Raw genomic sequence first — 61,132 nt, 5'->3', positions numbered from 1 at the left:
AAACGCATGCCTAAGTATGGCATAGGCCTAAGGTTTTGGCATTATGAGACACTTTAATTGCTCATTGATTTTCTAAAACTACTCGTTGACTGAGAACCCCACCTAAACCATTTAGCCTTTATCCATCACCTCTCTCTTCTTTCCTTCCTTCTGTATTCCTCTAAAAGCTCTGAGTTGGTGTATATCTTTTCTCTGTGGTTCCTCAAACTTTCCTTTGCTGCAGCTTTCTTTTGTGCATTTTTTGCCAACCAAGGGGGTATTCTTAGTACGTGGTTTAGAGACAAACCTAGGTAAGCTAACTCAGAGTAAGTGGTAAGCCTCTAAGAGCCCTATGGCATTGCTTTGTTAGGAGAATGAAGCCATCCCCTCTATTAGGAGCTTTACCCCTTACTCTGAGTTAACTTACCCAGGTTTGACACTAAACCACATAGCCTACTTGTAATACCCCCCTGGTCAATGTGAATGCAATTATGGAAAGAAAAACAGATAAGGAACATCTTGACGTGATGATGACTTTCCAAAAACTAGCCTAAAATGTCACTCACCCGCTCAACAAATTCCTATTCGTTGTCGCTCATTTTCTCACGAAAGTAACTATTATGGGTGTTTAAAAATATCTGTTCAAATGTACCAATTAATGTTGAGTTAAATGTGGCAAACCTCACCAAAGATTGTTTGACCTCACCCCACATTTCCACAACACACCGACCGACGACTCTTCCGTGTGTGCAAAAATGTGCGTTTTCGCCCCCTAGTGTGATGGAGAGGAACTAATCACATCAAAATGAGGTAGGCCTACTGTCTGAGAGTATCATCTGATCTTCACCAACGTTGTCATGTTTCCTCATGACCACAACAACAACAGCATTAAAATGTTAACTAATGAATACTCTGATGGTATTCATTAGTATTTTAGAAATGTGCCTTTGTCTCCACAACAAGGTCCCCCTCGTCATCCATTGGATTGCTAATGCAAAAGACTGACCGCTAGATGGCGATACAGACCTTCTATCTAGGATATGGGACAAAAGGGAGCAATGAAATTTACTTCCGGGGAGAAAGGTGAAAGGATAAAGTAAGAGATCTCCAGAAAACGCTGTTTTGTTCAAGTAAAGTTACTTTAATGTAGCTATTTATTTGGCGAAAGAAAAGCTGATGCAATGTCGGATCCAGATTTAATAGGACCTGCGTTGCCGCCGATGTTTCAGACGACTAAGGGGGATGAATCTGACGAGGAACCTCGTGAGTTACTGCAATCTGCTCTCCTCATTATAATGGAGCTATTTTGTAGTTTGCATACTGTAAATAATGTTCTCCACGGCATATTAAAGCCATAGGTCCAGCGTTGCCCCCTGTGTACAGAGCAGATTTCTCGTCCAGTTCCTCTGACGACGAAGAAGAGACCTATAGAAGAGGGAAAAGCAGCTCGTCAAAATGTAGTCCCAGATCTAGGTTAGTTTTGCATCAAATTGTTTAATTATTGTTATTGTTGTTATTATTATTTACGCTAATAATCACACGTAAAAGTTGTCTGAGTTTGAGAGTGTAGGCATTAGAATAGGGGCGTTGTCATGGTTCTTCTGATCTTATTACTTTCAGAAAAAAACTAAGAGTGGATATTGGTTCAGGTGAGACACTGGGAGCTAATGATGATGATGATGATGGATTTTTTGGCCCAGCTCTTCCTCCTGGATATCAAAAGAAACAAATGTCACCTGACAGGTAAGAAACTCTGATCATCTGAAAAGATAATTTGGGGTAACAGGTGATGGACCTTGAGAGGCAAACAAACATGCCAGAAAATGGAGCATTTTAGAGTTACAATCCATAATCAGGTTTTTGCATTATCTTACTATTGCCACTATTACTAGAGGATAAGGTAACAGCTTGTTCATGTAGCCTACTGTAGATTATGGATGTAATAGGACAGGTCAACAATCACATAGGCATGCAAATATAAAAACTGGGCATGGAGAAATCAAATAATGTTGCTTGGCTTAATTGATGAGTCCTGTTTAGTTTCGCATCCTGTGGACCAACAGCTACATTTAATATACATTTATCCATTGTCCCCGGAGCAACTTGGGATGAAGTGCCTTGCTCAAGGGCACAGCAGTGGAAGCCTGAACCCGCAATTTTTTAGGCTACTGCATGATAGCCCAGCTCCTTACCCACTAGATAGATACTTTATTGATCCCCAAGGGAAAATTCAAGTGCTATGCTACCACCTCCCCACCATGTGCACAATTTACTTGGCACCATAAAGCACTGTGGGTAGAAGACAGGCCAGTGAAGGAAGAGTGATACTGTGGTGCAATTTCCATTGGCTGACGATTGGACCTTTTGTTTTTTTTCTCCTGTACACAGACCACCTCTGCTGGGACCCGCGCTGCCTCCGGGCTTCTGCAGACCAAGGGATGAAGACGAGGAAGCAAATGATGAAGATGGAGGAGGAATCTTGGGCCCTGCCCTCCCCCCAGGCTATAAGCCTGAGTCCTCAGGCAGTGAGGAGGATGATGAAGATGATGAAGTTGTCGGGCCAATGCCTTTTAAAGGGGATAGGGCATCTCTTAACTCCGTCGCCCTGGACATCGAGAGACGCGCTCAGAAGATGAAAGACAAACTAACTGGCGTAAACGTGAGTTTTTAGCAGGCATGTGCTGGTCCTTCTCTGTTTGATGTTTGTGTGATCGGTGCAATGGAAGTCTAAATGCAGTCATTATTGATGTGATGTCTACCTTGTTTTGGAAAAGGGTGCCCTAAATGTTTTTAGTCTGCGTTTAAAGTGACTCTACATGGCTGTATGTGCAGGATGGTCCTGAGGAGGTGAAGAGGGAGACCTGGATGACTGAGCTGCCCCCGGTGCTGCAGCACATCGGGCTGGGTGCCCGCACGTTTAAGAAGAAGGCAGGCCCAGAGACCAAGGACCGCAGCCTTTGGACGGATACCCCAGCAGATAGGGAGCGCAAGGCCAGGGTGAGAACGCCTAAGCCACTGAATGGGTTGTGCTGTTAAGCTTCCGTTAATGTTTCTATGATGCCTTACTCATGCTGAATTCATCCTTCTAATATGATACTCAAATACTGAGAAGCCTCTAGAGATGCTATCAAGTGAGCTGTTAGAGGCACTCCTTTTCCTGTATGTCCCAAATGATCTGTTTCAGCCATATTCTCCTCTTATGCTGGGCAGACACTGTGCGTTTGTTTTCATTTGCATGCGACATGGTAGATCGCACTACACAATTGCTGTATTCACACTACGTTCGACTGCTCATGCTACAAGACGGCCAATAAAAATTTCGGGCATGCCAGAAATCCAATCGGACTGATGTGGAGCTGGAACGTTGTGTCATCAACAGTAGGCTTTTTTGCTTGCAGACTATGTTTCTAATTCAAATTCCCACTCATTAAGTGGCAAATCATATGTAAATTTAGACACCTAACGTAAAAACACATTTGACACCTTTTCAAAATACTGTTCAGCAATATTGCCTGTGAATTTTAGGTTAGCAGTACCTTAGGTTACTGTACCGAAAATTAACCAAACTGTGACTTCAAAACTGAGGTACACACTGAACCATGATTTTTGTGTACCATTTTGTGAGCCCGCTCAAACTACACAACAAATCAAACAAACAAACAGGAATTCGGCGCTATTATAACGTTTGTTATTATAACTGATTAAAAGCTAAAACGTTTGTTATTATAACTGTTTCAAAGCTAAAATCGTGTCAAAATCTCAGTGTTTGCTTGGCATTATACTCACCTATGCCTAATTGGCCAGACGTATTTTCTTGGTTTGTTATTTGCATTGATGTTTCTAACTAGTATGTAATCTGCTTCATAGGAGCGTCAGGAAGGGAAGAAAAGTGAGGAGTCGACAAAGGAGGCGCCATGTCTCCCACGGAAGGATGTTGAAATGGCAGAGAAAGTGGCCAAATACAATGTGAGTCTTTTTTCTTTTCTTTTTTTGGATGCCATTTTATAAATGGTGACAGTGACGCATACTGTTGTGGTGACAGAACTGAGAGTGATAGAAATGAAATAGAAGATGAGTAGTATGCAAAGAAACCGTAGTTTCTTGGTCTTTATGTGTTATAAATTGTTCTTTCAGTCTTGTTCATAATGTTCTTGCATTGGCCAAATCAGTCTTGGCAGTCTTGCTAGTGTGCTACCTATGGGCAATTGAGGTTCGAAGGATGTTACACTTATGTTTGCATTAAACAATCAGAGTTTGGATATGGTGCACTAATGGGATAAAAGTGGTACATTTTACTTTTACTTTTGACACAACAAACAGAGTCTTATGTGTGCTCTTGTTAATATGATCTAGTTATTATGTGGCATTAGTTAATATCAGAAATATTTCACATATTACTTATTTTAAAATAGGAGTCCAAACGTGGGGAGTCTCTCATCAAAATGCACACCAAGAACTTAAAGAGGAAAGCGGAGGAGGAGGGCAAGAAGCCAGTAGAGAGGAGGGCCTTTGACCGTGACCAAGACCTGCAGGTCAACCGCTTCGATGAGGCCCAGAAGAAGAGCCTGCTGAAGAAGTCTGCGGAGCTGAACACGCGGTTCTCGCATAGTAAAGATCGTATGTTTCTGTAGCCAGCACACATTCAACTGCCACCTGCCAGCAGTGCGAGTCTTTCTTGGGTTCATGTGTGTGTTTAGAATATCAGTTCAGTTGCATTAGGAGGTTAGTATATTGTTCTCAAAGAGAAAAAGCCATATAAAACATTGTATTTGACTCTGTGTTGCATATACATATACATTTGATACCAAGGCTGCAGAATTGTTTTAATGTGTTGATATGTGTCAATCTTCAATTCATGACCAAGACTTTCTGTTGTTGGTGGTCTTCTTTTTTATATTTTCTGTATGCTTCATTTTTTAAAAATTCTTTATTGTCAAACATTCAGATACACTTACTTATATTTTCCTGGTCTGTTTTTTTTATCAATTCTTATTTTTGCAAATCTGCTAAATATCCACTCTCATCCAGAGTATTTAGATCTGAATTTATTCATAGTTGTACAAATTACAAACATGTGTGCGTGTGTGTGTGCGTGCACACATGCATGCAATGATCTTAATAATGTCATTGTATGTGTTGTCCTCTGTCTACACTATGTGTTGTGTGGTAATCATGTAATTTACTTTGAACATCATTGAAATAAATGTGTCAAACACGTTGGTCTTACCTAAGTGCATTTGTGGGTTGATTAGACTGCAAACCAATCTGTCCATTCACCCTGGGCTCAGTCATGTTAGACATTTAACATATTTTGTTTTTATCTTTCAATTACATATTATATCATTCTAAATGAACTTAGGGAAGACTAACATGTCTGACAGGGAGATCTGTCCCAACACCTCGTCCTGTCACTACGAGGGCATTAGGCCTGTCTGTCATGTAGTTTACTCCCAGTCTGTCCTGCTTTAGTGTCCACACAATGGTGCTACCTGGCTCGAGTTGCTGCAGCCAGGCAGCTACAGTGCAGTGCTACACTCTGGGGGCATGAGAAACGGGTCTATTTGAAATTGTGCATTTAAAAGCTTCCAGAGGGAAATCTAAGACAAATATTAGACATTGTGCATTTGAAGCTTCCAGAGAGAAATTGCCTCGAGAAATGTGTATCGATTTGTTTCTCTTCCATTCGTTACTGAAATTGAGCTTACTGTGGCTCCCACAGCTTTCACTCTCAGTGGGTATACTTTGTTAACCTGGCCCTAGCCAGATGAATTTCGCTCCGCCTAGCTCCACTCATCCTGTGTGAGTGAAGCTAGGCGGAGCTAAGCGGAACGACATTCATCTGGCTAGGGCCAGGTTAATACTTTGTTACTACTGTTCATAAATTTCAACAGTGGAGATAACAATGGCTATGCAGTTGGAAGCTTCATGCCCTGCATCAGTTGTGATTTAAGGTGGTTTTAAAGATAAATATGCCACAAGAGCTCTACACACATAGAAAATTGAAATTACCATTAACTTTTAGGTTGTCCAGTTATCAGTGGCATTTATGGATTCTTCTTGGCTGATCTTAGCCGTTCCTCTCCACTAAGAGCAGATAATATTGCAGTATCGCACAACACACGAGTTTCTGGTGTGGATATACATTTGCAAATTGGTGACACTGGTGCTACTCACTACCTACATCATATATGACTTTGGCTTTAAGGTTGTTAAATATAGTGTATTTTATTGTTATTTACATTAGTATCAGATTCAAGACACTTGAGAAAAGCAGTAAGTGCATGTGCAAGCGTAAACATTTGTATCTTCAGGCTGGTTTATTTGTTGAGGCAGAGGTAGTTTCAAGAACCTTTACAAAAAATCAAAGGCTTATGACTGTCATGTGATATGTAGAAACGGCAATTTCTCAGATATGTTCTTTCAGCATTTTATTCCATTTGAATAAAAAAACTAAAATCAAAACTCTCCTTGTGGTCAAACTTTCAAAATGCCGGCAGTAAAAAGCTTTTTTTAGAGTAAACATTTGCATAAAGCCTTTCTTGCAGACTTCACACTTGTACGGACGCTCTCCGGTATGAAGCCATATATAAACCAACAATGGCCCCCTAAAAGCGAAACCCTTTACCACAGAAGGAGCACAAGTAGGGTCTCTCAACAGTGTGCAATCGCTTATGAGAGACCAAGGCCGATTGCTGGATGAACCTCTCCCCACAGATGAAGCAGCCATAGGGTCGTTCCCCTGCGTGCACACGTGTGTGGCTCACCAAAGTCGCATTCATTCGAAAAGCCTTACCACAGTCAGAGCAAAGGTGAGGTATGAATGGTCAGATGTGTTTTCAGATATGCCATGGTTTTAAACTCAATGCAACAAAAACTACATGTAACTCCCCACATTCTTCTGAGCAACAGTGACATGTTTCTCTCTTCTCCCCCTTGCCTCCCTCTCTCTCCATACCTCCTTCTCCCCATCCCTTTCTCTCTCTCTCTCTCTCTCCTGTTTGGGAAGGTCCGGTCAGGTCTGCTTTTGGACAGAACTAGGTTTGGCCACGTTCGGGGCGTGCATGTGGCTCACTTACAGTGGAAACGGCGGTGCTGACTGCCTGAGAGCCTGCCTGGAGTGAGCTGCTGCATGGTGAATATGTAGTCCAACGCCACTTCATGTGGATGCTGGGGCCCCTGTTTCACTACTGCTGTGGTCAGTGCTCTCTTGACTCTCACTCCTATAACCTGCAGAAAAAGTGAGAATCAATCTAAGAATCTGTTTCGGTTCTTTGGTTAGGCATTCAGGCTACTGGTAGAGCATGTTGCGACGGCCGTCAGCCAATTGTGCCTTGGAATATGTCTGAAATTAACAGTCACACATAAACACAAAAATGTCACTGATTTTAAGGAATAGATTGTCAAGTGCTGTTAATCACTAAAAAATGTAACTCAGAGAATGATTTTCTTACCATTAAGTTTGGTGTTCTCCACTTCCTGTTCAGTAAAATAAGTCTTATCCATGTATCCATGTGGATCTTCATCATTTAGGCATCTTTGAATATAATCTTTATTCACAGCTCCATCTCTGTCGCCATCACCCATCATCCGTCCAGCAATTTCTTCATCCACAAAGTCTGGGATTCATGGAATGTTGATACACATTTCTCAGAGTCAGTCTGTTCATAGTTGGCAAGTAATGGAGTGATGTAGACAGACAAACAGACAATATTTTTTTTACCACCTCAAAAATATTGCCAAACTTAGAGGGCTGATGTCAAAACATGACTTAGAAAAACTCATTCATGCATTTATCTCCAGCAGGGTTGATTACTGCAATGGACTGTTCACAGGCCTTCCTAAAAAGACTATTAAACAGCTTCAGGTGATACAAAATGCAGCAGCTAGGATTCTAACAAAAACTAAAAAGAACTGACAACATTACTTCAATTCTTAAGCCCCTGCATTGGCTTCCAGTAAGTCACAGAATTGACTTTAAAGCACTATTGCTTGTTTATAAATCAGTAAATGGAGCAGGACCTAAATACCTGACATGCTTCAGCAGTACACACCTTCTCGTCCTCTCAGGTCCCAGGTGAAAAATCAGTTAGTAAAACCCACTGTTAGAACTAAACATGGTGAAGTAGCTTTTAGCTGCTATGCGGCTTAGCTCTGGAACCAACTTTCGGATGGCATCAAAAAGCCCCCAACTATAGCCAGTTTTAAATTAAGACCAAACTGTTCTCAGATGCTTTCTGCTAACTGCGCTGAGTTACAAATTCTGAATCTGCCTTGAAAATTATTCTACCTTACCTTTTACCTTTTACCTTTTATTTGCCTCTGGGTTTTTTTTTTTTTTTTTTTGCTTACTAATTATTCTTTATTTTTAAACAATTTTACATTGTGTGTTTTATATTTTCTTTTTATTACTTTGGTTAAAAATGTGTCAGCCAAATGTAATGTAATGTAATATTATGATCTCTACCTTTTGAACTATTCTTTGACTATATTGCCCTTCTATGCTTTTATTTGTTATTATGACCGCCGCGCAAAATTTTTCGCATGCTCAAATTTCCGTCAATGATTCCCGGGACACTGAAAGACCGGGGTACACGAAACTTGGTGGGCATGTAACCCCACATGGATAGCATGGAACCGTCGTTTTTCGATCTGTAGCCCCCCCGCTGGACTGGACCCCCCGAAAGGAGGGTAGGGCAGACCCAGTTCTCTGTGAATATCTTGAGAACTGTAGGGACTAGGATGACCATTTTTTTCCGTATGTTTGCCTCCAGGGGTCATGTTAACCCATTTCATGTGCACACATGTGCACAAACAGATACACACACACACACATACATTCACAGTAATCATACGTATAACACATACTCACACAGTAGACATATGTACGCTTGCATGCACAGGCACATACGCAGGCACACACACAAGCACGCACACACACACACACACACACACACACACACATAACATAAACATGTACATGCACACATGCACACAATTCAAGAATTTCTCAGAATTATGAACAGGCAAGATGGAGGTGGGGTTGTATAAAATAATTTTTTTACATGTGAAATCTATGAACTAATCATGTTTTGGTACTTGTTGTCTAGCAGATATCAGTGAGAATTGAGTGTGGATAATGCAATTTAGTGAGACAGTTAGAATCATATACTGTAGGCCTTTCAGCGTGATTTATTTTTGTGGAAAAAATGTGCTGGACTGGGCGGCGGTCATATTTTGTACCGCTCTGCGGTACATCTAGTTATACTTCTGTGGTAGTGTGGTGAATGTCCCTACAGACAAACCGAAGTATTGTAAACTTTGAAAGTGTACAGAGAGGTTATAACAACACCTGTTTCTGAAGGAAGGGAATATTCTTTCTTTGTGTTCTGTAACGTCAAATCAGTGGGCGTGTTCGACTTTCAGCATTGTGTACTATGGACAAATTATGAGCCACTGGGCAGCACAGATGTGAAAAGGGCCCCCCTAGGCTGCCCACCTCAGAAAGTTTGTTACTCAGCTAAGGTAGGGGGGTCTGGGGGCATCATACCATGAACATCAAGGCATCTTGCTGTAAAAAGCATGATTATCATCTTTGTTATTTGACTGAGGCATTCAGATATCAGGGGTGATAAGATAACCCATTATTTGACTATTCACCATTGAGCGGCAAATTCAAAATCTGGGTTTGAGAACATAGTTGCAACCTCACACAGAGTCTTGGGATTCAGGGCCCCCTGAGCCATTGGGCCCCTGTAGGCCTGTTCAGTAGCCTAATCCATCCCTGACAACATGCACATACAAATTAGACTTTTCAGACACAACAGAATAATTTGAAAGATGCCTCTGCTATAATTACAAGACTTACAGATGTATTTACCCAGGCGTAAGCGGCACATTTATATCTGGCAAAACGTTGAACATACTTTCCAACTCGATTTTAACCTAGGTTACTTTTATTTTGACGCATTTTCGCTAGCGCTTTCTCATGTCGCGTTAATTTTGGCCACATAGTGCTGCCGTAGATAACTACAAGTGCCAGCCCTCTTTGGAAGAGGGAACGTGGGATAACGTTACTAACAGTTGCTAATAATTAAGTTTAGAAAGAAATTCTGTGTGTTACTTATATATTCGCGTTATTTCAGTATGTCAGACAAGGGAGACGTAGATCTAACTGGAGCTAAACAGAATACTGGCGTCTGGCTTGTAAAAGTGAGAGAGCCTCTTTGTTTATTAGCTAACGTTAGTAACACCTCACGACAAGTGCTATGTTGGCTAAGTATCCTATGCTAGCTTGCTTGTCTTCATGTAACAGTTATGTTGTATTTGTCACATGCACATTGTTTGTAGTATGCAAGTTAGAAGTTGTATGTTGTTAGCTGTCACATTAAGCTCGAGAAAGTTACATTGACTTTATGTTGACTGTACGTTAACTTAACGTCAGACTGAAACGTCAGTCATCGGATTGGTGTAACGTTAACGAGAACATTTTTAATTTAACATAAGCTCTAGCTAGTTGATGCATCGTATTACATGTGCCACAATCTACTCTACTGTACATCTATCCACATACAGGTTCCTAAATACCTTGCACAGCAATGGACCAAAGCAACAGGCAGGGGCGAAGTGGGGAAACTACGCATTTCCAAGTAACGTAATGTTGATTGTAAAGCAAGTGATCGAAATAACATAATTTAACCCTCTGTATGATCACTTGCAAATTCCTTTAGAAATGCTGTTTATTCTCTTTTTCAGGAACCAAGGGAAAGCAGAGGTAAGTCATGTCCCAGAGTTCAAAATGTAATCGAAATTAATGTTTTGAAGTGTTACGTTTTCAAACAGATTGCTAGATGATTTGTCATTACTGACATGTTTGGTCACATGTAACATTTGTACTGTTTAACCACTTGGAAGTGGTTGTTCTTGTTCATGGTCTGCTTGTTGTGGTCTGTTCATTTCTGCAGGTCTCCTTCACCCTAAATGAAGAACTGACCATTCTAGAGAGCTCAGGGGAGAAGGCGACTCAGGTCAACGTACCCCGAGAGCATCCGTTCACTATGCAGACTGTCGGAGGGCAGACACTTGCAGTTTTCACTGAGACGGCTTCAGGTAAGGACCCATCTCTCCCCATCCTTGACTGATGTTCATGTGTGGGGACTGGGAAAGTTTGTTATTATTGAGCTTTTTTCAGGAGGACTGTATCTGTATGCTTGTGGATTTGCACAAAAATGTAGTCTTTACTGGGCTCAGTGGACCCATGTCAAGTCTAAGGAGTCCCATGAGATTAACATGATGGGCTTTCCCTCTTGCTCATCCAGACTGTAGGTAGATAAAACATTTTCGCAATTGACCAGTAGAACACAGCAAAGCTCCTTCTGTGTTTGGTAATGGAGTTAACTTGAAATGAATACTGTCCTTGTTACTCACATTCTCTCCCTCTAGTAGCACCTTGTGGTAAGTGATAAATGTGCGGTGGTGGCGGATTCGTTTTCCGTTCGCTTCCATTGTTGTCTACTCATTTTCACCTTAATCTCTGCCCTTCTCTGCCGGCGCCAGGCCGGACCATGATCCGTTGATCTCGAGCTTGCCGCCGCTTTAGCCGTCTCTGCTTCTGTGCAGTGCTGTTGATATCTGATTGGCCCTTTGCTGGGCCCCCCTAGCCCCCACCTTCAGTGTGCTGTGGTTGGGGCTGATTTAAAAACCCATTGAACCAATCAAATTATTTAATGCAATCAGTGATTGGTGTGGTGTTGATTTCTCTGTGTGTTGGGATTGCTGTGCGTGTGTGCGCGTGTGTGACCAAGCATGGGAATAAGAAACTGCTTGCTGACTTAACCCTACTCATGAGTTTTTGATGGTAGACAGTGGAGTGTGTGTGTGTTCATACACTTGTGAGTGTGCAGCAAAGCTGGAGCCAGTCTAGTTAAGCCAGGTGTGAATCAGGTGGTTGTGGCGAGTGGAATCTCCGCTCCTTATTGCTCTCTCTTTGCTTTGCTGATGCCTGTGTGTAGCTTGTGTGCCTTCTTCTTGTTGTTGTTGTTGTTGTTGGTGGTGGTGGTGGTGTGTGTGTGTGTGTGTGTGCCATTTTTATCACTTCCCTGTCTGTGTGCTGCTTGCTTGTATGTATGGGGCAGGTGTGTGTGTGTATGGGCCATGTCTGTGGCATGTGTGCAGTGGTGCTTTTGTGTGACGTGTTGTATTTGTGTTTTCACTAGTGCTTGTGTGTGTGTGTGTGATGCTTAGAGCTTGCGTTGGTGTGGTGTTTCTGTGTTTTTAATGTGACTCGGTGTGAATGTATGGATGTTTGTATGGAGAGAGAGAGAGGGAGAGATCCCATTCATTTTTGTGTGGTGTGGAATATGTGTGTGTGCGTATATGAGTGCGTGTGTCACTATGCGGATGTGTGGCTGGCAGGCAAACGGGGCCTGTCCTGCCGTAGATCTCACTCTGCCATCCTTCCCTCAGGCCAGTCAGAGGCCGACGGCAGCACCTCAGGGCCCGGGACGGGCCCAGGTGAGTCCTCATTCCGCCGCCGCCCAAGCTGGAGGAGACTGAGGAGGCTCAGGAGTGTGTGTGTGTGTGTGTGTGGCGCTCAAGTGTCAGAGAGTGGTTTTAAGTGGCCTATGTAAACCTTGGAAAGGGTCCAGTTCTAATGAGACCTTCTTTCAGTTAAAATCAAACCAGAGAAATATGGCCATAGCCAATACAAGTCTATGACCCTGATACAGGGAGGTTAAACAGAGAGAGAAAGAGAGGTGGTGATGGTCATGTATTGGGGACCAGAGCATGTCTTGAAGGCTGTCAGTGTTCCTTTGGATTGGTTACTGGACAAGTGATTAGGTGTGTGTGCTGTATGAGCATATAATCAATTGCAAGAAAGCAACTGATCTCCCCAGTACAGAGGGGTTATCTGGCCATGAGCCCCATGACCCAGAATGCACTGTGTTGCCCAAGCATGTGTACTGTGTGTGACTTGTCTCTGTGCTCCCCAAGACAAACTAGCTCTGGAGGGCGTTGTGGTGCAGAGGGCTGAATGTCGTCCAGCCGTCAGTGAGAACTACATGAAGTTGAAGAAGTACGTGGTCATTGCACCACTCTTATACACATACCAACACATCCTATTGAAATCCATATGAAACATCAAATTGACGTGACGTATTGATTCTCATTCTAAAGCACTTTCACATGTAGATTTGAAAAGCCTGTACACTGCCTGCATCCTGGATTTATTTGCTTGCTTTTCTCTTATTACAGGCTTCAGATTGAGGAGTCCACCAAACCAGTCCGCCTGTCTCAGCAACTGGACAAAGCTGTAACTACCAATTACAAGCCAGTTGCAAATCACGCATACAATGTAAGTAGCAAATATGAATCTCTTGTGCCTATTATACTTATTAAAAAGTATATAGAACTTCAGGACAAATGTTTGTGTTTGTTTGTGTGTGTGTGTGTGTGTGTGTGTGTGTGTGTGTGTGTGTGTGTGTGTGTGTGTGTGCGTGCGTGCGTGTAGCTCGAGTATGAGAGGAAAAAGAAGGAGGAAGGCAAAAGGGCCCGATTAGATAAGCAGCAGGTACTAGACATGCTCTTCTCTGCGTTTGAGAAGCATCAGTACTACAACATCAAAGACCTGGTGGACATCACCAAGCAGCCAGTGGTACGTAGCTTTTTGTTTTTATTTCATTTTTTAATATATTAATTTTATTTGTTAGGGACCATGTACATAAATGTTGCCATTTGATGCATTGTACCAGAGTTGGCCTTAGGCTAACTTACATCTGCACTCTCTAGGCAGGGCACAGTTTAATATCCAACAACATTTAACAGACAAGACAGATTACAAGTCATACATCAATATAATGCACATTGTGACACACACACACACACACTCTTGGTCAGCACCATGTTGAAAGACAAGACACAAAAAAACACACATTTTAGTCAACCATGAAAATAGTTACGATTGGGAAAGAAGTGTGTGGTTCTTAGTGGACTAGCCCTGATGTCCAGAGCTTCCAGAGGTGTTTTTGTTTCCACCTTATTTTGAGAAAAAGTCTGTCCTGTCACTGTAGATCTACTTGAAAGAGATTCTTCGTGACATTGGGATCTACAATGTGAAGGGCACCCACAAGAACACCTGGGAGCTTAAGCCAGAATACAGGCACTACCAAGGAGAGGAGAAGAGTGAGTGAGCACATCAGAGATGATTAGGACTTCAACCATCTCAAGTGGATGCAGGGCAGGGTCCGGGTTGTCCAGATATCGGGGAAAACAGTTTGGATGGAGTTCCATGGTCTACCCCACTCCTGCCCCTTGTGTGTTTGTGTGGTGTAAAGACTTTGTTCCTTCTTCCTACACCCACGAGAAGTCCACTGTCCACTGCACTCGTCTAAGGATGAGCCAACAGGGATGACCTTGTGTTTAACTAGAATAGGCAAAGTAAAGGAGGTTTTTTTTGAAAGGCCTTAAATTGTTTAAAAAAAAAAGATAAAATAACTGCTTGTCTTCCGTAGAGTGGAGGAGAGTTCCTTTAGAATACATTATCACCGAACAGCCAGAGCCCAAAGTCTGGTTATTGAAAGGGGTTTTGTGAGATGTCAAATAAAGGTGGACCACGCCTAGTCTTTTCATAGACCGTCATTCACTTTGATTAGCATCAGGTTGTGTTGACACATGTATCTGACCTTTTTTATTTTCTATACGTTAAAGTAAAACAAAATTTGAATAATAAATTTCCCCTTAATGTAAATCAGTGGTGTATATATCTAATGTTGTCAGTGGAGAGCTATTGGACTAATTTTGCTTATGAAATGTATAATTTATTTTATTGTTTAGCTGACGAGGGATTAACAAAGGACTCATTACATGTGGAAACAGAACAAAGGCAGCTCAAATACACTGCTCAGAAAAATTAAGAGAACACTTCAATCACACATTGAATCAGTACTCTGCCATTGTTGTGTGTTGAGGTGAAACTGTTATGAGGCGATTTTTTGTATTTGCAAGAACTGTCAGACATTCTGTGAATGTAGTTTGAGAAAGGAGAAAAGGGTGGAAGGTTTTTAGGTAGCCAACTCGCTTGTTTTAGACTAAAAATCATATACAGGGTTGCCACGGGTCATAGAATTTTGGAATGTCTATTCCAGGCATGGAAAGTCAGGGAATTTTGTTGTAGCCGTTTAAAATTTACTTGGCAAAATACATTGATACAAATTTCGAAGCAGAACTTGCGTATATCTGGTTTTTAGCTTTACTACTTGATTGAGTACCCCAACTTAGTTTATTCAATGGCCATTTATTAATCACACGCTCTAAAAAAGTAAGATTCTTGAATGCTACGCAGCTGCTGTGAAATTATTGGTCAGTATTATATCCTTCATTAAATACCAAGTCATGGAAATTCAGGTAAATCATGGAATTTTATATTTGACTTAAGAGTGGGAACTCCGCATATAGTGCCTCTTCAATACCTCTGGGTAATTATGTGTAAATCAGGGATTCTCCATTTCTTGCCTGGTATCTCTCCATGGTCTGCAGCATATATTCCTTCTTTGCCTGGTAAGCACATCTGACTAGAGTAATTTTCTGTGTATAAGCCGCAGGACAGTGTTTTATGCAAGTAAAAAAAAAACTACCCTCCTGTATTAACATTGTAGCTGAAGAAATTTAGCAAAATCAATGTATAAACCACAGCTAATAGTTAGGAAATTACAAGACAAAACTTTACTTGACAGTATCAACATAATAATCATGAACACATGAACCCTAACCTGACAAAAACCAAATGACACTTAATGACAAACGTTTGACAATGCTTCTGACTTGTTTATGACACGTTCATGACAAGTGTCGTGTCACTCTTAAGTTGATACTGTCAAGTAAAGTGTAATCAATCACAGTAGTATAATTCACCCTAACTTAACAAATTTTACACCAATACAAGTGTGCTTCAAGCAGAGGAAGAACAAACCATCTCTAATGCAAGAAAATGTCAAAAAATAAAGGCAGGCACAGATCACCAACAAGGTTGAATTAATCATTTGGTTGTTTCATCTACACCTTTTCAAGGATAAAGGTTTCATGACAACTGGTAACTGACCATTCTTAGACATGTAAACTTCCAATGTTAAATGTATGTAATTGGCATATGAATGAAATGTGGTTCCCAACATTAGTTTAAGGCTAGTTTAATTTTTGTGTAGAAAAGTGCAGTTGTCTTGCTATAATCAGAGGCCAATGAAATTCACGGTTTGGTACGTTTTATTTGTTTACTTGTACATGGTCATTTATAGGAGCTGTGTTCATGCCAGCCACCTATGAATACATAAGTACAGCCAGAAAAATATCCTTAGCCAGCAGTTCAAATCTGTTGTAATTGGTGCCAAGAAATACCTATACAATCCTGTGATTCAGATGTAGGGGGGTAAGGGGGCAAATATTCTGTACAACTGATGCACTCAGATACACGGCAAAGCAAGTAGTCACTGTCCTCCAGTCAGTCATAGAATAAGTGAACTTCGTGCACAGCCTTGCAGATATTCCCAGTGCACTTGCCTCAAAAGAATGCTGTCCGTAGCCTACCAATAAAGGACCACTGGAGGGCCCTAGGGCAGATCAAAACAAAGAAAAAAAAAGGTGATAAACTTCTTGTCAATGTCACTTTTAAAAAGGGCAGCTAGTCCAGGCAGATGATGGTGATGGTAGGAATGAGAACTCTGCCAGAGTCACCGCGGCCAAATGGCCACCAGTGGACGGCAACCGGGAACCGCTCTGGAGAATTTACTGTTTAGGAGAAAAAACATAAAGTAATTACTAATGAGAATAGCTTAACATGAGGAAATGTATGCATGTATGAGAAATAGAAAACTTTTCAACATAATTTTACTCATTTGTGACAGCAATTAACATGATTTACCTTTGATTTATAGCAAAAAGTTACATTTGTGTTTATTACCATCACAAGTGTCTTAAGGGTCCAAGAACACCAAGAACAATAACGATAAAAGCGTTCACACTGAGCAACGATAAACAAAGTCTTGTGTTAATGAATGTGACTGCTAAAATTTGATGGGTTCCGATTGGCTATTAGCTTTTTATCATTCTCAAAATCGCTCTGAAAGTGATCCCCAACGATATTGTTCTTCATGTCGTTATCGTTATAGTTTGTGTGAACGTCGTCATTCATATTAACAAGAACGATATTTGTTTAGAGTTATCATTCTTGGTGTGAATGGGCCTTTAAGCACACCATTGCAATTTAAGTTTTATCCCAGTCAGAGAAACTATTAAACACTTGCACACTACATCCGAAGTGCGAACAGTTAAAACTGCCGCTGGACAGAAGCCTTATTCAATTCCCTTGTACAAGAAAAGACTGTCTTCCTCTATTCAATACACCTTGCCACAGGACAGAAAGCGCCACAGGGCAGAAAGCGCAAGGAAACTTCTGTCGCATCAGATTGCAAACCCAGATGCCACTGGGAGAGGCTTCAGGTCTATCAGTAGATGCTTAAGGTGAGAAAAAGGCACACACAACCAGATGAAGGAGCAACACTTACGCATTTCTCAACCTCCAGGCCATCCTTGAAGAACAGCATGTAAGGTGTGATTCCATCCTCACGGAAGTCTAGGAGACCGTAAGCACCGTCTGGGTTCATGGACTCGCCACAGAAAAACTGCAACAAGCAAACAGGCATTCATGAGTTCTAAACCTCAATCACAGTCACTTGAGTTATGGGGCTGAAGTACATTTCTTTTCCATTTCTCAGAACACCTTTAGAACTGGAATGAACTTATTTACCTACTCAATCACTGGTAAATACAGTTAGGGCATCTCCCTGACATAAGTGCAATGGTCAAGACATACTCAGTCCAAGAATTCGTTTCATTGGTCGCAACCTCCAAAGGTGTCCTAAGATGTCATCATTGCATGTTCAACCAAGCACCATTTCATAAATGCATCCTGCTGATTTGGTAACCAAGCCCCAACCACTCATGAGCCAAAGATCAAGGCTTTATGATGAAGCCCTCAATGCCATAATCTGTTGTATGCCCAACTGGTTTCCTGCTATGGGGCATTTAAAGTAGCTCCTCACTTCGGCAAATTACTCAGGATCGATTTGGCAAACTGATGGCCTCCTTACACCAAACAACTTTGACAAGATTTGGGAAAGATTCTTGAAAGATTGGCGTCTTGAGTAAGGGAGGGGGGGGCATTAGTTAAAAGACTACAATCTTTCAAGAATCTTTCCCAAATCTTATCAAAATTGTTTGGTGTAAGGTGGCCATGAGCTGACGGGAAAACTGCAATGGTCAATGTCACCAACCTGGTAATCCTTGATTTTGCCGATGATCTTCTTCACCTCAGCCCCTGCACCGTCCTGGAAAGCCTGCACTCTGTCAGGGTTGGTCTCCTGCAGCTTGTTTTTGACTCTGAAGCCACAAGGAGAAAAATGACCATTAATATCCACAGAATACATTGCAGGGAACAAGATCACAAGTCAGCTTCTAAAGACTAAACTAAATACCATCTAAATCACACAGGTTGTTTTTCCCGTACACATTAAAGCCTAATCTGACAAAAAACCTTCATTAAAATAAGAACAGAAACTAGTTCACAACAAATACAAAATGGTAGTCAAACAAACTTTTAACGAGGCAAGTCAATTGTTACTGCTCTGCAAAGGATGTCGTCCCTTCTTCAAACCATTACGGCACGGGATGGCACGCAACAGAAAGCGCAGGGACTCTTACTTTAGCATCCATATATATAAACCCAGTGCAGCCACATACAGACCCACTGAGCTGTCAGGGATGCCGCAAAGCAGGATGGCGCATTGGGGCGGGCGCAAGTACAAACGACCAAATACTAACAAGCGGACTCATAATTGCTTTCCAAAGCCAATTCAATCCCTCTAGGAATGCGCTCATACAATTTCTGCAGAGAATGATTTTCATTTTGGTTCATTCTGAGCAAAAACATTTTTTCATTCCTGTTTCAGTGTTCCAAGGTCTCTTCTCTAAATGGTAACCGGTTAGAATGTTATAGAAAAACGATTAATAACGTTCCTTTAAAAAGGACATTGCCTTTACAAATTGATTTATGGCTGGTGGCACAATACTACTTAAATCAAAGCACATTAGATAACAAGGCTAACTGTTCAAAACACTGGGTAAATTCAAACGTGGGGCAAGATTTGAAAGTAGCCAATTAGCCTATATAATAATATTATATCTTCAAAAATGTCTGATAGCCTAACTTCAGCCATAGAAAATGTTCTTGCTTTAAGCCCTGTAATAGCCTAACCTATGCGTGGTGTAGAGGGCTGCATTGGGATTGGGTCCCGTGGGACCCAACACAATTCTCCCGGGAGCGGGCTATTTGCACTTCGCTGCGGGCAGGAACGGGTGGCTAAAAAATAAATAAATAAATAAATAAATTTTAAAAAAACACTGCGGTATCGGGATGTAGCCTAGCGACAGGATGGAGATGAAGTCAATAAATGTCCAGTGCGTCAAGACACATGCAGGCCAGGGAAACGAAACAACCCCATGAAATCTCTTATTAAGAAGGGAGTGGACATACACATTGCGGGACCGGGCAGGAGTCTAACACACACATTGCGGTTGGGTAATGGTCAGAAATTCGGCATGAGTGGGGCTCTAGCGTGGTGCTTCCAACTGCATGACCGGCCTATAGATATTTTCCTAGTGTCTCTGGTGTGTGTGTATGTTATTTCACACAGTTTCAGTAATTCAGGCTTCATACTTAGAAAAGGCAGTTAGATAGTGCTGGTTCTGAAAAACCTTTTTATCAACTAGTAGGTCTAGCCTATTTTACAGGGGGGCACCAATTCATAAAATCTGACTAAGGGGTCTGGGGGAACACCGTGTGGGCAGGTGACTTTCCAAGCCTATGGACTTTTGAATAATATTCAAAATATTGGTTTTGTTTTCCAGTTTTTGTTTTTCGTTCTTTGAACTGTTTCTAATCCCTGATCAAAATACTATTCCTACTAGGGCTGAGCAAAAAAATAAAAAATTTTTAGGCCATATCACCCAGCCTTAATTCCTACTTAGTTTGTGTTGCACATCAGCAAAATTGTCAGTTAACATTAGGTTAGCCGATCCTACAGGCTTACTGTACTGTAAATTAACCAAACCATGATCTAAACTGAGGTACGTGGTACGTATCCAATCGTGATTTTTTTAATGTACTCTTAACTAGTGCCACTACAAACTTTTAGTGTCAGGGTTTTCAATGTTTTAAGTAAGCATCACTGTCCTCTGGCATGTTACACATGGCGATGGCTCTGTTAGTATCAAAATTTCTCTCAAATCTGCAAATTGCAAAGGATTGAGTAGCTATTCCATTAAATGTTCTGTTGATGCACTGGGTTAAGTGAAATACCTGTAGCATTATCCATCAACATTACTACTGTCAGCCAATGTCCTCATCACTAGGCTTGGGAATCGGTTCCAGGTATCGGTAAGGAACCGGTTCCAAATGTTCCGATCCATCGGAATCGTACACATCCAAACGTTAACGATTCCACTAACGATTCCAATACAAAGCTTTGTTTTACAAATGTATACTTTTTTAGAAATTTTAAAGTATTCAACTTCTGTATTGTTATTGCACACTTGATATTCATTCTCTAAAACCACTTTAAATTAGACATTCAAAGCCAACAACTCTCAAAGCCATCCTATAAGTGTTCAGCAAATGGTACAGGAATCGATATGAGAATCGATAAGGAATCGCATCGACAAGCAGACTTGACAATGACATCGATATCGATGCCCATCCCTACTCATCACTGAGGTGAACAGATCCAGATGAATGACTAAATCTCAAACACAAACTAAAACACTAAATATTACTAAACATCCCCAGCTAGTTAAGCTATTTAATACTAAATATTGACCAACTATATTACGTAAGATACAGCTTTGTAAAACAGCCTTTAAAATAAACTCCCGGTACACTTACTAGGTGCTTGATGCTTCATTTTATGTGTAGGGACCCTATTGATACTACCTCAGACGTTTGGTGCTATTTTGAGCATTAATAGTGGTTTAAAAATGGCGGTTTGGATACATTTAGCAATTGGCCCCTAGTACTTGCACCGTAAGCGCTAAAGCCGGTCAAACTCGGCACTCCTTTACTCAATGTAATTTAGCTTTTCAGAAGGTGTTTGACTTGTTGTCATGATTAAAGACTCTGGGTTCAAATTACTCCAGAATTACACTTCAGGTTAGGGGTAAAGTACTTTGTAGGAGAGTCACAATATTTCACCCACCTCTGCAGCAACACATTCATCACACCTCATAGACCCCTTTTACCCCTCTCACTTACGCCTTCATGTACTCCTTGGCATAAGCGATGTACGACTTCTTATCCATGGGGGGCATCTCAGAAAGTTTATGGTTCAGGACGATATCAACTCCAGAGACAGTGGAAGACTCTGTCCCCTCATCCTGGACCTCTGCTGATGCATTGCCACCAATAAGCGAGTCATCAATGTCACCTACCGATCTTGAGATCATCTGTAACAAACAAGACATTCAGGCTTGAGCATGTTGTGTGCATCTCTACCATCTTTTATGTTTAAAACACCCATAAACCAGAAGAAATGAGACAGTCTCAAAACTTGAATACAATAAGTAGTTGCTGTCTGGTTGTCAGTGCAGTCGTTTGACCACTGAATGAGACATTTGAATTCCAGAGTTGGGTGGAGAACGGACCTCAGCGTGACGTCGGTGAGTCCTAGTTATAGGTGCGAGAAATTGCATCAAGCCAAATGTTTAACATATAAACGTTACCAACCTTTCCCTCAACTTCGTACATCATGTCGGTCTCTTTGATTTTGTAGATGTCCGAAAACATCTCGTCTCCTTAAAAAAATAAATCAAAAAATAATAAAAATGCATTGTTAACGCCATCATCATGACCACACACAGGGCAAAGCACAGAGCAAGGCCTAACATACGGTGCCGATTTAACTGTGCGGCATTACAGTTGGCAGAGTTGGTTAACGCCGTTAGCTTAATTAAATCTAGCCGATCTATTACCTTACTCTTACGTCTTTCAACTTTGATTGTTGTACAATAGTTACGGTAACATTACGGTTATTTAGTAGTTTTTTCTACAGCGCTTAACTATTGTTTCTATTTGGCTACATACATGTTAGTCACATGCCTTGCTAATGGGCAACCCTGCCGCTAACATGATAAAGGTAACGTTATGTTACTTTTTTCTCAAGTTTAGCCGGTCTCATTCAACGAAGAGATAACGTCACCATTGCCCACACGGCGAAAAATAAATAGTTTGACATTAGATTAGAACAACATGTACAAAACCGGCAACATAGACAACCACTGAAATATGTTTTTATTCAGATTAAAACTGGGAACACCTAGCTACATGATATAGGCGTAACTATCTAGCTAGTTAGCTTGCTAGCTATGCTTGCTAGCTAGGCCCCATGAAAATTATACAAAGATGGAATAATGAAAATAAGCATTTTAAATTCACCATAATACAAAAATACCACACAAAACAGACTTATATCTCGTTCCTACCGGTGAGGAGGTCCTTGTAGATAATCATTTTGCAGGATTGTATAGGATAGTTTCTCTCCTTCTTGGCGGCTGATACTGCCCTGCTGACGGACTCAGCTGAAAAGGCCGGTTGGTGATTTTCTCATCCCAGTTACCGGCAGAAAGCATGACGTCAGGGGGAAATGGCGTCAAACTTGACTCAAAACAATGCGCTGCTGCCCTCTGTGGACAGAAATGGGGATTCTTCAAATTCGAGAAATAACCATCAGTAGGCTAGAAGTGTCACTGCTGGGAAAGAAGGCTAAATAATTCCCAACCTGCCGGCTAACATAACACAATTCTGCTCATGTTTCAGATTTTGATTTTTAAAGAAACTTGGCAAAATGGGCCTACGACAAAGACAGAAAAGACCCAAAGACTAGGCCTAATTCATACCAGAAGAAGATGAAGACCTAGACCTTTTTATGAGGTTTGTAGAGCAGTAGCAAAGCCAAATCCCATCCGACCTAAACTTTGGGCGTAGGACAGAAAATTGGTCAAAAGGCTTATTATGCTTCTGCGTAGAATCCCCAGCGTAGCCCCGCAGGCAGTACCCCCACTTGACGTCGCTCTTTCACTTGTCATGCAATATGGGCGTGCCAGAAGAACGATTTAAATGAGGAGATTCAAAAGTTCAGAGCCTGGATCGTGTTTATGCAGTTTTGACCTGGGGAATGAAGAGATTATTTTCGTTGGCAATATGCTTATTTCTGAAAGGTAGGCCAAGTATTCTGTCATATGTTTACAATTGTTGTTTCCAAAGCAATTAGGCTTATAATGAAGTGAAACCATAAACCAGTTAAGGCTTAGATTTGTATATAGGCTAATTTAAATGCTGTTTTCACCTATGAATTCCGCTGTCTGGTTGTTTCATTCCAAATGATTATCTTGTTTTTGTTTGTTTTGGTTTTGGTTTCCAAACCAAATTCTGTTCCAGTGATCCTCATATTGAAACAGCTGAAATGTTTACGAAAATTTCATGTTTTAGATTTTAGTTGATTTGTGTGTAGTTAATTCATTATATATGGCAGATGCAGGCTACTGATGTATGATCACTTACTTAACAGCAGCATCTCATCAGTTGGGCTTGCCTTTTAAACAGTAACTTAAATAATTAGCCCAACATAGGCCCCTATGCCTTAAGTGTCCTAGTAGGCCTAGTATATTCTTATAGAATAGTCTATTCTTTTTTAGTCCCAACGTTTAGGACTGCTACAAAATGTTGATGACTAACTTGGGTGGTGTCTGAACACACAAAACAGCTAATCTGAATTTGGAATGCAAATTATTTGCTTATTAATAAGGGATAATGGATTTGGGGACAACAGTGCTTGCTTTTCAAGAAAACCAATGCAGCATTCTAGTTAAGTATTTTTGTAATCAGTAATGAATGCATATGTGCAGGGCTGAAGTAGAGGCTAAACGCAAGTAAACACAGTTTATTCACCTCTGAAATTTCAGAAATAGAGTTTATCCACCTCTCAAAACAGTTTATTTACCAATTGCAACTTTTAACATTAAAAAATCACACTGTATCCACATTCACAATGTGTACACTCATCAATACTCTAGGAACTGGTATTCAGGAATGTAGTAATACAATAAGAGGTGGTTAAACTATGAATTCTGTGATATCGGTGAGGTGGACTGCGCCATGCAGTATTGGATTTTTAAAACAGGCATTCAGAACATGTATGAACAGTGGTATTAAATGGTTCCTAGAGTGAGAGTACATATTGTGAATGTGTGATTTTCGAATGTTAAAATATTCTGAATGCCTTTTTTTACAAAATTCCAATAACGCATGGCGCACCTACCATGATCACAGAATTCATAGCACCTCTTATTTTACCACTACACCCCTACATATGTGGTTCTAAATTGAGCTTAGGGAATGTGATGGTGGCATATGGTCCAGATCCGTGGGAAAGCTGGGCTTTGTCTGGAAACACTTCCTTTCCCCCGTAGTGGGTTGTATGGTGGCTTGACACTGTAGCCCTCACATTCTAGACACTGTAAACTTCTAACGAGCACAGTAAATCTCATAAAGGCACTGTTTGAGGTCTGAGAAGGGTGTGCAGCGGGGAGCGTCTTCCTCCAACAAGCCATGGCAAGTGGATTTCCTGGCACCCCAAATGTGGGAATGCAACCGCAACTGTTTTTAATTGCCACTGTTTCGATGGGCAGGGTGAGGGAGATACTCCAAGCTGCTGCTGAGATAACCGTGTGGAGCTTGCTTTTTCATAGACAGTGGGGTGCATCATATGTGCACAGCAATATAAACAAATATTCAAGAGCATTTTCACTTTTTAATTGCTCCTTTTTTTAGTTATCTGCCACTATTCATTACTGGAGCGTTCTTGCAACGCAAACATCAAAGCCCAGTGCTTGATGTTTCCCAGATGACTAAAAGTGGGGGGTACGCTGACAGGGGCGAAATCTAGGTGGCATGGAATGGCCGCCTGTGGCTTCATGGACCAAATTCCCTTGCTAAGATCAACAATGCTGTGGTGTTCACAAAGCAGTGCAGCTCAGGCAGAAGTCAAAGCTCTGAGAAAGAGAGTAATAGGGTAGCCTAACATCTGAGGGGTTTGAGATTTTAGAACTACGTGGCACCACTGGCCATAAAGTAAGTGGTATACTGTATGCTTATGGCTTAAGCTGACTGCTAATAGTGAAACAGTAAAGTACTGAAAGAAAGACAGAGACAAGGAGAGATGCATTGTACCCATACTTAAAATTCAGGTGATATGGCTGTTATATGATATGGCTAAAGACAGATCTCAACCACTTACTACCCTAAAGGCCTGGTGAAGAGAGGCCAGGACATAATCTCAGTAGCCTCAGCACAGTTACTTGTCTCTGGCTACTTGTTACTCAACCTTTTCCTCCTTGCTCATGTGTGCCTGTGTTGTTCCCAGGGACTGGAGCAGGCAAGAGAGGAATCAAAGGAAACACTGACTACTGTAGACTTGTGACAGGGAAGGGAAACTGAATTGAATTGTAAGTATACCTGTCAGACCTCTGAGTCACCCCTTACTCATTCTTTGCTGAAACTCACATGAGAGAAGAGACAAGAGAGGATTATGTCATGGGTCACATCAAGAGTTCAAGCTCTTTATGGGTGGAATTACTCAGGCTGTTTTGTTTGCGAATTTCATTTCTTAATCACTCAGGGCTCTGATTGTGTGAAGTTTAAAGTCTTGGGTCTAACTACAGATAGACAAAATCAATTTGCTAATTTAACACCTTAATCACAAACATCAATGAATAAGCTCACATGCCAGATGATACCCATAGTTCATGCAGAAAAAACCTTGTTTGTTGATAGACTTTGCACTTTGCCTGACATTTAAATTATGGCCCTCAGTATTTAGAGACACCTTGATGATTGAACATTTTAAAACCATTTAAAACCATACTGCAGACAACCATTATGACAGAAGATGACTTGATGACTTATTCAGAATGTGTGCACTAAATACTGAGGGTCCTTATTTGTTGTGCAGGTTCTTTCAGTTGCAGAAACTTTATACTGCCCTCCATTTCCAATTTGTGCAATATAGATTTTTTGTGCTTCTTACCCTCCATCTTTCGCTGTTATGACGTACAGTAAGCGAAAAGAAGCTATATGATGATGTAATAATACACTGTAATATAACCATCAGCTGTTGTAATAACTCACACTGTCTTACTACACAAGAAAATTTGGTAATGTTTCCCAGAAATAACTGTTTTGGATTTCACGATTTGTTCTTCTATGAATGCTTGTTAACATTTTGTCCTCATTTGCATATAACTTTCACAGACCAAGATGTTTGAATCTGGCTGGTGTTTGTGCTTCCATCTTTGGTTATTTCTCCTGCTATTTTCCAAATTACAAGGTGACCACAACCTTTCATTATGATGAAATAACATATGGTTTAATTTGACAAGCAAAGATGTCAGTAAATGTATTTTCTGAAAGATGTTGTGTCTACTGTTGTGTAACTGCTACCACCCCCGCAGTTAAGTGAATCTAACAGGGATATAATTAGTGTTGATCAGTCTCAACTCCCACCCGTCTTTCTCAAATTTCTTTCTCCCAGTTATAATGTCTCCCTGCATCCAAACCCCTTGCTTGTGACCTGACTCAATCTGCCTTCTGATTGACCACAGTTTCGGGTAAGGTCAGCGCTCCATCCCACCTGCAAGCCATCGCTGGGCAGCCCTTTATGATTGGCTGCAACATCACAATAGGCCCGGGGCAGTCGTTGTCACAGGTGCGCTGGATGGACGCCCGCGATGTCACCATTCTTTCATACCTTGCGGACGAGCCGAGCAGGGTGACCGGGTCCAATCGTGTGGAGCTGGCCACTTTCCACAGCCACACCAGCGCCATCAGAATCAAGAGAGCCGGACCTCAGGATGACGGTTGCTACCGGTGCATATTCGACGTCTACCCCACTGGGCAGCAAGAGGGGAGAACTTGCCTCACGGTCTTGGGTACGATTTTTTTTAACACCTAACTTTCAGGTTTTTTTTTGTTGGTGAAGATGTAACTGTAGATTTGGAGTTTGACAGTGAGCTTGAGGAATGAAAGGTGTAGAGTATAAAAGCAAAATGTTCAGCGATGGAAGGAAGTAATGATGTTTTTTTTAGTATTGACCTAGATTTGTGGTTTCTCCTATTCGTTTGTCAGCTACTCTTGAACTTGCAACACTCAGTGCTATAGTGATCAGGCTGGCACAGTATCAGTTTTGGTTCCTACAAAGATCAAGATTCAAGATGAAAGCTTGATTGGAAAGTCAAAGATCAAGATTAAAGATCAGAGCTTGATTGGAAATGACTAATCAGAATGCATCATGCTTATTTCCAAACTGCTTATTTCCCCTCAGTGAGTGAGAACTCAATTTGAAACTCCTTTGCTGGGAACTGGCAAGTGATATTTCTGGATGTTGGTTTTGGGTTGGGCTGTGTTGGATGAATGTATGCCTCGGTCAGACACTTTTGGGACTCAGGGGGCTGAGTGTGAGGGCCTTGCGAGACACAAGTACCACGGCTGGAATAACAGGAAGTGAGATGAGGCGCGTGTCCTTGGAGAGGGGTCAGAGAGGATAACCTCCCCCTTCCCTCCTGAAATTGAAACTTTGGAATATTCAATCAGTGGATTACCAGGGAACAGAAATCTTTACCTAAATGCGCATTGAAGTGTCATTGAGTGGAAATTGCAAAACCACCATAAGCATGTGACCAGCATTTTTGCTGGAAGAGTTATAGGTTAGAGTGGTTAACCATCATCACAGACTACAGCTGGAATTTACCTGACTTTTCTGTGTAAGTGATCCATGATTGTTTGTTTCTGTATTTACTGGATACTTTCCCAGTAGCCTTTGTACTGCAGTGTATAGCCTGGCCATGTAATTCATTTTCAGTCATACAGGAAAAAATACCAGACTGTTTTACAGTGCAGCATATATTTCCAATGGCTCAATGGCCACTTTATAAGATGCACCTTGCTAGTGGGTTGGACCCCCTTTTGCCATCAGAACCACCTTAATTCTTGGTGGCATAGATTCAGCGAAGTACCGGAAACACCTTTTGGTCCATATTGGCATGATAGCATCATACAGTTGCTGCACATTTGTGGGCTGCGCATCCATGATGTGAATCTCCCGTTCCACCACATCCCAAAGGTGCACCATTGGATTGAGATCTGGTGACTGTGGAGGCCATTTGAGCAAAAGCATTTGCTATTTGTTTGAAATAATAAGAAATTACTTTTATGATGTACACAATTGGAATTATAAGGTTCTATCTGCATTCTGAGTAGGCTACTTCTGAGATATTGAGCTTCAAAATTTTAGCATTCCATAGAGTTATATTGATAAGTGGAACAAGCCTCTTTAGATATAATGTCCAAAAATGTCCAAAAACTTATCACAGAATAAAAATGTGTAAAGAATTAAATTTTAACAAAAATGTCAGATAGATCCTTATATTTCTAAGGGGACGAAGTTACCAGATGATTCTGATCTGAGAAATGCACCAAAGCTGGTTATGCCCCTTGGAAATCGGAAGTGAATGATTCATTCCCAGACCCATTCTCAGTTGAGATTTGAGAATCAGTTTGGTATTAGTCAGGCTTAGGTAGAGTAATTTAAGGAAACTAGACTCTCTCTCTTCCTCTCTCTCTCTCCTTCCCTCAAGTCAATTAATTTAAAGGGAGCTTTATTGGCATGACTCAAAGCAGTGTTGTCAAAGCAAACATATTTAATACAATACAAACTAATACAAAATCTGATAAAAAGAATGGATAATAACAATAATATAACAATAACAACTATCTTTCCATCTCCATCCACAAAACTCTCCATCTCTCTCTCCCTATTTCAGATTCAAAGTGCTTAATTGGCATTGTGTGTGTGTGTGTGTGTGCAAATGTGCAAGTGTGAGCAAACGTGTAACCATTCACTACCTCTCTCTCTCTGGTACCAATACAACATGGATAATAAGGAGCCTCTCTCTCTCTCTCTCTCTCTCTCTCTCTCTCAGCAAAGGTGACCCTTGATGGGAACAAGACGGTCGTGAGCGGGAAGCACACCACCCTGACCTGCAGCTATGCCCTGTCGGAGCGTGTTCAGCAGGTGCTGTGGACTAAGACGGCAGAGCAGGGAGACACCACCACTGTGGCCTCCTACGCCAAGCAGGACCGTCCGATCGTGGAGGAGCCCTTCCGGGGCCACGTCACGTTGAGCAGCACCCTGGACCGCACCCAGCTGTTCCTGCGCCCCGTGACCACGGAGGACGAGGGCTGCTACACGTGTCAATTCCACACTTACCCTGAAGGCATCAGGGGTGCCACCGCTTGCCTCACGGTTTACGGTACGTGTATGGAGTTGGATGGTTTTCCCATATAGAAGTGATATTCTCACCGCTGTCAGTTCAAGGGAAGAAAATTGTTAAAGAAGAGTTAGATAAAATAGCACATCAAGAAAAGTATGCAAGTTGAAGATATAGCAATTACTTCTAAAAGAGGCCTGTGATAGTGTAAAAGGATGTGATGCTTCAGCACTGTATACAGTATGAAGTTTGTCCAGTTAGGTGGTTTCCTGACATTGGTGTGGTAAAGTGTGATAGCACTTGAACATCTCATTGTGTGAGAAAAGTCCCTCTAGTGTTTTTGGAGCGTATGTGAATAGTGTGTGTACATGCGTGTGCGTGAGTGAGTGAGTGTGTGTGTGTGTGTGTGTGTGTGTGTGTGTGTGCGCGCACGCATGTGGGCACACCCAGTGGCTCTCACATGTAATGTTAATGCAAACACTTGCCAAGATAATGTCATGATCAATTACATAATTGCAACAACAGCTTCTGGAACAGAAAGAGTTTGAGTGGGTTCCTTTTGAGTGCTTTTTGTCAGTTTTCGGATGTTTACCGCCTTACCATATCCTTCCCTACCTGCTGCGCTTATCTGAAGTAGCTTTTGTTGTAACGCACAATATGTTCTCAGCTTAAATGGTAACAATTTGTCAGTGTTGACAAAAAAAAGGAACAATGTTGGGTTGTGATGGGCCTGCCGAGTAGAGGCTGGTCATTTGGGGCTCGGCGCTGAGCCATGACTGTAGGGCTGTTTCCCCCCAACACTGGTTCTTTCTTTTGGTCTCTTTCTTCTCTCTCTCTCTCTCTCCTCTCCTCACTCCACTGTCAGCTTGAGTCCCACAGTGCACCCTTTGGCTGTAACCACTGCATCACTGAAATCTCAAACAAGCAGTGGACTGAAAGTTTATTCTTTCTCTCTCTCCCTCTCTCTCTCTGTCCTTGTATTTCTCTCTTTCTCTCTCTGTCTCCCTCTCTCTATCTCTCTCTCTCCCTTTCTGTCTGTGTCTTCTTTGTATTTCCACTTTGGTGGTTTATGTGTTTTTTTCCCCCCATACTCTTTTGTCTTCCTTTGTAACAAAACTGGTCTGGGACCAACAGACATGACCTATGTCTGACGATGACCGATTATGAACTCAGTCAAGACAACCATGCTCTCCGTTGTCTGATTTTGTTAGGGGGAAAAAAACTGTGATGGTAGACTCATTTGCAACACTATAAAGAGTCAGACCCCTTATGATTACAGCAAATGGAAAATGACAGAATGGAGCAACATATCACACCATAACAGATCAGTGCTCACTCTTACAGGGAACAACACCCTAAACACACACATGCATGCTTACACACACACACACACACACAATCACAATATTACATCAGACCGTATCAGTATTTTTTTGTTTCAGTTCACAAGTGGACTGTGTGCTATTGTTCATTCCTACAACAGTAATGATAAATAACTCGTCCTTTTTTTAGTTCTCCCTAAGCCTGAGGTGATCCATGTGACCGTGTCGCCAGGCATCGTCGAAGTGAACTGCACCACGGTGTCCCGACCCGCCTCCAAGATCTCGTGGAACGTGGAAGGGGACAACCGCACGATGGGCCCCTCCGTCTCCTCGTACTTCGAGCAAGGAGATGGCACTACGCTAGTAGTCAGCTCCATCCTCGTCCAGGACCGTCTCATGGTGGACAAGACCATCAAGTGTCTGGTTCACCACCAAGGCCTCGCATCTGTGGTCACTGTGCCTGTGAATAAGAGTAAGTGGCGCACTTTGCTATTCCAGGTGTTTTGGGTGTAAAATGAGCTAGAGGTCTGGAATTACTATTCAGTACGATCTGTGAACCATATTGTAGAAGTAATGAACAGATAGGCATCCACCATAATAGTAATGACATTCTCTGGTTGTTTGGATTTTGACTTGAATTGGGTTATTTTCTGGTATTTTAGGTTGTTCACCTTGCATTTTTAAATTCCAATCAGTAAATAGTAAACCAAGGAGACCAAAAAGAAGTAAATAATATGCATCTGCACTTTGAACTGTTGTGTAAACATTCTCTGTCTGTGTTTTGAGTTTGTGTGTGTATGTGGGTGAGTGTGTTTGATAGAGAGTTGCTTACTTTCTGTGTCTGTGTTTGTATTGCAGTCAGACGCACACACATAATTCTCATTGTCATGATGTCTGTGGCCCTGGCTCTTCTCCTGTGCCTATGTGTATGTGTGAGCAAGTGTTCCCCATGCTGAGGCCTTTAATAGGTAAGCCTCCGCACAGTCTGTTCACACCATAACATTTCATTAACTTATTCTCAGTTATTCAAAACAAATACCCAAACACACACACACACATATATATATATATATATACACACACACAGTAATGTTACCTCAGACTTTTTAAACTTCACTGATGTATGAAAGGATGGTCTTTGATGAGGGACAAAACCAGGCTTATGGTTTGTGCTACACATGTTCTTAACTATAATCATACAGCTATAAATACCATGGTCACACAAGGGCCTGAAGATCAGCCCACTTCAAAGCTGGCAGCCAGACCTCATCAGGGACATGGGCCAGTTCATGAGTGGTAGTAATATCTGAGGTCCCCCATAACCTTGGGTTTCCACAAAGACGAGAAACTGGATATTTGTATCGAGTGAAACACAAGCTGGATACCTATTCAGGGAGTTTTTAAGATCTTGGCTCAGTGTGATGGGGAGCTCCTGGTTTGTGGTGTGTGTAAAGTTCTGGGGATTTTGTCCACAGAAGAGGATGTAGCTGCGTGTGTAGCAATGGCAAAAGTTTCACCAGTGTTTTGGTATTTAACACTTCCAGCTGAAAGATCTTGTTACAGTCATGCCTTTCACCAGGAATTTGACATTTGACCCTGACACCTCACACCCTGACACATTTTTATGGGTGATGAATCACAGTTAATAGGATGTATGATGCATTTGTTTTCTACTTATGCTCAGCTAGCAAAGCACAACTGATAGCTGTAAAATCTGTCTTGATATTTACCTTTACATTTATTCATTTAGCAGGCAACAACTTATACATGTCAATTATATTACAAGGGTTATTGTCCCCAGAGAAACTTGGGGTTAAGTGCCTTGCTCACAATCACAACGGTGGAAACCGGGAATTGAGCCTACAACTTGTCAGGCTACTGTGTGCTTAGCCACTACCACCACCCCTCGATATAATGATGATTCATCTGATTAAAATTAGGATAATTTCTTTATCTTTCTTTCATTTTCTGTCCTCCATCCCCTCTTCTATCCCGATTTCTCATTCCTTTTTTACTGCTTCATTCCATTCATGCTTTCATTTGGTCTTTCTCCTTCTGTACCGCTGCCTTTAGGCAGCCAAGCTCTTAAGCCCCCCCCCCCCCCTAGTTTCTCATTCAGACTCCTCTCTGGGCTGCCCTCCCCTCTCCTCTCTGTATTGCCCTGATTTGGGCCATGACAGGAAAGAGTTTTGCCAATGGCTGGGCACAGGTCCAGTTTAAGCCTTCTGCCCCCAAAGGGCTTTTGAAATGCCCCGAGGGTAGCCAAATTAACACCAGGGGCCTCAGTGAGGAGAGAGGAACTTGTCAGATTGCCCGGGCAACAACAAAAGCCCTGCACTCTGCAGTTGGGTTTAGTATTGTAGGCTACATCTGGTAGTCTTTTCTAAAATTCCATTCTAGTAGTTTTAAAAAAATATATATATTTTAACTAATTTATTTTAACTCAGTGATGGCACCTGTTTTTCTTTGGGTCTTGTATTGTTATTGTTGTTATTTGTTCCTCTCCTTTTCTGGCAATGTGTCAGTCCATCCTCCGAGTTATTTTTTAAAGGGTCTCCCAACTGCACTGAGTAACGTTCAGAAAAATAACACAGAGCATACTCTCAAAAGGTGTCCACAACTTAATTGATTGTTGATTCCCATTTGCACGTCACTTGGCATAAAAGCACCAACCAAATTTATAAATGTAATTCTAAAACTGATAGTTCCAGTCCTTGATTGTGATTGGCTGAATCGCGTTTGATGACATTGTATAATGAGCACAAACTCACACCTTGACTATATTACTGCGCTGCTACAACTTACAAAAGTTAGAGTTGCTGTGTCTCTCATTGCTTGGCAACCAATCTGATATAGTTCTTGGTGGAAGAAATATTATCTAAATCGTTACATTTCTTGTTGCTGTACCTTTATTTTATGAAATCTTGCCAGGTATATGTGGTAACCGTTTTAGAAAAGCAATAAGCCACTCAAGTCCATAGGTTACACTGATTATAACACAGCTAAGGGGGTTTTAGGCATTCCGCTGGCGTGTCTGGCATATCCTAATCTGCTATCTGTATTCCTTGGAACTGCATAATGAAAGGGAGGCTGCTTTAGAAGTCTATAAATCTCTACCACATAAGCCACTATTTAATAAAAGGTCTTCCTAGAAGTCTCATAAGCAAGCTTATCTATAGGACGTGCTGTGTGTGTTATGCAGTTTGGCGCTGTGTGTGTCATGCTGTCTGGCGATGCAGTTCATGACAAAGGTCTGCTGACCTCTACTGGCCATTAACAGAAACATCAAGCAACGTGTGAGGGATTAAAAACAATGTGGACATGTTGGTGGGAAGGTCAGTGGGGTTCAGAAAGAGTGAAGTGAAAATGTTAGAGAGAACACAGTGATTCAGCAGTGCAGGGAATATTCAGTTTTGTTTTTTATGAACTCCAGTGACACATGGTCATAGCAAGTGATGTGTAACCTCTTTTGTGTTAGCTCTGAAGATTAGCTAAAAGGGTGCAGTCTGATGCCAGCCTTCAAACTAATTTCAGCTGAAGTGACACGTCATAGTTGGTTAGCACCATAGACTGTTTGCACGTATATTAGACTTGCCTCATTGTAGAATAACCCCATGTGGGCAGCCCAGTAGATCTACCATTACTGGTATTGTTATTGGAAATCCTAGAAGCTATCTTGAGGTGTGGCACGTGATTGCTGAGTCAAGGCTTTGTCATGCTTTTACAACTTCCTTGTTGCAGATATTAACATTTAAGGGAAGTCCAAGAGTTAGCATGATAACACGTCTTTCAGTTCAAGCATTGAGGAAGTTGTCAGTCTGCCAAAACTACCTTAGGGAGTTTTGAGTTATGTCTTCATCCTGGTGTTGATCACTCCTTTCTAGTAACCTCTTCCAATGAAGTGGCCACATGAGCTGAGCCCAGCTGAGTTAGATCACTTTCACTTCCTTGTTTACATTGTTGATTGTTGATATGTGGTTTCCCATGTGCTGGAATATCAGAAATATCAGGGACTTTTTGACAGGCACTAACAGGAATGCAGGGACATTTTTTTTGTAGAAAATTTCAGGGAGATTTGTGTGCATTGTATTCAATTGATGCTTATCACCTGAGTCATATTTCAGATTTACGTAACTGCCTATTCACAAATTAACCAATAGATATGCACATTTCCTCTATCGAACTAACCTGTTGTTTTGTTTCCTCTATATCTAACTACTTGTAACCTTTTGTTTTTCTTTCCTCAGAAAACCCTTCACAAGAAAATAGATGCTGCTATGATTGACAGTAAACAGTATGTAGTACTGCCAGCCCAAGCATGAGCAGCCTGACTAGATACCTCAGGACCATCTTGCAAGACACCTGAACTGACTGCACTTGTTCACTTTGACCACATCAGCGCACGGCTTTCTGCATCACTAACACCTATCTGACCTGAGTTTCAGAACTGAACTATGCTTAGTATCACCATTAGGACATGGGGCCTGACGCTTTGTAAATATTTGTGGAAAAAAGGAAGCTATTTGTGGAAAATATGTGTATGTTTTTTTCTCAATGTCTGTGTGGCTAGATTTAGCTCTACACATCTTAAACTCAGTATTTGTTGTTAGCCTAGCAGGAGTATCTCTTTATCAGCCCATATGTTAGACAGGAAGTCATGTTGGTACCAGAGAAAGAGGTAGGGGATGACCACACGTTTGCTCATATTTGCACACGCACACACACAACCGCACCAGGGATGGGAATTAGCACCCGCCACCAGCCAAATGCGGGTGGATTTGGTCAACTTACCAGCCACTGTGGCGGATAAGATAAAGCTAGTATACCACAAATATATAGTCAGATACGGGTGAATTTTCATAAGCCCTGACGTTAAAAAATAAGAAAGTGTATCGTAGGGATCATGTAATTTTATCAGTATCGCGCTGATTTGAAGTTATCTATAATAACTACCAGTGAGCCGCAGTCTCCCTGTAGCATGGCGCAGCGCTTCACTTTTTGACACTATAGGCACAAAGTTCATCCAAATTCACCCATTCTTCTCTGTTGAACTACTCGAGAAGTATTTGCTGTGATAATCTGTTTGTGAGAAAAATAACTTAGAATTTTCAAGAAATTTAATCATTATTCTCTGTGCCCATCTCCACATCCATTTGTCTCGGTGGAATATCTCACAAACTATTCACGCAACACATGACAAACCATATATCAGAATAAACAGCAGGCCTTACCGAACACAAATGTGTAATGCATTCCCGTGCATAATTAGTCGTTCCAGAGTGATCCAGATATCTGTAAATAATAGAATCAGAGAATATACAGCTCAAGAGTTTGTCAATGTAGCTTTAATGATTTATTTTAACAAAATGCTATGTATTTATGTGCATGTATTTAAGTTTCTTAAAACTGAACCGTGCTTAAATTGGTCAATGCATGATTTCATAACAGGCCAAATAGAAAATAAATGTTAAATATAGCCTAGATATCTGTATATATTAAAATCAGATTATGTAGGCTACACAGTATAGTTAGATCAAGTTGGAATGCTCTAGAGCTCACCCCAAAGGATTGTCTTAAAGGAGCCACACCACTTTTATAACACATATGGCATATGAATGCTGTTCTGTTGACCCTTAGTTTTGTTGCTACTGTGCATGGAGGACAGGCCAATTTTGAGTTCTGTCCAACATTGGTGGTAGGTTTAGAGAAAAATTCAGCACATTTTAATCGTATCACAATAATGCCGATGATGGTGATCATTTAGGTTATTATAATCATGATATCACATTTTCATACTGTATCTCTAGTGGCTGATGAAAAAGTTGAGTGGCTGGTAGATTTTGGAATCCACCAGCCACAGTGGCAGGCGGACAAAATATTTAATTTCCATCCCTGAACCACACACACAACCACGCACACACGCACAGGTATGCACACCTACAGATCTTTTTTTCCATTATTTTTTATTGGTCTGTACATGTCCACTAGAGGGAAGTATTGCTCTGTATTTAAGGACTAACAATCCACGGTCCCATGTTAATATATTGTGAAAGAAAGTGTTCACTGACGGTAAAGTTGTTCACTGTAATGACGCTTTGGATATGTACTACATAGCTTTATTTATATACAGCAGAGTATGGGGTGACAGAGTGTTTACAAGTAGCCCACTAACCAATGCAAAGGAAGGAGCAAACAATTGTATGGAAGGATATTGCAGTTCATATTGTTCATTTCAATTCTTCTGTGATATAATTTTGCAATAAATTGACAGAGTATTTTGTGATGTAGTGAATCCGTATGTGCAATGTGCTCTTTTTTTCCAGTAAGTGTTTTTTTTTTTAAAGTAGGCTACCAGTGTCCATTACTATGTACTTGAAAAAAATGGAAATGAAAATGTGACAGTGTGATGGTTTTATACTTGGTTCCTATCATTCTGTTGACGTAGACCTGGGACAAGGCCTGAGCAAAACATTAAGACCTCAGAGAACAGAAACTGTTTGCTCTTACCACTGTCAGGTTTTTCCTTCTGTTTTTGCATTTGCTGTATACAGTTGTGAGAATAAGTTTACACACCCATGCTAAAGTTGACTAAAAAGAGGAATCATCATTTGAAAATTGATATTAATACCTTATTAAAAAAAAAGGAAAAATCCAACCATTAAGGATACCAATTTTCTTTGTGAATCAATGAATACTTACAGATTGGCATGGGGTACTTTCCATAAGATCATCTCTCAATGCAAATCAAACCAGCTATTAGGCTAACTGAAATAAAACCATGCCAATCCCTAAATATGGTGAAGGGTATGTGATGATGTGGGGCCATTTTAATTCCAAAGGCCAAGGGAACTTTATCAGGATGCACAGTGTCCATGAAATAACTGGCCTTTAAAAATAAAAATCTGCTTGCCTCTATGGGAATTTAACATAGGGGTGTACTTATGGCATTTTTATGGTTTGGTATTTTAAGGAAGAACATGTATTTATTTACAATACATTATTCATTCACAAAGAATTTGTTTGTCCTTAAAGGTGGGATTTTTCTTAATTTTTAAAAATTAAGGCATTAAGATCAATTTCCAAAAGATGATTTTTTATTCCTCTTTTTAGTCAACTTTAGCGTGTAAACTTATTCTCACAACTACACACTCACTCTCACACAACTACTCTCTATGTCTGTTTCTCTCTCTCGCTCTCTCTGTGTGTATGTGTGTGTTACCGTTTTAAATTGCCATTTTTTTCACCACAACCCTCTCTCTCTGTGTGTGTGTGCGTGTGTGTATGCACAGTAGTTCCTAGGGTGAGAACCGTCGACTTTGTATACTTTGCGTACCGTTTATCTTTCCAGTCTTGCCTTTTCACTTGATATAACAGCAAAAATCTGAAATATCTGCTCTCCTCACACAAACACAAAGCCTGTCAGAGAGCACAGTGTCTTAATTGTATGGGTATGAGTGGATAAAGATTACTCCATGGGTGACATCAGTTATGAGCTTTTCACGCTGCTCTTATGTCATCTCGATTGACTGATTTTATCTCATACAACAAACATAGCAAACCGAGTCCAGAACTAGAGCTGTTGTTTTTAAACTGAAACTCAACATAAGAAATGATGATGGATTAATGCATTCATCTTGTACTATCTGATTTCTTCAGTTAATTTACATTTAATCAGTACCATTTATTAGTAATGTCATTTACAACAGAATTGACTATAGAGGCCCTTTTCAGAAACTTATGTCTGAACTAGCAAGTGCAAGCCCATGGAAAACCACACACCAAAAAATCCCTTTTTAAAGTTGGAGGCTTTCAAATGAACTGGCTCTTCAAAATGCATCGAAGTTCATCAAAGTAAAGACCAAGTGAAGGTGAGTCACCTTGTGAGTGATATCTAATAATCAGTGGAAAACATAACACACTTCTTGCATTTTTACTGCTCAAACTGTTTAGCCTCCCACAGAGTGAAGTGGTTAACAAAGAGTCTCACCCACGGGCACTCTTTCTCTTACACACACCAGCGTGCACATGCACACACACACACACACACACAAACACACACATTAACACACACATGCTTGGGTACAAACACCTGAGTCCACAGGCGGAGTGCATGCATACCAACACACACATACAGTAAAGGTTTTCTGTGAAACTGCACACACGGATGTGAACTTCCCTTTGCGTCGCACAGGATGTGGGATAGGTTGTTATAGGGACTGTACATGTGACTTGCTTCTCAGTTTTTTGCAGCCTGCACACGTTGATGTGATCCAGCAACAGCCTATACTGAAAACCAAACAATAAGGCAAAATACACTATTGGCTAGGAAAGAAGGGCACATTTTATATAAATGTATAATGTTTAAAACAATTTTAAGTATGTTGAAGGTTTAGTGAGATTGTATTTAGAGCAGAATACAAAAATGTTGCATTGACAAGGTAGTAAAAGACTGAATACCTGAGACTAAAGTCGCTTTTCCAATGCATGGTATCTCGCCTGAACTCTACTCGCTTTCTTTGGTTTTCCATTAGCCAAAACTGGTACCTATTTTTGGTATCACCGCCATTGAGGTTCCAAGTGAGCTGAGGCGATAACAAAAGGTGACGTGAAAGTATCGCAGGTTACTAATTGGTCGCTAAAAAAATGAAATGTTTGCGGCAGATTTGCAGCAAACTTGTGGGTGATTTGTGGGAAACAAATGAATTCACTAGAAAATATGGCCAGAAGTTTGCCAATGTTGGTCGCTAGAGGCAAACTTCCAGCAAAGTTCTGGCAACAATGAGAAGTTTGGCACTATAGTGGCAAATGTGTTCGCCAGTGATTTGCCACCACAATTAGCCAATAATGGCAAACTTCCAGTGAACTGGTGATGAACCTAATTTGCATATGACATTGCTGCAAATTTGCTGCAACACTGACAAAAGTTAACCGCAACTATTTTCCAGAAACCTAATTTGCATGTGAAAATATGACCTTGCCGCAAATTTGCAGCAACTGTTCGCGAGACTCTTGAAATTCCTGTAAGGGTGCTATTGACATTGCGGTGTTCTGGACAAGCCCATCATTTAAAAAAAAAAATACCTCAGCCATGTTAGCACGACAAGCAGTTATTCACAACAGGTGCGTTAATTGAATGGAGTAAAGTCCTGCAGTTAAAAACGAGCGTTCTATCTCCTTATGAATCAATGAACGGTGTCTAATGGATTAAAATGAACATTAACAGAAACAACCACTCCCAGGAATCAAACAAACTCCCCTTGATTTCCTCCGTTGGTGATATTGCTATTTTTGTGTGTCCCGCATTAATGACGCCGTGCTAGTTTCTTTCGGCGTCGCTTTCTTTCGGCGTCGCGGCGTAGCTTTAGCTACATTAAAGAGGGTAGGCCTACTTTTTTGCAGTGGAGAAGGAAAACCTGGTACCTAAACCAAGTAGAGTAGAGTAGAGGCGAGTTGAGTTAAGCAGATACCATGCAATGGAAAAGCGACTTCGTAGGCCTGGTATAGTCCTGCGGCTGTGTCCCGCACACATGGCGCGTGACAAAAATTGCATCATCAACGCGGCATGCTGTGGGGTGTCGTGTGCCTCCCAACAATTGTGACCGAGCGGCAATCACGCACATCTTCACCGCGTGCAAATGTGCACAGAGGAGCACACCACTTCCTTAAGTACTGAGACATGTTTAGAAAATATGTCCCTGTAAAACAGAACTGAACACTGTAAAACAGAACTGAACACTACCTCTTAAAATTATTTTATTTGTCTCGACAGCACAAATTCTGCGTATTTTTAAAGATAATCTTACATGAACATTTGATTTAACAGATAACAACCCACAGCACAGTGCAGATATGCACTCATCTTCAGTGTATGCTCCCTGGGTTTTGAGCCCATGTAGCTCTGCCAGTTCAACAAAGACTCAATTTTAAGTGCAGAGACACCATTTTATAGATATTATTATAAACACACATTGTAAACTGTGGCTGAGAAGATGAAGGCCAGTTCATGAAAATGGATGTAGTTCAAATGTCGGAATGGTTGACACATATTACAATATTACACTACAGCATCAACAATCAGCATATCATTAACAACTCTAACATATTGAAATTTCTAAATCAACAATATCTTGATCACACATATACAGCAATTTACATATTTGATCATGACAGAATCATATCCCCAGCCACAGTGAGCCTTGCTCTTTGTAAACTAGATAGATGTACAGCGCAACATAATATGACCGCCACACGGTGCTATATGTAGTATATATATATATAAAAACAATTGTGCTTCCTAACTTCCTGCTTCTCTCCATCACCTACTCCTGCAACTCCTTGTAAACTAAAAGTCTTTCATGCTCTGCCCTTGGTTGATCAATGATTCATAGAACTCACTTTTTTCTTATAAATGTTTTTCACAAAAGTTTACGAAATGTTGACATTTTGAAAAAAGTGTTTCAAAAGCCACACAAACTTTTGGACCTAAAGCTTAAGCTTCATGTTCCCCAGTGTTTCAGTGACCTTGGAATCGTTGAAAATATAGCAAGAAAGTAGCTCATGTACTGTTCTAATACAAAGCATTAGGATATGCGGATAGCAGCATACTCAGTGGACTCCTCTGTGGCCTTTATGGGTCGTGTGTGTGACCGGGTTTTGACCTGGTGATTCAGTGAGGCATACACAAGTGGATTTGCCTCCTCTTCGACCATCCTTGGCTGGGTGACAACGTGATTGGTCAAATATCTCTGCGGCGCCACGACATCTCCTGATGACACATTGCTAGTTGGTTGTGACCCCCTGCCATGGCCATTCTCATAGACACAGTCTCCTTGTCTCTGTGCATCGGCTGGGGTGGGATATGGGCGAGGGCGTGGCTTAGCTTGCACATGACGACTGGAGTCAGGAAGTGAAGCACCTATGTCGGACATCTGTACTGAATCATACTATAAACAAACAAACAAACAAACAAACAAAAGGGATGAGAAGAGAAATTATCAGCAGTTCACATTTTTCACCCAACGACAAACACATTCCTATGTGCTTTTTCTGTGTGCCTTTTCACAGTGAGTATATGAGCGAGCATGGAAGACAGTGTGAGCCCATTTGGAGAGGTGCCTGTAGAGGGTCCTGAAATGTCTTTCAAGGATCACCCAAACAATCCCTACACTCTTAAAACTTATGTGTTAGAAACAGCACAAACTGTGTTGTCCCTATATCTGGATATAGAGATGTGTTAAACAAACAACACAAGTTGTGTCATTTTCAACACATTTGTTGTAAAAGTGTACAGCACAATCACTGCAGCTGTAAAAGTAGTAAATGATATCATTAGCTGCATTGATGGCAAAAAGTCTTGTGCAGCATTGTTTATAGATCTCTCCAAAGCGTTTGATACTGTGAATCATAGTATTTTATTACATTCTTTGCACAGCATAGGTATGTCTGAAAAAACTTTACTTTGGTTTAAAGATTATTTTACAAATAGGCATCAATGTGTCTCCTGTGATGGTATAACATCAGGAAGTGCTCAAATTAAAATTGGCGTTCCACAAGGTTCCATTTTGGGGCCATTATTGTTCACCATCTACATAAATGATATTTGCGCACATGTAGATGCTAATGTGCACCTGTATGCAGATGACACTATTTTATACTGCTATGCCCCATCTCCTTCCGAGGCATTAGCAAAACTTCAAGTAGCTTTTATAAAAATTCAGGAAAATCTACTTAAGCTACACCTGGTGTTGAACTCAAACAAAACTAAATACATGTTATTTACAAATTCTCGAACTCAAATTTTGCCTCATATAAGTACACTACAGGGACAGGTGATAGAAAGAGTGTCAAGTTACAAATATTTAGGTTTTCTAGTGGATGAAGATCTGACTTTTAATTCTCATGTTATCAATTTGGTGTGTAAACTAAAAATAAAGTTAGGATTTTATTACAGAAATAAGGCATGTTTTAATGTTAGAGCCAGAAAGGAGCTAGTCACATCTACATTTATCTCTGTATTAGACTATGGTGACATTCTTTATATGTATGCTTCTAAATCTGTGCTAAGGGCTCTGGACTCCGTTTACCACTCAGCATTACGCTTTATTACTGGAGCCAAATATTCAACACACCATTGTGACCTATATAGTTTGTCAGGTTGCCACCCACTGTCAATACGTAGGCAGCTTCATTGGCTTACTTTAATTTACAAAGCTGTCATTGGTCTGCTTCCCTCTTATCTGTCAAAATTTTCTTGGGCCTCAAATAATAGATATAATCTTAGATCAAAGGATATTATTCTCTTTAACCCACCAACCCCTAGAACCAACCTTGGAAAACTAGCATTTCAATACAATGCCCCCTCAACCTGGAATGAACTTCAGAAACAGCTAGGGCTAGACGTTTTCATTCCATTGTCTGATTTTAAGTCACGCATTGCGGACACTTTGTATTATCAGTGTGAGTGTTTTTGAGGTTTTGAGGTTAAAGTTAATATATTGAACGAATTCAGTGTAGCATGTCTTATGGTCATCTTGTAAGTGCCTACTATGTCTGCTTTGGTCTATGCTTTTTGTTATGTCCTTGTTGTGTGCTTTATCTCTGAACCTGTATCTATGTGTTGCCCTGTACGCTATGTTTTTCTCTTGCCTTTCTTGCTGAGTGTTGTGCATTTGTGCAGTCTGGTATGGTGTTGCAGATGTCTTGCCATTTGATGAGTTCTGTTTGTCTTGCTTGCATTTTTTTGTTTTGTCCTGTATATTTCTATATCTGCATGGTTATGTCCTGCATGTTTTTATGTCTTAATCGTTCATGCTTTGCTATTTGTGGATATGCTGTCTTTTGTGATTTGTTTGTTTCTGTCTGTATTGTGAGTCCTATATAGTGTGTTTTGCGTTTATGCTGCGTTTATGCTGCGTTTATGCTGCTCTCAATGTGACTACCCTAGTAAAATAAAGGAGAAATAAAAATAAATGTTCTCCATAGGTTAAATGAACTGGGAAGATAGGTTTTTATCATTGTTAGATGTGGTAAAGGAGGCTGAGAAGACACCAGTTGACACACAGGGAGAGGAGCGGAAAACTGTAAAAACCTAAGGAATGATTTTACCTGATTCTCATCTGCCTCCTTCTTGCTGGCATTCTGTGATCCTATCACAAAGAGAAAGTCGTGGTCAAGGACTAACATGCCTCGGAGACTTTATTTATCAACATCCAAGTGCAAAGCCAAACAAACATTTGAACACCCTACCTCTTCTGCATCTAAGGCCCAGACATGTCAGAACTGTGATGATGATGATGACTGATGTTATTCCAGAGGAGATGTATATGGCGGGCCAAAACCATTCTGACTTGTCTGTAGTCTGATGATTGGAAGCATCTGAAACAGAAATGTTACTTATTTGACTTCACATTAAATATGAGTCTTAAATATTTCAAATGAATGTTTTATGTTATAAACACAGTCATTTCTTTTTTTTTTTTTGAGAATTTAAATGTTTCCCAAATCACATTGCTTCCAAGTCATATTTTGTTGGCGCTAATGACTTCCTAAATTGAAAATTAAGTAACTCAAATTGTTGCCCTTACTTGCAGTTTGGTTTTCATTGTTTACAATTTGCTCAATGTCCAAACGTTTTTCTGTAAAGTTTTAAAACAAAACATTGTCTGATTTTGTTTGGGAAAGTGTTATGTCTATCAAAGGAGGATGAAATGCAATGCTTACCATTCACTATGACATTGACTGAATGACTCGTACATCTTTCAGATGTATCTTCACACAGACACCTGTAGAATCCAGAATCATTCATGGCTATGCGTTTAAAATATATAGATGAGATGCCTGCTTTCTCATTTGTGTCGCTCCATTGTGTTTTCATTAGATCGGTATCACTGAGAGGGCTGCATTCATTTGTGTTATTTTTAAGTTTGCACCATCTGATAGCTGGCTTTTCATCACAGTATTTTACAGGGCAGTTGATCTTCAGACTCTCTGTTGAAAGAGCTTCAGTTTTTGAATTCCGTTTCAGTAAGACCTTAATGGAACATGATTCATTCCGATCTGTAAATAAAACCACAGTAACATAATTAATTGTATTGTTGTTATTTCATATGTTCTGTATGCAAACATAAAGGTACAATATTTCCAGAGTAATTAAACAAGAAAATCAAGAATACTAAAAAGGTATGTCACATGTACAGTCATTAGCCGACACCCTCAACAAAAACAAGACACCACATCATGGCAAAAACTGGGGAAAGTTTTTTGAAAACAACCCACAATTGCATGTGAAACTTTCAAATGTCACAACAAATAAATGTGGAAAATTCAATTCACCCCAAATTCATCATCCATCAAAAATTAAACAATCCCCTCCCACCATTATGTAAATTAAGTTTCAAAACCATGTTTTATTACTTTTTTTGCCTTTTATTCCCATTGGCTTCATATTGATAATGTTGGACTACCTACCAAATATGTCGAGCAATATGATTATAATGACTTGTGATTAAGAGTATAATGTATAAAACTCTATACCTAGCTACACTCATTTCTCTTTTTTAACTATTAACAGATGTTTTAGTAGACTGCCTTTGTCAGGGTTCAATGAATTGCATGTTCTGATTTAAATAGAGCATTGCAAGCTAGTACGCTTAAAAAAACAAACAAACAAACAAACAAAAACACTACATGAGGAATCAGTTCAGTCTAAATTTCCTGAATATGTTGTTTTTGGTTACTCCTGTCTGTCTTTATTCTCTAATGAATGTGATAAACGTTATAATACATAACTGTTTTTTAAGCTTAACTTTTAACTTTAACTGCCTGGATCTGGTGGACCTGCTCATGCTAAACCATTTGCATGTTGTTTATTTACAACGACAAACGCTGACTGTTAACTAGTTTAAAAAAGGAGTGTGTGGCTTTATACAGTTCAAGAGCCCATCAGTATCACACATCCACAACCAAGCTTTTTACAGAGAATGCAAATTGAAATGGAAAAACCTGAACCTGTATGCATTAGAGTTGTATACTCTCACATTGTACATCTATGATAGTAAAAACAATCTTGCTTACCTTATGGGTTAAGGCCCCATTACCTAAAGTCTCATGACCTTATTGTCATTAGCTCAATGTTTCTGGTTGCCACAAGTTGTATGCATGTGTTTTAACAAGTTATAAAGGCATAATAACATAGTTTACTCACCTTGGCCATGTGTAGAGAACAGGCTGGCAGACAGGATGAGGAGTTGAGAGAGAGTGAAATAATGGACATTCCTTAATGCCATGGCTGCATCTGTCTGATTAGTCACTAAAATAACAATACTTCAGTCCCAGGAAAGATATCAAAAGATCCAAGGCCTATGCCCCAGTGAAACGGTCTTGAGTTATGCATCACAATGCGTTTGTGAGTCAGTCGGTCCTGGTGCATCTGACTATCTGTTTCGCTTCTCGTTTTACCTTTACGGAATTGAGCCGCCGATTCCTTTTGTGCACTTCACCTATCGCACAGACCACACACACCTTTGTGGGTCTCTGATTTGGTGTCACCCACATACACTGTGAATAATGTCATCAGTCTACTAGCACCATCTGCTGGAAACTACTTTGTGATAAAGACAACGTACGCTCTGACATGCTCAGACCAGCTCTACAGATACACTTTAAACATGTAGAGTTAAACAGCAGCAGTTTGACACGACTTAAAGCATATCTAAAAAATAAAATAAAATAAACATTTATCTATGGCCAATATTCTCTTTAGGGGAAAAAAGAGCATTATCTGACAGATGGAAAAAAAAAGGTTAAAAGTTTGACAATATAGTTTGACCTCAGTCTGTGCGTTTTTAGCCTCAAAACACAGCTTCCTTTTTGGTAAAATAAACATGTGTTCTTCAGCTGTTAATGTACCTGTTCATAAAGCATCCACTAGGCTGCAGTGTAGCATCTCATGCATGGCTTAAGACACACATGTTCTTCTTATAATAATTAAATACTGACAGAAAATTGTAAAAATGCCTCTCAAGTCTTCAGGAGGCATTTGCAGAGATGAACCTTGCATTAGCCTAAGTCTCTGGCATTTGCTGCATTTGTCTACACTCTAGTGCAGGGGTGTCAAACATACGGCCCGCGGGCCGGATGCGGCCCGCTAGATGGTTTAATCCGGCCCAGACTTGTAGAGAATACATTTCTGACTATGTCAAAAAAAAAAATCTCTAGCCCATTCCTGTGAGGAGTTATGAATTTTCAAAGAAATAACCGAAATGCTCAATTCAGCCGCTAGGCGCAGCCAAAAAACAAAAAAAAAGTTCGGAGTTGACTGGTCCTGTGCTGTCAGTTTGGCTACATTGTCGGGAGAAAAGCAGGCGTTGCGACAAAATTCAGAGACAAAGTGCAGCCTGCAAACGGAGGACAAGATGTTTGGGCATTTTATTGTATTTTGCACTAAGTGTTGTGTTGTAAAACACTAAACTTGGATCATGTTAAAGTGTGGTTGTGCAAACTGTAAATTTAATCAGGTCGCGAGGTCTGACTCACCGTCAGTTTGACTGTTTTCTTAGTGATAATGGCATTCTGTCTGGCTTACCATACCACGCTGTAGTACGGTGGTTAAGCCGAGGTGCCGTACTCAAGCGTTTCTTTGAACTACGAGAGGAAATTGGACAGTTCTTGGAGAAAAAAGGCAGACCAGTAGCAATTTAAATGCCCGGAATGGGTGCAGGATCTGGCCTTTATGGTGGATAGCCTATTACACAGCACCGCCACCTAGCCTACAAATGTATTTGATCTGATGTAACCTAATCGTATCAGTTGATCGTATTGCTCATGCACTGCTAACTTATGTTTGTTAAATTCATTTTATTTTTCATACATTTGCACATTTACATTTTTAAGGCAGGATGTTAACTTTCTTCATAGCTCCCACTTGAGTTTAGTGTGGTGAGTTGGTTCAGGTGGTCAGATGTAAAAATGTAGGCCTATCCACTCAACTATAAAAATAAACCAGTTGTTTATGAGAGTGAAATGCATTTTATTTCAATTTCATTGGCCTCTCTGAATAAATGTGTAATAATCTAATATATCCCTTGTGATTATGTGCTACAAATGTAGGCTGAAGGGTAAAGCATAGCCTACTGAAAAAAACTAAGCTGGAGATTTGGGGTTGTCAAAGGATGTTTTGCAATTATTTCACTGGTCCGGCCCACTTGAGATCAGATGGGCTGTATGTGGCCCCTGAACCCAAATGAGTTTGACACCCCTGCTCTAGTGTTTCCTGACAGTAGGCTATCGCTATTTCACACAATTCCAACATAAGTTCGCCTATGATGGCCATGCTTCCTATGAGAATCAGCTTAGTTTCATTTAGGCTACTTTTGTATCTGAATATAATATTGTAAGAAAAAAACAGAACTAGGCTATGTCTTAAGAAGAATGTATTTATTTTGTTGGCCAAATATGCAAAAAGACAATAAAAGTAAAAGTTAAATAAAAGTTGTGATACTAAAAGGATTTTTTTTTTTCAAACCTTCAATGGTAGAGTAATGTCGCATGTAATATCCTTATGATTCAATAGCCTAAAAAATAAGTCTTATCTGACCAGACTGTACAGGGCTCGTTTTCAACCATGACGTAACCTAACCACAAAAGGTAGACTGTGCCGCAAATTGTGACTCGATGTCGTAAAATACAAGCGAATAAGCGACCCGAAAATGGCGGAGTATTTGGCATCCATTTTTGGTACAGAGAAAGATAAGTAAGTAGCACACCAAAGTTAAGTGTTTTTAGTAATACATGTTAACATGATTCATACTTAAAAGTACACTACAGCTTATAGCCTGTCATTTTTTCTGTGCAGGCGGCAATGTTACGCTAATCAAACGTGTGGACAAACCTTGCTATTCAACTAACGTTAGCTTTTGTAGAGAGGATGACATAATGTTAGCCTTGACTAAGTTAATAGTGAATTTCAAATCTAACATCAACAGGTGATGCTATGCCGAAAGAATCTAAGTAGTTCTGTACACGTTACCAATTCCATACAGCTCTTGTGGGATGCTGTTTAGCTTACCCTTTCAAACCTGCAGTTGTGACAAAGTCCTCTCAGGCTGTTTGTGATGAATGTGTCATGCTGCATTGGGTATTTGTGGATGCCATAGCCATAGTTTCACGCTTTTGTTTGATATGTGCACATTATGGCACAAATGAGATCATTTCGAAGACAGTCAGGTGGATCCTCGTTTGACCTCCTTCCGGTGTGTTGGGTTCATGCAAAATATGTATATTTTTTCTGCTCTGTGCAACTTTAAACGTATTAAACACCAATGCTTATGGTTACTTTTAAATAATAATACTAATGTAGGTACGTTTACCTTTGATTTATTCATTGATTTTAGGGTCAACTGTTCTTTCTACTTCAAAATTGGTGCATGCCGCCATGGCGACCGCTGTTCCAGGTTGCACAACAAGCCCACTTTCAGCCAGGTAAGATCTTTTTTATGTATGTGGGTAAGACATGCCACCATACTTCTCATTTTACTATCAAACCAGATTTCACATATTCTGTTAATGAAATGATTTTGCACCGTCCTTTTATGTAAGTTATGTGTTATGTTCTCTATATGTCTTTGTTTGACTAAAGTGAGTTCATTATACAGTCCATTGCGGTTTTTCCACCATGGTTGCCTGTATTACAGTTACTTTTGTTAGAATACAAATGCAACAAAAGTTGTAACAGACTCTCCATGCACCTGTCTATTTTTCACATTATTTATGTTTGTTAAACATGTTACTCTTGTCCCAACAATGTCATACGTTGCATGCATAACATTGATTGTGTTTTGGTTCACAGGCTCTGATTTTGAAACATAACACAACAACCTTATATATGAAGCATTACCTTACCATAACATTGTAGGATAGACTAGTTAAATTTCCAACTAAAACAATATGTGGGGACTCGGGAGACTTAGGGAGTTAACTCAGTGTAGGCCATTTTATAGAGTCTGCACACAATCATTATTTTTACCCCATGTTGGTTTTCTGAAGTAAAAGGTTCTCTATTTAGTCTTTGGCGGAAGACACTTTCCTCTGCATTGCTGTATAAACTACATTACAGTATAGTATAGTATAAACTATACTACAACTTGAATTTCCAAATTTCTTCCCTATGTAAGTGAACACAACATAGCATAGACCATCCATCAACTTGCAATGCTGTCTTTACCTTTGAGTAACAGTTGTCATCATGATCAGAATTAAAATATATTCATCCCAGTCCTAAAGTAAGAGAAGATGTCAACTTCCAAAGTCATAGTTTTTATGGAGCTTAAAAAATGGTTATTTAATTCTGTATTGGGTAGCATAAAACACATCACTGGGTTAGGTGTCTCTGTTAGAGAGACAATGAGACCTTTTCACTTAGTTTAGATCCACACTTTTTTTTTAAATTCAGATTTCTTTGCAGTTAAAAAAAAAAAAAAAAAATTAGAAGAAAGAAGAAAAAGTTTTTGATACAGTGGAGTCCACATTATTACTTCCCATCTCCAAACTGTAAACAACCAAACAACCACCACTTTTTTGTAGGTTTGCTCCACTTTAGGGGAGCTTGATGGGGAGATTGATTTGATTTGGATTTCTGTGTATTCCTCCCTCTGCAGACCATCTTGATTCAAAACATCTACCGTAACCCCCAAAACAGTGCAAAGACAGCCGACGCGTCCCGCTGTAAGTCCTATTACTCCACAGCAGGACGACAGGGGGGCGGCTAGTTCACCCCCTCTTTTTGTTATGATTCCGGCTCCTCCCGGTGTAGGTCCAGCTCAAAGCCTCTTGTGAAGAGGCAGCCTCAGCACTGTTAAACAGGGCTCCCAACCTTCCAGCACATCACCTGCTCATGGAGAACATTCAGAGCACCCCCTCTCGCTATGGCAGCAATGCAAGTCGGCAATGCACCCCTCTCTCCCAAATGAAAAAGAATGCAATAGGTATCAAAGAGCCTGAGCGTAATCTACCCTCATGTTGAGCCCTGTGTAGCAGAGCTGATGCTTTGCCTCCTGCACAGGTAAGTATTGTCTAGGGATGTGATCTGGGCCATGGTGTTGCAGTGTGGGCACGGCCATGTCCTCCGCTAACCTCCGCTTTACTTTCTCCACAAGGGGCTCAGAACTCTGCCTGACCACATCCTGTGAAGTTGGTGTTGTCATTCCAATCACGGACCAACCCAGCACGTAGATATGATATTGTTGTTTAGGGCATATGTGCCTTATTAGTGGCGTGTAAAGCACCTTTTTTGTATACATGCACACATAATGTATATAACAGTTGTTTGTGTGCATTTGTAAATTGGTATGTGTAAAAGAACATATATACATACATACATATAAAATAAAAAGTAAAGAAATGTTGATAAAAAATGAACTGTTTTCTGTTGTCTAGAGTTCATGCAGAGTTCTGCTCACTTGATATTTTCAGCTTCTCCAGATGTTCGGTTTCGTGGAGTCATCTAATCCCCCTTCTTTCCCCCCAGGTCAACCTTCTGTTCATGCAGTTTCTTGTGTTTACAAATGCTGATAATCATCAAGACCTCCTCATTTAAAACCCCAACTTTGCTTAGACCTGTAATTTACAAAAATGTACGTTTTGTATTTCAGACCATTGCCCTCTTGAACATTTACCGTAACCCACAAAACAATGCCCAGTCTGCTGATGGTTTACGGAGTAAGTTGTCCCCGCCTCATGTTCACTGGACCCCAGCAGGGTAGACTGCAAACGTCTGGGGCCCTCTCGTCTTTTGATATGATCACCTTATCTGCCATAATGTGTGTTATTGTGTTATTGGGTGTATGTTTGTGTGTGTGTTTGGGGGGGGGGGGGGGGGGTTTATTAAGCTACAAATTATACTCAGAATAACTCTTGGGGTATGGAAAGGGATGCTGCCATAGCAATGCAGATTTCAAAGAGTCTTTGAGGCCCAGTCTTGGCGCAGATGTCCAATAAATGTAGAGCAAAGCATTTCAGGAAGCCAACAGTAATTCAAACCAAATCTGAATAGCCTGCAATGTATCTTAAAAAGAAAATATTTGTAAACAACTATTGCTTGTAAACTACTATAACAACTTGTCACCGTGTGTTTTGTTTTGTTAAATTATTCATTTGAACAGAAACGGCAAACAGTAAAAATGCTCCAATATAGGCCTATGACAATCACTGAATTTTGTCATGTCTCTGAAAACACCACCTGAATACATCTTTAGTGGCATTGTCTTCCCATTCTCTTAAGTGAATACGCAAGAGCGGACATAATCAGGATTCATATTGTATGGGTGCAATTCGAGTACTAGTGTAGGAGCTTGCATGTATGCATGTGCACATAACCCTGTGCTTTTGTCCTTCGGTAAAGGAATCTGGACCATTTTTCCACTATTTGTTAATTGTCTCAGGTGTGGCCTATGAGGGGGTTAGTCTAAAGGGAGGAATTTAGGGCTGTATTTTGAAGGCAGTAATATGCTATAAGTTAGTAAATGTAGTGGAGTGTGTTCTTAGTGGACTGAGCACTTTTGGAGCACTCAGGCGTTGATAAATGAATACCAGATTACTGCCCTCTAATTAGGGCCCTTGAGGTCTTATTTCTTTGCACTTTATTGCTTTTTAATGTTAATTATATTGTGAATTTGTTTTTTTACTAACAAGCATGTCTCGAATGAAAATAAGATGTTTAAGTTCATAAAACATTTATCTGATACTTTATGGACTGCGGGCATTTTTTGAATCGCTTGAAGGTTTCCGTTTTTGATAGGTTGTGTTTATGTTGTTTGCCAGGTGCTGTAAGCGATGTGGAAATGCAAGAGCATTATGATGAGTTCTTCGAGGTGAGTATCCCTAGAGCCTGCAGAGAGAGAGAGGTTCAAATGAGTGTGGGCGCTGCCAGGGCACAATGTGTGCTGACCACTGACCGTGTATAGAGTCATTGGTGTGGGCACTGCCAGGGCATGATCTGTGCTGACACATTCCCATACCCCCTTTCTTGCATACAATTATCTCCTCGTGGTGAAACCTTGCAGCGTCGTCATGCGTTTGTCCACTATTTCACAATGAGGACACGGTACAATATTGACTTTGTGGAGCGGATGTGCAGGTGCTGTGTTTGTAGAAGGATGACGAGATTGAGGAAAGATTTTTTAGAGGTCGTCATTCTCTGACGAAAAAGATGGAGTAGCCAAAGGTTACATAACTGTTCTAAAATACAGTATGCTGCCATATTAAATGATTTCTTTTGGGTTATTAGGTATTTTAAAACTTTATGATTTTGTCATGAATTCTTCTTTTGTCATCACTTCTTCAACAGGAGGTCTTTACGGAGATGGAGGAGAAATATGGAGAGGTGGAGGAGATGAACGTGTGTGATAACCTCGGTGACCATCTAGTCGGAAACGTTTATGTCAAGGTTGGTAAAACGTGACCTGGGTTATTGGTGTATGGGTATCATGTAAACAAAAGTAAATGTTGAATTATACAACTGGTAAGATATGTTTTTTGTATGTATGCATCAGTTTTGTCTCCTAAGACTGTGATATTTTTCTCTTCAACCAACTATTGTGATTCATATAATATTTAAGGTGCATAAGTATCACTTTTTGTTGTGAAATGTTTGAGTGGGCCAGACTGCATAATAAGTAAGCAGTGTTTTTAAATAGCGTAATGACTGTGTAAACTTTAAAACCCCATTTTGTCGTTATCTTCACTTCACATCCACACACTGAACTCCCACTGCTCCTCTCTGACTGTTAGTTCCGCCGTGAGGAGGATGCAGAGAAAGCTGTGATGGACCTGAACAACCGCTGGTTCAACGCCCAGCCCATCCATGCTGAGTTGTCCCCCGTCACCGACTTCAGAGAAGCCTGCTGTCGACAATATGAAATGGGGTCAGTCACTTGCTCCCCCCCTACTATCACCTGTTCCACCTTCACTTCCTGGTGACCCAGGCTCATCTGTATGATACAACAGATATGTCCGGTCAAACTATTTATTCATTTTCTGATTGGACAAGAGCAGAGGCTTCACCAGACCCCTATTGGCCACAGTATTGAACTGCTGTGCCCCAGTAAATAAGTTAAGGTTTTTAACTAGCTCCTGTTGCCTATTTGACAGCAAATTATTATATTATTATTATCATTATCATTGGACTGGGCCCCATTAGAGTTTTTGGGTCAAGTGATACCCCTGGACAAGAGGTATTTCAGAGTAGGGATATCCCAAGACATCCCAACTCGGACTCTTCACTGCTAATAATCACTCTGATGTGAAAGATCCATTAATTCAGTCATTTCATAACATCACATTTGACAGTTACTATTTGCATGAGCCAAGACTGAAAGGTATACAATAATATCAAACATGTTCAATATTATCGTAGTATAAAGACGAGGAAAAGATTGTCTTAAAACAACTTAGACTGCCACTTTACACAAAACGATTAATGCTGGCCTTACATTGTACGTTTTCATGCGATTTCACAGTCAGCGACTGAATTTCCGAAGTTGGACAGAAATCATGGGAGTTGTATTGGAGTCGCAGTGCGCTCCCGTCAACTAGATTGTTTAGTGTAAGGTGCCAATCTTAGCGGTTTTAAGTCAGTCTGAGTCGATCTTTTTCTAGTCTTGACGTTCGATAATATCAAACATGTTAGATATTATCGCAAGTCTTTTAGTCGTGGCTCATGCAAATAGTGATGTGAACAATATAAAAAACAACTCTCCAACACCAAACAGGAAGGGGCAAAGTAGGTGACAGCTGTAGCCTATATGATTATTTGTTATTTTGTTTTTTATAAATTATTAGTCAGCTATTCCACGTGACAGAACGACTCTATATAGGTTAGGGATGTCACACATGAAACAATGCTGCAGAAATGCGAAAATATGACTGATAGGAGTAGGTTATCTTTTGAGTTCCTGTTGATATCTAGTGCACAATGGGAAATAATTTTAAGGAATCTAGTTGCAGTCTTGTAAATAGTGACCCTGCAAAATCTCGTCATTGAAAAATCATAGTCTGTGACTAGTCTGTGACTTAACAACTCTCTGACTTGTCTTTAGATGTGAGAGGGTCTAAGACTATAGTCTTTCAAAATTATTTACTAAATCTTTGCAAAGTATTTCAGTGTAAGGAGGGCATAAGCACACTGCAACTCCAGTAAAACTGGAAATGATTTCATACCAACTTTGGAAATGTCTCTGAAATCATTTGAAAATCAAATGATGTACGTCTTGCATAGAATAAAGACTTCTTGGTATACCTTAATCCCACCTCGCTGTGTTTGGCAAAAGTTAAGTTGCCACTAGCAGTGATATTCCTGCTGTGTCAGGCCACAGGTGCTGTCAGAGTGCCTCTTCACACACAGTGACCCCAAACTGACCTACTTATAGAACTAGCTCTGCCCAGAACCAATGTCTAAATGTTTTCAAGTGCAGGAACCACATTTCATTAAGGTTAGAGGGCACTGACTGGCATTCAAGAAGTGATTTCAGAGCTTGGTTATAGTACCTGCAGGTGGTTATTGGCATCTATACTTTAATACTTTGCTGAAGATTAGAATTTCTTTCTTTTTTTTTGTTAATGGTGGTTAAATCCACCTAGTTTTATTAGTTGTGACGGGAGAATCCTTATACTCTACCTGCTAAACAACATTAACTGAATCTTAAAATGTAAAGAGCTTTTGTGCCTGACGGCATTCCCTTTTCCCCACAGGGAATGCACAAGAGGCGGCTTCTGTAACTTCATGCATCTGAAGCCCATCTCTCGGGAGCTCCGGAGGGAACTGTATGGGCGCCGCAGGAAACGGTAAGCATTTCTGGAGACACACTTACACACTAAAGGCTGTGCCGTACCAAGCCAACAGTTGGCCTAAGTTGGGCCATTGGTAAGCATGTGTTGTAGTGTTTGCATTGTGACCCACACCATTGTCACATCAGGGAAAGAGAGGTAAAGTTGAGTATCGTCTGCATAGCAGTAATAGCTAAAATCCATGGGAGCAAATGAGCAAGGAAGTGGTGTAAGTAGAGAAAAGTAAGGGCCCTAATACTGATTCCTGAGGCACACCTGAAGTAAGGTCATGAGACTTTGATACTTGTCCCTGCCAAGACACCCTGAATGAACGCCCTTTAAGGTAGGATTCAAACCAGTTAAGAGCTTTCCCAGAAATTCCTAGTTTAGATAATGTAGAAAGGAGAATGTCATGGTTTACAGTATCAAAGGCTGTAGATAAGTCAAGTAGAATTAATGAGAACATAGTTAGAAAATGGCTGTCTTATTTGACATTGTTATTTGTACACATTGTAACTATAAAAATCACAACATGTAAACAGGGAAATATTGGAGTTCTTTTGTCACTATTGGGAGCTGTAGGACAGGGATTCCCAAACTGTGGTACGCGTACCCCCGGTGGTACGCGAGCCGCCACTAGGGGTAATCGAGATGAAAAGGGCAATGGCGGAAAGGAGTTAAAAATGATTAATTAATTAATACTCTAATTAATTCATAAATAATACATAATTTCGAATCGGGTTATAATGATATGGAAACGTGAAATTAAAGGAAATCATTTGTAAACTCTATAATAGGGTATGTTTTCATTAAAAAATAAGCTACACACAATAGGCTACACGTGATTTCCTGCGGGCAGCCAGAATATCTGGCGTGTTAAAGTTTCGTTGAAGTATAGGCTAGGTAGAAGGCTGCGTAAACATGGAAAACTGGCTAAAAACAGGGACACTGTCCTAAAGGCCTAATTAAAGCGATCGAAGAGGAGAAGCGAGAGAAACAGAGCAGGACACCGGTAACGATGGAATGGGATGGGGGGCAGACTAATGAAGGTGGAGATGGAGCGCAGGGGTATAAAAGAAAGAACGAGACAGAAAAGACTGCGCAAAGAAAACGAAAGTATGATGAGGCATATAGCCCTAGGCTTCACGTGGATTGGGAGACAGACTGCCCAAAGCCACAGTGCGTGGTCTGCAGTGAGATGCTACCTAACCATTCTAATGTGGTTCTCCACACTGTTTTTTTTAACGTGAGAGCTCATAGACCAGTTGCACATTTTTATTATGTTATCATGTAGTGTGGCTAATTAAACAACGATGCCTGGAATGCGTCAATAGAATGAGTTACTTTTTTATGTGTTGGATGGTGGGGGTACTCGAGCCGAGTCAATTTCAATTTCAATTTATTGTGCTTATAGAGCGCCAAAACATAACACATGTAGGCAATCAGAGAAAGAAGGAAAGAAAGGAAGAAAAGAAAAGCAAGAGAGAGGCCCATGGGTAACAGGGGCGAGGAAAAACTCCCTAGAATTGGAGATATATATAGGAAGAAACCTCGAGCAGATCCACGACTCAAGGGCCTGACCCATCTGCCTAGGGTCAATACATGACAGTAAGGTCTGTATACATGACAAATGCATATGATAGTCGGGTGTAGAGAATAAGACATGGTGTTAAGCACTTGAGCTGAAAGTTACAAGAGGTGGGATGATTACGTATCCGTTATGGTAATACATTATTCCTGATTTAGTGACAGAAAGTTCAATAGTCCAGCGTTGGAATTGTCCAGGGGAAGGGAGTTGTCGAGGGGCATGTGGTGGGTTGGCAGACAGGCCAGTAATCCAGGCAGAGTTGTCATAGGCTGGTGGTGGGTCGCTAGGCTGTACGGGCCAGGAGTCCAGATAGGGGGCAGTAATAGGGCAGTCGAGGATGGGACTTCAGGTGAGATGGGTGAGAGGAGGGCCAACACACGGATGGTTGATGACTGGTGATGATATACCTCACAAGTGAGGTACAGTAAGGGGGAAGAAAGAGAGATGTAGAGTGGGTTAGTATTACTGAAAATCAAAATGGTTAATGTCAATAAGTAATCAGTAGTACTATATATTGTTACAGTATACCATGGTGGGAATAGGCAAGAGAGGGAGAGGAGATGGAGAGAAGGGGGGAGAGGAGAGGGGGGGGGGGTTGTACGGCATGACACATAAAAAGTCCATGACAGCACTATGCTATAGCAGCATAACTAAGGCATGGTGAGGGGTAGTCGACACCAGCGCAGGTATGGTCAGTGACCACCATCGCACGCGCGACTGGGGTGCCAGTCACACGAGGACTCAGCAGGGTGGTCCATTCCAAAAACCCTGAGGTGGGTGAATTTCCACGCACCATACCTAACTATGGGAGGCAGTAAAGAGGTATGTTTTAAGTCTAGACTTAAAAATAGGGAGGGTGTCTGCTAGTCGAATTGAGGTAGGAAGATTATTCCAGAGGAGGGGTGCGCGATAGCTGAAAGCTCTGCCTCCTACTGTAGTTTTTGAGATTCTTGGAATTACAAGAAGGCCAGTATTCTGTGATCGTAGCGGTCTGGGTGGGTTATATGGGACTAGGAGATCTTTAATATATTCTGGTGCCTGGCCATTAATGGCTTTGTATGTTAGAAGTAATATTTTGAAGTCAATGCGACTTCTAACAGGCAGCCAGTGTAGAGATGCCAGGATAGGGGAAATATGTTCATATTTTTTAGTTCTAGTGAGTGTGCGAGCAGCTGCATTTTGTATAAGCTGTAAGCTCTTTAGACAGGTGTTATTGCAGCCAGCGTATAGAGCATTGCAATAATCAATCCTTGAGGTGACAAAAGCATGGATTAATTTCTCAGCGTCTGATAGGGATAAAGACTTCCTTATCTTTGAAATGTTCCTTAAATGATAGAATGAAACTTTGGTAATCTGTTTTATGTGATTACTTAGTGATAGGTCTTGGTCAATTGTAACTCCTAGATTTTTAACACATGTGGATGAGGATAGTCGGAGATCAGTAAATGTAGGATAGGATATCCCTCATCTTTTTAGGACCTAAAACCATGACTTCTGTTTTATCGGAGTTCAAAAGCAGGAAATTGTTTGTCATCCATGTCTTTATGTCTCGTATACATGTGTCAAGTTTGGCTAACGGAGTCAATTCGTCAGGTTTTATGGAAAGGTATAGTTGTGTATCGTCTGCATAAGAATGAAATTTAATGCCATGTTTCCTAATTTCTGAGCCTAGAGGAAGCATATAGAGAGAAAATAACAGGGGCCCTAGTACTGAGTCTTGAGGCACCCCATATTTTACCATAGTCTGGCTAGATGGTTCATTGTGAACCTGTACAAATTGTCTGCGGTTGGAAAGGTATGATCTAAACCAAGCGAGTGCTGAGTCTTTAATGCCTATCGAATGTTCAAGCCTGTGGAGTAGTATGTTGTGGTCTATGGTGTCAAAGGCAGCACTGAGGTCCAGGAGGACCAATATTGATACATGTCCATTATCGGCAGCGATGAGGAGGTCATTAAAAACTTTAACTAAGGCTGATTCAGTACTGTGGTGAGCTCTGAAACCAGACTGATATAATTCTTGGATTTTATTCATATGCAAGAAGGTACCAATTTGTTTCGAGACTATTTTTTCTAGTATTTTTGACAAAAAAGGGAGATTAGATATAGGCCTATAGTTGGCCAGGTTGTTAGGGTCAAGGGTGGGCTTTTTGAGGGATGGCTTAATGACAGATAACTTAAACGACTGTGGTACATGGCCTGATAGCAGTGAGTTATTTATAATCTGGAGCAAAGCATTATCCAAGAAAGGAAGAGCAGTCTTCAGAAGATGAGTAGGAATAGGATCTAGTAGACTAGTTGTAGATTTTGATGAAGAGATTGTGGAAGTGAGGTCTAATATGTCAATAGGTGTAAATGAATTCAACGTTGTTCGTCTCATCTGTGATTCAATTATGTTTTCGCTACCGTTCAGCAATGGAGTATGAATATTTGGTGAGACTGACTGGATATTAATCTTATCTCTAATTGTTTCAATTTTGTCATTGAAAAAGTTCATGAAGTCATTACTGTTTAGGCAAATAGGGATAGATTCGGTTACTTCGGCGTGGCTCTTCGTCAGGCGGGAGATTGTGGTAAAGAGAAATTTTGTATTGTTTTTGTTTTCTTCGATCAGCGAGGAGTAGTAAGTTGACTTGGCTTCGTTGAGTGCTTTTTTGTAGGTGATAAGGCTATCTTTCCATGCTTGGCGAAAAACTTCCAATTTAGTGGTACGCCATTTTTGTTCAAGTTTACGCGCTGTTTGTTTGAGTGTTTTTGTCTGTGTGGCATACCATGGAGCACGCCTTACTTGTTTTCTCATTCTCTTTTTGAGTGGTGCTACTGAATCAAGGGTTGAGCGTAATGAGTTCATCACATTATCAGTTAACAAGTCGACCTCGGCTGGATTAAGGAATGTCAGAGTCAGGATGTAGAAGGTGGTCCGCGGGGAAAAAAGTTTGGGAACCACTGCTGTAGGATATTGGAGCCGCTAACTTCGAGGCACGTGTGCTAAGCTAGGCTAGTGGTGGGTGTGTCAGACCGTGTTACTGCATGCACAGAGACGAGAAGGGTATGTATCAACTTACCTAACCCTAGGAGATACAGTGAATAAACTAATGTCCCAAAATGTTGTTGTGTCTTTTAAAAGAACAAACTATTCCAGAACTGAGCGAAGTATTAAACACATGCGTGACTGCCTGCAGAACAGCAGGTACGATAGACTGCAGAAGAGTAGACGGTACAGGATCCAAAGGGCATGTTGTTGGTCGAGTGGGTTACAGTGTGTGTATAATTAACTCATCTCTGAATTTTGCTTATTCTTTGTCTCTCTGACCCTCTTTAGGCACCGGTCGCGCTCACGTTCCCGTGAACGCCGTTCTCGTTCTCGTGACCGAGGCCGCCGTGATCGTGAAAGGAAGAGGTCGAGGGATCGGGAACGTTCTGGAAGATTCTAAAAACAGCCGTGATGCACCTCCTCTTATTTCTCCGTGTTCCCTTGTCCCTTCAGTTCTGAACCAGTCAACCCGACCAAAATCCATTTCAAATGTTGGGCTTTTTTTTAACAACTCAAGAAGCCTGATTTCTCAATAAATGACTTTGTAGTTATTCTGGACTAAGTGGTTTTCTTTCCACAGTTTACAGCCTAGGTTTGGCTACACTCCGCTAAATCCACTGTGTAATGTGAATTATGTGAGGATGCTGTTCATTGACTTTAGTTCAGCATTCAACACAATAGTACCTCTCACCTTGGTCACAAAGATGAAGGCCTTAGGACTGAACACCACCCTGTGTCACTGGATATTTGACTTTCTCACCAACCGTTCACAAGTTGTTAGAGTGGGGGGTCTGACATCTGACACATTAACCATCAGCACTGGTGCTCCCCAAGGCTGCACCAGTGCTGTAGATACATCTACACACATGACTGCAAAGCCAACAGTAGTCATACCTCCATTATCAAGTTTGCAGATGACACAGTGATCTTGGGCCTGATTAGTAACAACAATGAACAGCTCTACTTGGATCAGGTTGA

General features: G+C 40.7%; 6 protein-coding genes and 1 non-coding gene across 12 annotated transcripts; 4 read left to right on the top strand and 3 right to left on the bottom strand.

Moving 5' to 3' along the window:
• The first annotated feature begins 1,033 nt into the window (after positions 1 to 1,033).
• On the top strand, positions 1,034 to 5,205 carry gpalpp1 (GPALPP motifs containing 1). Its single transcript, XM_076303445.1, has 7 exons — positions 1,034 to 1,242; positions 1,332 to 1,452; positions 1,600 to 1,722; positions 2,368 to 2,638; positions 2,812 to 2,976; positions 3,847 to 3,945; positions 4,392 to 5,205. The coding sequence occupies exons 1-7, from the start codon at positions 1,161 to 1,163 to the stop codon at positions 4,608 to 4,610; spliced, it is 1,080 nt and encodes a 359-aa protein (XP_076159560.1). The 5' UTR covers positions 1,034 to 1,160; the 3' UTR covers positions 4,611 to 5,205.
• A 4,803-nt stretch (positions 5,206 to 10,008) lies between these two features.
• gtf2f2a (general transcription factor IIF, polypeptide 2a) lies at positions 10,009 to 14,722 on the top strand. Its single transcript, XM_076303443.1, has 9 exons — positions 10,009 to 10,188; positions 10,552 to 10,625; positions 10,732 to 10,750; positions 10,941 to 11,085; positions 12,442 to 12,489; positions 12,970 to 13,051; positions 13,231 to 13,330; positions 13,487 to 13,630; positions 14,046 to 14,722. The coding sequence occupies exons 1-9, from the start codon at positions 10,123 to 10,125 to the stop codon at positions 14,163 to 14,165; spliced, it is 798 nt and encodes a 265-aa protein (XP_076159558.1). The 5' UTR covers positions 10,009 to 10,122; the 3' UTR covers positions 14,166 to 14,722.
• Positions 14,723 to 16,215: 1,493 nt separating this feature from the next.
• Positions 16,216 to 22,690, bottom strand: tpt1 (tumor protein, translationally-controlled 1). The gene is made up of 6 exons (XM_076303444.1): positions 22,558 to 22,690; positions 21,803 to 21,870; positions 21,332 to 21,522; positions 18,300 to 18,405; positions 17,532 to 17,648; positions 16,216 to 16,755 (listed from the first exon to the last, which is right to left on the bottom strand). Exons 1-6 carry the CDS (start codon positions 22,583 to 22,585, stop codon positions 16,753 to 16,755), a joined length of 513 nt encoding a protein of 170 aa, XP_076159559.1. The 5' UTR covers positions 22,586 to 22,690; the 3' UTR covers positions 16,216 to 16,752.
• On the bottom strand, positions 17,835 to 17,904 carry LOC143142733 (small nucleolar RNA SNORD58). Its single transcript, XR_012990973.1, has one exon. It is a non-coding gene; the product is annotated as a small nucleolar RNA SNORD58 (small nucleolar RNA).
• A 440-nt stretch (positions 22,691 to 23,130) lies between the features above and the next one.
• LOC143142508 (nectin-3) lies at positions 23,131 to 37,011 on the top strand. The gene is made up of 8 exons (XM_076303436.1): positions 23,131 to 23,292; positions 25,497 to 25,578; positions 26,384 to 26,459; positions 26,734 to 27,060; positions 29,110 to 29,439; positions 30,910 to 31,191; positions 31,578 to 31,687; positions 34,967 to 37,011. The coding sequence occupies exons 3-7, from the start codon at positions 26,390 to 26,392 to the stop codon at positions 31,673 to 31,675; spliced, it is 1,107 nt and encodes a 368-aa protein (XP_076159551.1). The 5' UTR covers positions 23,131 to 23,292; positions 25,497 to 25,578; positions 26,384 to 26,389; the 3' UTR covers positions 31,676 to 31,687; positions 34,967 to 37,011.
• A 3,444-nt stretch (positions 37,012 to 40,455) lies between these two features.
• btla (B and T lymphocyte associated) lies at positions 40,456 to 46,365 on the bottom strand. Of its 2 annotated transcripts, XM_076303434.1 has the most exons (6): positions 45,922 to 46,365; positions 44,439 to 44,774; positions 44,303 to 44,353; positions 43,965 to 44,093; positions 43,824 to 43,864; positions 40,456 to 41,662 (listed from the first exon to the last, which is right to left on the bottom strand). In XM_076303434.1, the coding sequence occupies exons 1-6, from the start codon at positions 46,001 to 46,003 to the stop codon at positions 41,300 to 41,302; spliced, it is 1,002 nt and encodes a 333-aa protein (XP_076159549.1). In that variant the 5' UTR covers positions 46,004 to 46,365; the 3' UTR covers positions 40,456 to 41,299. The 2 variants fall into 2 exon arrangements, with proteins under 2 accessions (XP_076159549.1, XP_076159550.1); XM_076303435.1 differs by lacking the exon at positions 44,303 to 44,353 and having other exon boundaries at positions 45,922 to 46,363.
• Positions 46,366 to 48,400: 2,035 nt separating this feature from the next.
• Positions 48,401 to 60,705, top strand: LOC143142509 (splicing factor U2AF 35 kDa subunit-like). Of its 5 annotated transcripts, XM_076303438.1 has the most exons (9): positions 50,482 to 50,775; positions 50,870 to 50,941; positions 51,186 to 51,240; positions 51,365 to 51,431; positions 52,533 to 52,582; positions 53,059 to 53,157; positions 53,502 to 53,635; positions 55,461 to 55,553; positions 60,443 to 60,705. In XM_076303438.1, exons 1-9 carry the CDS (start codon positions 50,756 to 50,758, stop codon positions 60,552 to 60,554), a joined length of 702 nt encoding a protein of 233 aa, XP_076159553.1. In that variant the 5' UTR covers positions 50,482 to 50,755; the 3' UTR covers positions 60,555 to 60,705. The 5 variants fall into 5 exon arrangements, with proteins under 5 accessions (XP_076159556.1, XP_076159557.1, XP_076159553.1 ...); XM_076303441.1 differs by lacking the exons at positions 50,482 to 50,775; positions 50,870 to 50,941; positions 51,186 to 51,240 and adding exons at positions 48,401 to 48,468; positions 49,109 to 49,196; XM_076303442.1 differs by lacking the exons at positions 50,482 to 50,775; positions 50,870 to 50,941; positions 51,186 to 51,240; positions 51,365 to 51,431 and adding exons at positions 48,401 to 48,468; positions 49,109 to 49,196; positions 50,372 to 50,438.
• Positions 60,706 to 61,132: the final 427 nt, after the last annotated feature.

This window comes from Alosa pseudoharengus, unplaced genomic scaffold (assembly GCF_046254945.1).
Source record: "Alosa pseudoharengus isolate Yale_2024_CS ecotype anadromous, Long Island Sound unplaced genomic scaffold, YU_APseudo_1.1 YU_APseudo_1.1_scf_24, whole genome shotgun sequence".
Classification (NCBI taxonomy): Eukaryota; Metazoa; Chordata; class Actinopteri; order Clupeiformes; family Clupeidae; genus Alosa; species Alosa pseudoharengus.
Note: the sequence above shows the minus strand (reverse complement) of the source record. Positions and strands in the feature narration are given on the sequence as shown.

Bases quoted from the DNA above. Each gene is read 5' to 3' on its own strand.
- gpalpp1 (XM_076303445.1), top strand. From the start codon at position 1,161: ATGTCGGATCCAGATTTAATAGGACCTGCGTTGCCGCCGATGTTTCAG. The intron at 1,723-2,367 runs GTAAGAAACTCT...TCCTGTACACAG, and splicing joins AAACAAATGTCACCTGACAG to ACCACCTCTGCTGGGACCCG. The intron at 3,946-4,391 runs GTGAGTCTTTTT...ATTTTAAAATAG, and splicing joins AGAAAGTGGCCAAATACAAT to GAGTCCAAACGTGGGGAGTC.
- gtf2f2a (XM_076303443.1), top strand. From the start codon at position 10,123: ATGTCAGACAAGGGAGACGTAGATCTAACTGGAGCTAAACAGAATACT. The intron at 12,490-12,969 runs GTGAGTCCTCAT...GTGCTCCCCAAG, and splicing joins AGGGCCCGGGACGGGCCCAG to ACAAACTAGCTCTGGAGGGC. The intron at 13,331-13,486 runs GTAAGTAGCAAA...GCGTGCGTGTAG, and splicing joins TTGCAAATCACGCATACAAT to CTCGAGTATGAGAGGAAAAA.
- tpt1 (XM_076303444.1), bottom strand. From the start codon at position 22,585: ATGATTATCTACAAGGACCTCCTCACCG. The intron at 21,871-22,557 runs GTAGGAACGAGA...TATTTTTTTAAG, and splicing joins CTACAAGGACCTCCTCACCG to GAGACGAGATGTTTTCGGAC. The intron at 17,649-18,299 runs GTTGGTGACATT...TGCTTGTTGCAG, and splicing joins GCAAAATCAAGGATTACCAG to TTTTTCTGTGGCGAGTCCAT.
- LOC143142508 (XM_076303436.1), top strand. From the start codon at position 26,390: ATGTTTGAATCTGGCTGGTGTTTGTGCTTCCATCTTTGGTTATTTCTC. The intron at 26,460-26,733 runs GTGACCACAACC...GATTGACCACAG, and splicing joins GCTATTTTCCAAATTACAAG to TTTCGGGTAAGGTCAGCGCT. The intron at 27,061-29,109 runs GTACGATTTTTT...TCTCTCTCTCAG, and splicing joins AACTTGCCTCACGGTCTTGG to CAAAGGTGACCCTTGATGGG.
- btla (XM_076303434.1), bottom strand. From the start codon at position 46,003: ATGGCATTAAGGAATGTCCATTATTTCACTCTCTCTCAACTCCTCATC. The intron at 44,094-44,302 runs GTAAGGGCAACA...TTTCTGTTTCAG, and splicing joins CAATGAAAACCAAACTGCAA to ATGCTTCCAATCATCAGACT. The intron at 43,865-43,964 runs GTAGGGTGTTCA...TCTTTGTGATAG, and splicing joins GGGCCTTAGATGCAGAAGAG to GATCACAGAATGCCAGCAAG.
- LOC143142509 (XM_076303437.1), top strand. From the start codon at position 50,832: ATGTCCTCCGCTAACCTCCGCTTTACTTTCTCCACAAGGGGCTCAGAA. The intron at 52,583-53,058 runs GTGAGTATCCCT...CTTCTTCAACAG, and splicing joins ATTATGATGAGTTCTTCGAG to GAGGTCTTTACGGAGATGGA. The intron at 55,554-60,442 runs GTAAGCATTTCT...GACCCTCTTTAG, and splicing joins TATGGGCGCCGCAGGAAACG to GCACCGGTCGCGCTCACGTT.